Source organism: Morus notabilis, unplaced genomic scaffold (genome assembly GCF_000414095.1).
Source record: "Morus notabilis unplaced genomic scaffold, ASM41409v2 Scaffold70, whole genome shotgun sequence".
NCBI classification, from domain to species: Eukaryota; Viridiplantae; Streptophyta; class Magnoliopsida; order Rosales; family Moraceae; genus Morus; species Morus notabilis.
In genome coordinates, this window is record NW_010365594.1 from 1 (window position 1) to 56116 (window position 56116).

General features: G+C 34.9%; 1 protein-coding gene, 3 long non-coding RNA genes and 1 pseudogene across 6 annotated transcripts in view; 1 reads left to right on the forward strand and 4 right to left on the reverse strand.

Annotated features, from left to right (window-relative positions):
- Positions 1-15260: 15260 nt before the first annotated feature.
- Positions 15261-26924, reverse strand: LOC112093606. Of its 2 annotated transcripts, none has more exons than XR_002903130.1 (3): positions 26713-26924; positions 15539-15626; positions 15261-15338 (listed from the first exon to the last, which is right to left on the reverse strand). It is a non-coding gene; the product is annotated as an uncharacterized LOC112093606 (long non-coding RNA). The 2 variants fall into 2 exon arrangements; XR_002903131.1 differs by having other exon boundaries at positions 15539-15649.
- Positions 26925-26989: 65 nt separating this feature from the next.
- On the reverse strand, positions 26990-29993 carry LOC21398330. 2 transcript variants are annotated; one of them, XR_002903128.1, is made up of 5 exons: positions 29826-29993; positions 29578-29654; positions 29109-29212; positions 27321-27415; positions 26990-27084 (listed from the first exon to the last, which is right to left on the reverse strand). It is a non-coding gene; the product is annotated as an uncharacterized LOC21398330 (long non-coding RNA). The 2 variants fall into 2 exon arrangements; XR_002903127.1 differs by having other exon boundaries at positions 29578-29993.
- Positions 29994-31350: 1357 nt separating this feature from the next.
- On the reverse strand, positions 31351-44348 carry LOC112093605. The gene is made up of 6 exons (XR_002903129.1): positions 44287-44348; positions 43818-43921; positions 41887-41981; positions 41325-41442; positions 37445-37533; positions 31351-31450 (listed from the first exon to the last, which is right to left on the reverse strand). It is a non-coding gene; the product is annotated as an uncharacterized LOC112093605 (long non-coding RNA).
- Positions 33991-35162, forward strand: LOC21398332 (annotated as a pseudogene).
- A 9213-nt stretch (positions 44349-53561) lies between the features above and the next one.
- The window catches only part of LOC21398333 (protein IMPAIRED IN BABA-INDUCED STERILITY 1), a 7219-nt gene continuing 4664 nt past the window's right edge, over positions 53562-56116 (reverse strand). Inside the window, exons 8-9 of the mRNA XM_024172404.1 lie at positions 55119-55251; positions 53562-54100 (exon numbers count right to left, since the gene is read on the reverse strand). Of these exons, the coding sequence (XP_024028172.1) occupies positions 54081-54100; positions 55119-55251 (153 nt within the window). The 3' untranslated portion in view covers positions 53562-54080. The remainder of the gene's footprint in view (positions 54101-55118; positions 55252-56116) is intronic.

A 56116-nucleotide genomic window follows, 5' to 3' on the forward strand; every position in this document is an offset into this window, starting at 1 on the left:
CATAATAAGATTATGTGGAACAAGAACACAGACACAATATGAATTTCTAGTAATTTCTATTAAGAATAGAAATTCTAATTGAGTCTACTGATGGTCATATATAGAATGATCTTAATCTTGAGTTCTTAGCAGTCTTCTATTTATAGATTTGTGTCTTTTAATTTATTCGGTACGGATTCTGAGATCCTGAATCCTATTCATTGTATTTTAGAGACATTATGAAGTAGGTAGCGGAGAATGTTATTATACGAGATGAAATTCATTCCTTATTGAGAAAGAAGTAGATAAATAATTCTCTTGAGGGTTGATTCGGTACTTGGACGAGTAGGAGCGCCGATTCATGAATGTGTTTTATGAATCACTATCCATTAGAGAATCAATGGTACTCAAGGATAAAGATGTAATTAGAGAGGTTAACGGATTTCACCTAGCTCTAATTATAAATTATTTATGGAGGATTGATCTATATGCAATGATTACATTACATGGACACTTCACAGTTTAGAAGTAATTTATATCTATAATTACGAGAGTGCAACTCTAAGTTTATAGTGGAGTAACTATTAGAATTAATAAGATTAATTAATTAATTAAAGTGTTTAATTAATTATTAATTTTATTGGAACTCAAAATTATAGGTCCATAAGTCTCCACGTCGTCCTTGTAATTCTACAAGACACTAAGGGCAAAATGAGAATTTTAGAATTACAGAATTCTAAAATTAAACACTCAAGAATAATTAATTGAGAATTAATTATTATTTAAATAATGTAATTATTTAAATTTAAATTTGAATTTTGGATCACTTATTTGAAGGTGTTCACATAGTATTAACGCAAGGTACAGTGTGAACACATCTAGTATTATCCATTTAACTTATTTGATAAGTTGTTCAAATTAGAATTCAATTAATTTAAGTTTAGCTTAAATTATAATTTGAATTTGTGTTAAAATTGGACTATAGGATAAATGATGATTTTCTCTTCCTTCCCTATCTGCTTTTGGCGCCTACCACAGGGTTAAGGATCCCTATCTTGGCCGGCCATACATAGGATAAGGGAGGAAAACTTTTGTTCCAAATTCAAATAGGAGAAAATAGATAAGCTTTATCTTGGAGATAAAGGCAAGACTTCTTCTAGGAGTCTAACTACTATTCTATAAATAAGGATATAGTAGAAAATTGTGAGACACAATTTTTGAAACAATTTTTGACACAATTTTTGCTCCTAATTTTAGAGGGTGGCCTAATTCTTCCAAGAGTTGAGAGGAAAAATTTTTTCTCTAAAAATTTCATGTCGTGTATGCGTTGGTGTTCGTGAAAATTCTTGAGTGTTTTTGTTAACCCGTTTTGTTTTTAGGTGTGCCCAAACACACGTCTTCGTAGATTCAAAGAATTGACGAGGAAGGCTCGGGTTTTCTAAACAAAGCATTGGAGCGAGGATTGTTCGAGGTCAAAGAACTCAAGTTATTATCATAATCGGTCGCTAGGTATAATTTCTATTCGAGTTCTTAATTAATAAATTAATGTGATTAATTTATTCGTGCATAAATTAATATAATCTATAGAGTATCTCAAAGGTTTTATAAAAATTTTTGTTATACACGATCCGCTACCCTCATTCTTCCGCATCCAAATTCGATTCGGTAACCAATACTAAACGATAAACGTGCCTACTTGATCACACATGGCCCACCGAACCACAACTCATGGGAGTTCCTCGAGCGTGACTTAAATCCACGAAGCGAGCTCAATAATATCGTGTGACGTCATGGTGGGAGCCTAAAACCTTTAATAGGCTTCGTATAAAATTGGGTATCAATACACACAAAATACTTATTCTTAATCAAGGACATAATATCATGTATGATTTACTCTTTTTAGGCAGGATTTGAATGATTCATCTAATATACAAGTTTTTTTTTTTTTTATTTGCATTATTTCCACCCAAAAGTAGGAAACAAAACATATAACATGGCCATGAAGATGAAAGTTCACTATTCATATCACGTGTATCACACGTGTCTTGGAACAGGGGACAAGAAAGCCCGCAAATCAAGCAAATTCCGGTAGTAAAACAGAGAATCTCATCAAACTTTCTTTTCTCTTCAGGAAATAACTTTACCATATTATTGTTCTTTTTCTTGTAAATATTATGTTATTGTTTGTTCACTTTAGTGTACTAGAAAAAAAATAATAAAAGGGGTTATTTTAGTGATCCCAAATAGAGCTCCTTGTGAATCGTGATTAATCTATAAGAAATTTCGACAGTATAACGTGTTTTTCCGATTACAAGTAAGTATTGTTATTTTAACGTTTAGATTAAATTTTAAATAACGTGATTTGTAATTATAACAGTTTTATATTACACTGTGTAAATTTTATAACGTAGATGCTCATAAATTAAATCATTTAAATTTAATTTAATAATTAAAATATATGTTCTTATAAGTAATTAAAAATGATAAAATTTAACGTTTGATTTGCGATGGTAGCCGTTTTATCCGTATTATTTTTCTTGTAAAATATAAACAAGAAAATTACATGCGCGCAGTAATAATAAGAACTCAAGAAGAAAGAAAGGCATGTTGGCCAAACCTGCAGTCCATCTGGAAACACGTATCTTACATGCGGGGGTTTCTGACCATTGGTCAACACGTGACCAAAAAGTCAATGGGTTTAACGGTGTGATGATGACATGAAGATATCATCTGTGAGAAAGTGGGGCCCAGGGAATGATTACAGCCACTCTATGAATGCCATGTCCATCCCTTCCTCATCCTCTAGAAATATATCATCATCCGTAACAATATCGGCTGATCAATTATCAAAAATATATATATATATATATATATATATATATCGGCTGATCGGAAAGAGGTGATGAAAAAGGTTGATTTTATTGGAATTCCAGTTTTCCAATGTGATAAATTTCCATTTTTCAGCATACCAACTTTTTCTTGTTTTTTGCTTTCCTATGCTCACATTTTTCCCTAAGCCAATAAAAGTGCCATTGCAACTGAAAAAGATGCTTTTCGATAGAAATAGTTGGAAAAAGATGTTGTCTCATATTACTGTTAATCTGGTATTACTTTGGCGCTTAACCAATCCGTTTGATAAATGTTTAGCACTTTTTTTTCCCCCCAAATTTTCATCTCCTTCAAAGTGTTATTCACTTTTTTTTATACCATGGGTTTTATTTTTATTCAAAAAGCATCCATCTGTACTGATGAAGTCAGAAATATTTTTTGTACGAGAGTTAATTTTAACTGCATCAAAAATTTAACTAAAATTTATTGTTAAGTTACTGTAAATTATTTAAGACAAGATTTCATATCTTAAAAAGTATTGCATAGTAGCCACATTATCACAGTTATTGAAGATTTTTTCTATGTATATAAATAAAGTATCATTAATCAATTGATTTTCAATTCGATTATGTTATCAATTCTTCACAATATTCATAATATAAAAATACAATCTCTACAAAAGTGATACAAGAAGTAGAGTAATACTAAGGTTGAAAGTAGATAAACTAATAGATGTATTATTTAAGAGACGTTTGGTTCATAGATTCAGAACCATGATTCAGAATTATTCTCATTTTATGTGTGTTTTTTGTGAGAGAAAATACTGAAGCGAGCCACGAACTATAATTCGAATCATGCCATGAATCTCCCTTCCAAACGAACCCTTATTCTTAGATAGTTATAGAAGGCCTTTAAAGTTCAGATTAATAGTGTTTTTTAGAAAGTAGTATTCTTAGAGGTGTTTCTTTGGAAAGTAATAATTTTTTTTTAATGGAGGTTTAAAGATTATATTTTCAGTTTTTTATAAGGGGCTATATCTAATTCTTCATAATTTTATCTATAGATATATATAGGTTAAAAAAAATTAAAAAAGTTGAGTCCTAGGCCTTAGTTGCCTTCCTCAATGACTATAAGGTTTTAATCTCATCAAAAGCATACCTTATTAAATATACACAAAAATATATGTATACAATGTAGATCTTATTTGGGTAGTGTTGGGTCAAATATTCTTATTAAATACTCTCTAATAATAAGAATTCTATGTTAGGATAAAAAAATAGATTAGTATCTATTTTTAGTCTCTAAATATAGACCAAAATTCATTATTGGTCACAAATTTAATTTATACTAAACCATACATGGTCTTGAAGTGTCTTTTTTCGTCAAGTTTTTAACAGTTACATGAATGAAATGACTAATTTAGAATAATTTGGTAGATTAAGAATTCTTAATTTGACGTTTTGAAGGCCAAGAACAAAAAAGAAATTTGGTTTATAATTCAAGTACTAAAATGAGTTTAGCAAAAAAAAGAAAAGAAAAGAGTAGTAGTTACAATTGTAAATCCAATGACGAAATTAGTAATTTTTATGAGAAGGGGTTAATAACTATATCTACAACAAAAATTTAAGGAGTATAAGATTGTAAGCTTTGTACAATTTCTTAAAAATATACGTATATATGTGTAGGTAAAAAAAAAAAAAAAAAAAGTTGAGAGGGCTCATCAGCTACGTCCCTGTGTAGATTGTAACAAGTTCTACTAAATTTGTATTTTCTTTTGATTTAACACAATTCTAATACCTAACGGTTTAAAATGACACAATGAACAGACAAATTTATTATTATTATTTTAATTGTTATTGAAGAATACAAAATTATTTTGTTTTAAGACTTCTTTGTCAACTGTTCGACCTACTGCCCTACTTTTGTTCTTGGTGAACTCATTCCAAGTTTTTCTTGTAAGATTTGCATATCTAAATTTTGATTAAGGAAGGACAAATCTGCCGTTATTATTTTTCTATCCTCCTATCTCTTCCTTTGATAATTATTTATCATGTCATGTAAATATATGACCTCACTATATAAACAGAAACGAAAAATAATTTCAAAAGAAAGGAGAAACCTAAAATACTTAAATAATTAAATTAGATATCAAAATATGAATGAAGAGTTAACCAAAAGAATAGAAAAATGGAAAACTGGGAAGTATTGGCTCTATTAATCATCACTATGACTTCTGACTCTCTTTTTAGTAGTAAACGAGTTTATATTCGACGCGTTGCTGCGGAATATATTGTTGTAATATATGAAATATTTGAGATTTTTATATACATATTTCTTATATTCGACGCGTTGCTACGAAATATATTGTTGTAATATATGAAATATTTGAGATTTTTATATACATATTTACATATATATACATATACGTGATTCAAAATATATTCATACATATATACATACACATATACAATATAAAACATTAATGTTGTTTCAATCCTTACGTTTTTTTTAAGTAAGATAGGAATGTTAAAAAATAAAAATTAGTGAATAAAATTTTTAAAGAAATTGACAAACTTTTATCATACATAGTGTAAATTAAATGATATAAGAAAAAATATATTACTTTATCCTTATACGTTTTTTAAAATGTTCCGTTACTTTTGATTCAGAGTTGATATTGTGGAATATTATTTAAATATGTATTTAAAATAATAAAAATTATTTTTTATATTTAACATATTTTATCTTGTGCTTGATCTTTTTATGATTGGCATATATGGATTAATTGTGGTTGGGTCTGATATATGTGACGATGGTGTTGGTTGAGGACTGAAATGAAAAAAAAAATTTAATATGTATTTAAAACAATAAATTTTTTTTAGACATATATGATATAAATTAATAAATCTGTCTTGCCTTTGTGAATCCATTGATGCATAGTCATTTTTCTATTCTCTCTTTATTTTGTATCGTGCAAAATATAAAATCAGATAAATCAAAATTTGTAAATATTTTCAATCCCTCTATTTACAGCAAGAAGATGGGCACTCACTGAGCTTGGGAATAATATTGGACCCACGTCAGCAGCTAGAAAGGTAAGCAAGAGAGAGAGGGGCAAACAACAGACACACGTGTTGAACCATCTTCAATATCAAGAAATTGAATTAACACGTGGTGGCGTCATTACATAATCAAGAGGGTAAAACCGGAAAATAAAAAATCAAATGAAGGAATAACAAAAGATAAAACAGAAAAGACACTGTTCATTTCACTATAATGTGAACAATAAAACTCTTCATTTACTTTAGTATATGTATAATGTATGTATCCCTTGAGTAATGAGTATTACAAGTGATATGTGAAAAATTGCAAACTAGGGGTTTATTGGAGTAATTATGCAACGACAAATTAGTTCAGTCATTTACGTTGTAAAGGTTGTGGGACCCACCTTGGCATCTCATGAGTGAATATGAAACATAAAAGTGAGAGTTAGAAGACATTGTAACCACATTTGTCCTTTTCACTTTAAAAATCAATTTGGTTTAAAGCCAAGCTGTTCTCAAATATTGACCATAAAAGAACAAAAAGAAAAATAACAAACAAATTAAGTTAAGATAGAAATTTACTTGTTGATTGAGCACCTATATTTCACACTGTGGAGGCAGCATTCATATATAAGTGCTTTTCAAGCCATAATTAATGAGTGTTAGCTAACTCACTATTAAGTTGAAAAGTAAATTTTTGAAAATGAAAGGTTTCTATATTGTCCTTCCAAGGTTACTTGTTGCATTCTTCTATAAAAAAAAAATTTTATGTTATTAATTAAGAAACTTTTATGGCAAGAACGGTTATTTATTCTATCTATAGCACTGTTATTTTAATTGTTAAATTAGTTTTTTAACGGTATGATTGTGAGTAGTAGTAGTTTCGTAGTACACGTCATAAATTTTTAACATACACTAAATCTGACGGTTAAAAAACTAATCAAACATTAAAAATTAAAGTTCCTACCGATTGCATAAAATAACAATATAAGAGGTACCTGTTAATCAAGGAAAGAAGCAAATAGTCATGTGGCAGTGATATGGACTGTGGAGAATTTTTCAGCTTGGTTGGATCACTTTCACAATATAACTCCAACAATTGTGGGTGGTTTACCTTTTGTAAAGACACCTACCTAGTAATTTAAGTACAAATGAGTGTGTATTTTACTAGTCTAGATTGAACAATTATTGAAAATATAATTCTTAAAGATGTAGTTGAAAGAAGCAGTCTAAGATATAAATGCAAATTTATTTGTTCCAAGAGACACATAAACCCAAGTCAAGGAGTCACTCTACAATTATCTTCAACAAGCATCAACAATGATTGCTGCTATGTGGTGAGAAATTAATCCCAAATAGTTAGCAAATATTAAAGAGTCATTATTTTAAGGAGAGAGGTCCAAGAAGAGACGAGATTCACTTTTTTCTTTATACCTTCAAAATGCAATTTTCTTTTTCTCCATTTTTCCCCTTCCTTTTCTTTAATTAGTTTTTTTTTTTTTTTTTTTGACTCAAAATTTAGCTTTGCTAGTTGCTATGTTAGTACTTACTAGCATTGTAACTTAGATGAATAATTGACATATTAGCATGATGTATAAAACCACTTATGATGGAGGTAGATAGGGCTGGTGGCAAGAGATTGTAGAATTTCAGCTTTTTTTTTTTTTTTTTTTTTTTTTTTTTTTTTAAAAAAATTTTAAAATTTTTGGATCGGTTATGTTCCTATCGATAAAAAGCTCAAATATGTCCCTATTAAATAGTACAAATTATAAGTAATGTCCCTACTAAAATATACCCCTAATCAGTTAAAAATGAGACCTTACACACTATTAAGATCCACGAAAACTCTAGCCTGAAGCTTTAAGAAATCAATCTACCCCAGTTATAGATTGATCTATTTCAAGAAAAAAAAAATAAATAAACAAAGCTATTTTTATTAAAAAAAAAAAAAGAAATAACTATATTCTATGAACTTTTTACTATCTTTTATATTTGTAATATTGTGCTCCCACCATTGAAAAAAATAATAATGATATCTTATATCCACGTATTTTAAACTTTACTAGCAATGCATAGACCACACATTTATTTAATTTATATTCAAAATATGTAACTAGTTTAGATAAAGAAAAAAGGTTGGATGAGAGACACAATTAATAACAACTAGCTAGCTACTAGCTAGTGCTTGTTTTGTCAAAGAATTAAGAGCAAGAAAACAGGGACACATTGGTCCACTGGTTCCTTTCCCCACTTTATCACTACAATAATGAGAAATGAGGTCCATTTTATGGTTTCCAGCTACATATACATGCATATATAGATATATAGATATATAATCTTCTTGGTCTAAATATGCTTTTATCTGAATTACCACACATTTAGATCACACCAAGCAAATATGGGCTTTTTGTATATGTCCTTATGGAAATGATTATAGCTTAAACATCTAATCATGTTGATTTCAGTTTTCTTGATTGTGATTTCCTTGGAATTTAACTCTTGAAGGTAATATCCTTAAAAATCTTCCAAAGCATACATCAATGATTCTATAACAACAGAAAAGAGGATGACAAAAAAGTCTTTCATTTTGTTATGTCTTGTAGTGTTGAGCCAAAGGTTGAGGTTGCTATCAATGGCCAGAAAACAAACACTTAAAACAAGGTCTATTTTGGATAGTTTATACAATTGTGATAAAAGTGTTGTTTGGTTGTGGGTCTTCATCGTTGTCCATTTAAGTGCATGCCTATATGAACTTTCCCAATTGATAGTCGGTAGATTTTCCCAAATTTCCATGGTTTCAAGTGGAAAAATCATTTCCCATGTAAAAGCACCTGAATCATGTCCACTTTAGCATTTTCTAGTCCTAATTTGAAAAAGTAAAATGGCTACTAAATAAATTTTATCTCGTTATAACATTACATTGTTGTGCGTAAATTATCATATGAATCGAGAGGTAAAAAAACTATCATCTAAACCGTCTAAAACCGTTTGGTCTTATAATACAAGAGATTTAAAAGTAGTGGGGCTTTGAGAAAATTGCAGATTCTATTCCGTTTTGTATTATAAAAAGAAGAAAATTACAAAAATAACCTTTCTTTTTCATCATCATATTATTTATATCATTAAATAATATTATTGTTGAATCATATATTATGAAAACATACGAAAAATATCATGAGAAAAAAAATGATAGAATATGAAAGATATTCTACCAGAATATTAATGACATAAATGATTAATTTTAAACCAAGGCGGAAATAAAATAATTTAATTTCTTTTATCGCATTCTTGAAAATTTCAAAAAAAAAAAATTATACATTAATGACTTTGATCTCACAAATATAATAGAGGGACACTGGTTGAAATAAACAAATTGTTTCATGGTAAATTTTCTATGGCTGCGAGCTCCTATTTAGAGATCGGCGAGAAATAAACTTACCTTGATTTTTCAACCAATAAAAAATGAGATCTTTTCCCTATAAAGTAGAAAGTAGATCAAGCAGAAAAATTCAAGCTAACAACATATTAGATCTCTTGTTTTGTTTATAGTTATTGGCTAATCTGAAAGTTAGCGTAACATATGAAAGTTCTCACTTCAATTATTTCCTATCCAAATAATAAAACATACATATAAACTAACAAAAACTAGCTGTAAATATTATAGAAGAGAGGATTTGTTTCTGTTATTTTGTTAATTCAACTCTATGGAAATGCTAGCTTTTCTTTTCTTTTCTTTTTTTTTTTAAAAAAAAAAACTTTGTATATTTGAATGTTCTTGTCTGTAAACATTTTTTCTCTAGTTTTCTTCTTAAAACTTCTTTTCTTAAGTATGTCCCAACTTTTTTCTTGTATATTTTTCTCAAATGTGGTCTTGATAAGTATTTCTTTAATCATTTATGTTTTTCTTTAAATCTTGTATTTTTAAATGTTTCCCATTAGAATATTTTTCTGATTCTCTTTAAAATATTTTTTTTTTCAAAAAAATATATCCTTACTTAAACGAATTTCTCACGTAGTCCTTTATACTATAACTAATATATTTTTTAACTAATTGACTCTCTAATCAATAGGCAAGACCTAATTTAGTTAAACGTTTAAAGGTTGAAAAGTACTTGCTTGCTCTTTCATTTTTTTCATCCTTGCATTTTTAAATCCTTTTCATTGAATTTTTTTCTCTAATTTTTCTTTAAAATAATGCTTCTCACATACATGTTTATTTAAGAGAAAAGTAAACGGTTTGTCATCGTTTTGTGCAAACTATTATTTATGTCATTCTAAATAATTGAGTATCATTATGATATTTTATTTTTTTTATTAATTAAATGATAATTATTTATTACTAAGTGAAGTGATATAAATAATATTTTTTATCATCTTGAGTGGTATTTCTTATTTCTTCCTTTAATAATTTTTTTTAACCAGTACTTTAATAAATATTTTGATATATGTTGCTAAAAAAATTTTTGTTAGATTTAACTAGAGTTTCCACGTTTCTAAAATTTCTATTGATACGTTGACATGTTTTTGTGATTTGCTGTTATGTTTTCGTAGTTTGATGCTTGGATTTTTTTTGTTTATAATCTGATATTTGGAGTTTGCTGATGTTAGTTTAGCGATAATTTTTCTTTTTTTATTTGAGTGGATTTAAAAACTATATATATATATATATATATTTGAATCATTGTAATATGCAAGGTTACTCTAAGGCGCCCCTACGGCTACTTTTTTTTTAATGAAAATGAAAAATAATTTAACAGACTATCTAAAATACTCTACTAATTTGCTCTTCAGCATCCGACTTTGGCGACCATAGATGATAAAAAATTTCTTGCTTAAATGAAATTTTTTATTGAAAATAAAAGAGAATCATATAACACTTCGGCCCCAACGATTGGAGATTCCCTATCAGTTTTTACTAGATTCCTCTTCGACAGCTCCAATCAGTTTTTACTAGATTCCTCTTCGGCATGGTAGCCGAAACCAGAGACGACCGATCACATTTTTGTTGAAAATAAAAAATAATCTGACCGATTATGAAAAATAATCTAATAAATTACTCTCCAACAAGGTCTAACACCGACGATTGGAGACAGCAGACCATTTTTTAGTTGGCAATATCAACATCATTTTATATCAGTTGGAGGCTTGTCTCAAACTGCTAGAAAAACTGGCTGTTGGAATAGGCCCGTCAAGTAATTCAAATTTACATGAAAGAACGGAGGAGTGGAAAGAAAAAAAAAAATGGAAATGTTTCAACACTATATGAAATGAATGAACAAAAGTAGAGCTGTAAGTCGGGCTGGCCCTAGGCCTGTCAAGCTTTAAGATCGGGTTGGGCCGAAAGGCTGAAATTTCACCTTTATTTGCCACTGGCGTATTCGTCGTCCTTCTCTCCTTTGTAGTGCTTGAAATATTAGAGCCTGTTTGGTAAAGAGATTCATAGCCCATTTGGTAAAGAGATTCATTCCCTAATTTGAATAATGATTCATAGTTCGCTACAGTATTTTCTCTCACAAAAAATACACGTAAATTAAAAATAATTCTAATCTATGAACTAAACGGGCTCTAAGTTATTGCTTTGTGCCCTTTGTCCAAATGGAGCACGCCCTTAGAAATTTGGAGATTCGGCTAAAAACAACTTTGCATGATCGCATCGAGTAAATGGTCGAGCGCCAAATTGTAATGAGACCTCCCCTTCTTGTGCAAGGATAACAGCCACAAACTTGGCAACAATATTGGTTCTTCGAAGAAAGGCGCATTACTATTTTTTCCAATGGCCACAAATCCAGAGACTTGACCGTTATGTTTGTTCCTTGACATTTCAGCAAAGCTCATATGTGTCACTGTTTGGAGCCAAATAAAATGTCCTGTATACGGCCTAATTTGACTCAGATTTGTTTTTGGGCCTCCACCTAACCCTTTTAAGCCCTATTGCCTTTAAGAGGTTCTAATAATGCCTTGTGCTTCCTTGCTTTGGGCTAACGTTTCTAACTCCCGACCAACTATAGGCCCGACTTTTATAGGCCCAAAATTAGGATGGCTTCCTATGCAGGGACGCCATTTGGGATGAGATTACTGGTACACGTGGGTCCTCCCCACTTTCGTGCTTGCCAAGAGAAGATGGATCGATTTAGCGTACTGCCACGCCGTCTCTGCCTCCACCGGCTCTACAACCGCCATTAAAACTGGCGTTCTTGAATTTCGAGTCTATCGTCATGCGTTCATCGGAAACTACCACATTGCCGGAATTATAACCGTATTTTTAAGGCCTCGTTCACTTCGCGGATTCGAGTTTTCAATTCGAACTAAGATGTGACATTTTCTGAGAGCTTTTCACTATAGCAAAAAAAAATTAAATGCGATATTTTCTGAGAATTTTTTACTGTAGAAACCTAAATGTTGAGATCTGGATCTACTTTTTCGCCTCCCTCCTTTCTCCCGTTCGCTTCTCCATGAAACTCCCCCAATGCTTCTGCAAATTAAGCCCCCAATTCTGCCATTAGAGATCATAATGTGTGGCTGATTGTTCTCCAAATTGATCAATCCGAGATGGACCCTTGCTCCCTGACAAGGAATCTCCAAAATTGGCGACGTAAATCCCTCCTTGAAACCTCTAATCTTAATCTTGGCATACAAAAGAAAAGATTGATCTAAGGTTTCTTTCACAGTTTCAATGAGTCCGCCACTGGCGTCGCCTATGATTTTAAACACATGGTAGTTCCATAAATTAAGAGGCAATCCCTCAATTCCTATCCAACTGTTTATGGCTCTTCTATTTGGACATATTCCCAATGTGAATACAACTGTTTTTGATTATGTCAAAAGGCTTTGTTCTCTACTATGGGACCTGTTCTCTAAATCACTTCGTGTTGGGTTGCATTCGAGGAGGAAGTCTTTAAGACTGCCCCTACGATTATCTTTTCGAACTGTTGTAACCCCCAACTTCTCCCAACGAGATTGTAAATAGCTTTAAACTAATCCTAAACTCATGGTAACACTAGTTGGAAGTAACCGGACTCATATCCGAAAATAGGAGAGTACAAAGTGAGATGTTTAAACTTCTAGAAAGGAGGGTAGGACCGACAATATGGGTCACGACACGACGATACGACTCAAAAACAACACGAATTTTACGGATTAGGATTGAGAAAAAAGAGGTTCGGGTTAGAATTTGATCGACCTGAAATTGACACGAAAAACATTGGTCAATTTCAGTTTAGACCTGCCTAACCTGAACACGACACGAAACTCGTAAAAAACTAAAAAATACATATATTTTTCATTTCATATTTTAAATTTTATTATGAACTTGTGATATCATGATAGTTATACTCAAAATCTTATACTATTATTTGCTTAATTTCAGTAGATGTTATTGTAATTTAGTGTGTTATAAATTTTAATTTATTTCTAATATGTAATAAACTAAATAAAAGTATATAATTTTCGTGTCAATTTCAAATTCACGGGTCAATTTCGTATCACGGGTAATTTTCAAGTCGTGTCGTGTCAACTCGTAAAGTGATCGTGTCGTGTTCGAGTTGTGGTTTTTAAAAAATTTCGTGTCACGGGTCGTATTTAGGTTGACTGTAAATTTAAAAAGAAACGATTAAAACACGACACGTGACAAAAATTGTCACTCTTAGAGGAGAGAGAGCATCTCCCTCATCGTCTTTGTAAGAAAATATGGATCATGTTAAAACACTAGTTATAAGCATGTTCAAGAAAATGGGATTAAATATAAATATCTAGTACTTCACATAAGCAAAAGCACCACAAAATTTATCTTCCTTTTATGGGCACAATGTTGTTATATATTACTCTTGCATGCTGAACATAGTAGTATCAACTACACACACACATATATATATATATATATATATATTCATACGTAAGAGATACAAATTAAGTTGATAATTCTATTTTGGTCTACTGCTACCTAACTGAGCTAACTTTGTATATATATTATATAAACCGCTTTTTTAAGCGTCAAAACAGTAAATAACACGTAAATAAAAAATATAAAAGATGCAGGGCATACATGAAAAGTTTTTTCTTAAATTGCACGTAAGAGTCAGTATTTCTTTTAGCGGCTTTGATAGGTGCAATTACCGTGGCGTGCCAACTTTTTCTCTAAAGCCTACAAAGCAAAGCAGCAGCGCAGAGAGGCAAAAGCAAAGAGAGGCAAGCTCGCAAACCAGACTTTCCTAATCTATGCTTTCCTAAAACAAAATATTATAGATCTGTATTGCTAAGAGTTAGCAGGCAAAATAACTCTGCTCTCTCTTGTCCCAATCGCTTCAATCACTCATATGTCACCCACGGAGCGGTAACAAGGGATAACTTTACTGAAAGCTTAGTAAGGCAAGGAACTTTTTGCTAGACTTCTTGGAAATAGTGCTTTAATAAATCTATAAAATTAAAATTGATAACAATAATCTAAATTAAACTTCATTCTATGTTATCACATTTTTTTTTTCCATATATCAGCACTTAAAAAATAATAATATAACCTGCTCACTATCACACGCGTATCTAAAAAAGTTTCTTCTTACTCAATTACTACAAAATTATAAACTAACTAAATTAGAGTCATGCTTACTTAAAACTGATCAACCTTAAGAATAATTTCCTAAATCAATTATTGATTGCTATCCACATTAATTGATTCAAGTAATGGTGAAATAAACTAATCAACTAACTTATCACACTTGCTAACCCAATAAATATATCTACTAAAACCCAAATTGTTCCCAACTAAAACATGTATTAAAGTTATGATAAAAACTTTCTATACCTAAATTAGGAGTTCCAATATCGGGTACTACACAAACCTCTGAGATGAACTTAGCGTTTAAGAAGGAATTTTTTACTTTGACGTCAAAATTTCTATTCGGAGCACCAAGAGAAAGGACTTTGGCAGAGAGATTTACTTTGAGTTGAACTTCCTAACTCAGAAAAAAAAAAAAAAAAAAAAAAAAAAAAAAAAAAAAAAAACATTTGAAACGACAATGTGGGGGCAAAACGCATTCTCACACCATGAGAAATGTAGTATTGTTATCCATTGACATTTGCGATGATGAAGGCAAGGGTGATTTCAGTGTACGATTTTCAGGGGAAAAAAAAAAGAATAGAAAAGAAAAAGATGTGTCAAAAATAATACAAATCAGAAAGAAAATCGTACCCTGGCAGCACATGAACCAATCTCTGCCTTGACATGATCGTGTCCAGTTTCTCCTATTTGGCCCTCATCTCCTTCATAATCGGTGTTGTCAGACTTTAGAAACCCTAGAAAAAGAGAAGAAATCAACCAAGACCTAGAAGAGACAGAGAGAAACCCTAAAAATAAGAGAGAAAAGAGATCAAAAGAACCCAAGAAGAGATAGTGAAGAAATCCAGTTTCTTCAAACCCTAGAACGTCAGCACACGAACCGATCTCTCCCTTTTCACACGAACGCCTCTAGTTTCTTCAATTTTGCTCTTCTTCTTCATCATCACCAATATTAGAATTTGGAAAGGCGAGAAATCAGAGAGTGAAAAAATCAACCAAGAAATAGAAAAGAGATAAAAAGACAAACCCTAGAAATTGGAGAGCAGAAATCAAAAGAACACAAGCAGAGAGTGATAGAGAAGATATCTAGTTTCTTCCAACCCTAGAAACGATCAGCACATGAATTGATCTCTACCTCATCCCTGACACAAATGCGACCAATTTATTCAATTTGGCTCTTTCTTCGTCATCATCGCCGCTATCATAAAGAAGCCAACCAAGACCTTGAAGACAGACAGAGAGAAACCTATAAATTAGAGAGAATAAATCAAAAGAAGCGAAGCATAAAGAGCTAGAGAACAAGAAAGCTTGGGTAGTGGGATTACCAAGCCCGCAAGACTCTAAAAGGAGTGCACTCTAATAGGCGTTCTGGCTCTCTAACTTAGGGGACGTTTGGTTTATAGATTCAGAACTATGATTTAGAATTATTTTTAATTTACGTGTATTTTTTATGAGAAAAAATACTATAGCGAATCACAAATTATGACACGAATCTTTATTCCAAACGCACCCTTAAAAATCCCAGCCATTCGTATATCCAACAGTTATTGAGTGACATGATCCTAACCGTCCATACGGAAATAAAAGCTTCTTTTTTTTTTTTTTTTTTTCAAGGATGCTTGCCCATCATTTTTTTTTTAACTTTGCTTGTCTAGCAATTAAATGGTTCGTTTCATGCCAAAAATTGTCAATTCAATTTTTTTTTTTTTAACTTTTAAGAATTTAATTCGCTAAAGGAGAATTTTTATAGCGTATGTAAAACAAAATTTTAAACTGTAAAACATCATATAGATCAAATTTCATTAGATCATTTCCTATCAAACCATTTATTAGCCAACACAATTAAAACAACTCCAACTATGCTAGTTATTTCATGTTTTTAGCTAAAATAGTCAATGATTTAGTTTTTTTTAAGCTTCTCTCCACTCTAACCATTAGCTAAATGGTTAGCTATTTTGGCTAAAACATTTACCACTAGCTAAATATAATTAGTAAGAAGTTGCTAACTATTTATCATTTTTATTATTTTATTTTTTGTTTTGACATAAAGTAAAAGTTTAAAAAAAAGTTATTTAAATTTTAAACTAAAAAAATAATTAAAATAATCCATGTTTAGCTAAAATAGAAATATGGTTTGAGTGACTCATTAAAAAGTTACTACCTAAAATAAGTTTTAGCCATTTTAGTTAAAAATTAACTAAAATTTAGAGAGCTCTCTTGGAGATAAATGTATCCAAGTCGATTCGAACACAATGCATACAAGAGTAACCTATGTAACTTGTTTAACAATTATGTCGAGTATATAAATGACACGATAATAATCCATTTGACATTTATATTGATCACCAAATTTAATCTCTACATTCAAATTTTTTGTTTTAACTAAATTATATAAACTTCTACATAAGATAAAACTACACGTGAATAAAACATAATTGATCATATCTATTTAGGTCAATTTCTATTAAACTAGTCATTCGTTCGTGTCAATCCACCTATAATCCAAACTCATTTAAAATAAATCTAAATTCACTATTTTTATTAGTTTTAACTTTTGAGTCGTGTCATGACATAAATTGCCATCATATTTGAAATTGTATCATATATGTAAAACCTTTATAACCCACCATGAATTGCTTATATATAAAAATAAAAATAAAAGGTGTTAGGTGATTAATGTTTTACTAAACCCCTTGGAATTATGAGAGTGGCTAAAAAGTATGCATAAAAAAAAAGTATGCAAAGAAAAAAGATGATCTAAAATATCCAAAGGAAAAATGACTTAATTTTAGGATAAGAAATAACTTCGAATTTTAGGATTAGAAATAACTTTGTTATTTTTTTCCTTAAAAGAAATAACTTACTCTATTGCAGTGGAGCACATTATTCCTATGCAGTCTATTCTTCCTCAAAATCTTATTACGGTTCTATGAAATTCTTCATGGTAACAGAGCGGGAGGTCCTGAGTTCAAACAAGAACAGAAGGCTCATCCCTTGTAGCAAGGGGCACTCATGCAGCTCATGATACAATAGAAGACTCGACCCTGGGGTGATCACTGCCGGAAAACAGGACATACTAGAGAAAACTGCTGGAAAATCCATGGTAAGCCCGTTGATTGGAAGTCGAATCGAGAAAGAAAAGCTCAAAGTTTTGTTGCTGCCCCCGAAGACAAGTCCATCAAACTCGGAACCTAGTCTCTTCAGCAAGGAGCAAATTGAATGCTACAGAAGATGTTCAACCAGAATTCAAACCTTGCCCCCACTGTCTCCACGGGATCCACTGCACCGAAAGGTGTTTTTTCAGCCACTCATCATGTCAAAACCGAGGATTCCACAGGTTGGATTGTTGATTCAGGAGCCTCAGACCACATGACTGGTGATGCTTCATTATTTTAAATGGGGATAAACAGTGCAATTATGGGGGTTTGAACTCAGAACTTCCCGCTCTGATACCATGTTAGTTTACCAATCCATCCCAAAAGCTTAAGCTGTTAGGAGGTGGGCCCTTCACAAATTCCATGGGCTAGGGCCCTGAACTCAGCTTCAGCACTACTTCATGCAACTACTGATTGCTTTTTACTCCTCCAACTGACCAAATTTCTCCACACAAAGGAACAATATCCGAAACTTGATCGTCTATCAATCAAAGACCCTGCCCAATCTGCATCTGACAGAATCTCTACGCCCCTGTTGATTCCTTTCTTAAAGAATATACCTTTACCGGGAGACATCTTTAAGTACCTCAGAATCCTGTTCACTGCTTCTTGATGCTCTTCATTTAGACTATTCATGAACTGACTAATTGTGTTGACTGCAAAACTGATGTCTGGTCTTGTGAGACAAGTAGATCAATTTGCCCACTAATCTGAGTTTGCAGCCAAGCATGCATGTTTCCTTTAGTAAGTCCAGTGTATATTTCCTCTACAAGACTGAAATTTCTTTACTAGACCGTGCTACCTCCATTCTAAGAAAGTGTATATAAGATCTTTAATTTCAAATTCTCGACTTAGAACCCCTTTTAGCCGAGTAATCTCTACCTCATTATCTACTGTGACATTATGTCATCAACATAGACAATAAGGATTGTGATCTTACCATCTGGAGTTCTCTTGATGAACAAAGTGTGATCAGATTGTCCTTGCAAATATCTCTGCTTCTGAATTACCTTGGTGAACCGTAAAACTAAGCTCTTGGAGATTGCTTGAGACCATACAGTGACTTCCCAAGCCTGCAAACCTGTTTGTAATCACTTGACTTCTTGAGGAATGCATTTTTAACATCAAATTGGTGCAACTTCCAGTCAAGGTTGGTGGCTAAAAGAAGTAGAACTCGGATGGTATTCATCTTTACAACTGGAGCGAAGGTTTCCTAATAGTCAATCTCATAGGTTTGTGTAAAGCCCTTTGCCACAAGTCTTGCCTTGTACCTGTAAATACTTCCATCTGCTTTGTATTTAACATTAAAAACCCACTTACATCCTACAACATGTTTTTCCTGAGGGACTTGAGTGAGCTCCCATGTATCATTTTTCTGCAAGGCTCTTAACTCTTCATTTATTGCTTTTCTCCATTCTGGATGTAGTAGTGCCTTGAGTGGTCACAATCCGTCAAACTTGTGCTCAATGGCAGAGGAAAACTCGGATGTATTACTGGGGAAGAGAAGCAGCTCGGAGAAAAGGATTCAGGCCTCAAAAAATGGAGGTCAGAAAATTCCTGGGTAAGAGCATGACTTCTAAATTCCATGGAGGCAGCAATTGCAAAACCAAACATGTTCCTACCAACTGCCAAAGTTGTGTGGGATTCCGTTCGGCAAACATACTCAGATTTGGAAAATTCTTCACAGATCTTTGAATTAAAATCAAAGCTCTGGCAATCCAATCAAGGAGACCGTGAGATCATGGTATATTACAACGAGATAGTGACCCTTTGGCTGGAACTGGATCAATGCTATGATGATGAGTGGGAGAATCCGAATGATTGTGCAAGGTATATGAAACGTGAAGAGAATGATCGTGTCTATATGTTTTCTTGCAGGACTTAATAGAAGCCTAGATGAGGTAAAGGGAAGGATTCTTGACCGAAAACCCCTACCCTCTATTTGTGAGGTTTTTTCAGAATTACGACAAGAAAAAAATAGGAGGGGAATCATGCTAAACAGTGCAACACCAGCACCCAAACCTGAGAATTCTGCACTAGTCACTTGTAATTCAGGAGGATCTTATATGGAAGGAGAAAGGAAAAAGCGATCATGGTGTGATCATTGTAGAAAATCATGACATACTAAGGAGACATGCTGGAAAATTAATGGGAAACCAGTGCATTTGAGGAAAAAACAGGAGGGCAATGGCAGGGCTCTTCAAACCACCACTGACGATTCTCAAGAGAAATCAATCAACTCGGAGGTGCATCCTTTCACAAAGGAACAGTTAGAGCATCTATACAAACTCTTTAAATCTCCACAATTCTGTCACTCCTTCATGTTCCCTTGCAACCTAAGGTAATTCTTATGTCACAGCCCTCCCTAGCTTCGGTCTTTCTTCTAGCCCTTGGATTATAGATTCCAAAGCAACAGATCACATGACAAATTGCTCACATCTCTTCTCATATTATAGTCCGAGTGCAGGAAACAGGAAAATAAAAAGGACGTTTGGTTGATGGATTCAGAATTATTCTCGATTTACGTGTTTTTTGTGAGAGAAAACATTGTAACGAACCACGAACCATAATTCGAACCATGGCACGAATCCTTAAACCAAACACACTCTAAGATTGGTGATGGATCTTTTTTGGCAATAGCTGGGATTGGTTCAATCAAAGTTTCCCCCCTTATAACTCTTATTAATGTGCTTCATGTTCCAAAATTATCATGTAACCTCCTATCTATCAGTAAAATAACCCAAGATCTTAATTGTCAAGCTAATTTCTATCCAACTCATTGTGAGTTTCAGAAATTGGCCTTGGGGAGAATGATTGACAGTGCTAGGGAAAATGGAGGACTATTGTTTTGAAGATGGAACAATACCATGTAAACCAGTCCAAAGTTTATGTTTTGAATCTATGTCTACTTCTAGTAATCATGAAATTATGCTATGGCACAATATAGGCTTGGCCATCCAAGTATGTATTATTTGAAACATTTGTTTCCATCTTTGTTTATTAATAAGAATCCATCTTCATTTCAGTGTGAGATTTGTATGTTTGCAAAACAACATCGATCCCCCTACCATCCACGACTATTCAAGCCCACTAAACCTTTTTCCACAGTGATGTTTGGGGTCCTTCAAGAACTCCAACACTTTTCAGAAAAAAATGGTTTCTCACATTTATAGATGATCACACTAGAGTAAGTTGGGTCTACTTGTTAAAAGAAAAAACAGAGGTTGAAGGAGTTTTCAAAAACTTTTACACCATGGTACAACTCAATTCGATGAGAAAATTCAAATTTTTCAAAGTGATAATGGAAAGGTGTTTTTTAATAATATTTTGGGAAATTTTTTTATTGAAATGGGTATTATTCATCAAAGTTCATGCAATGACACCCCTCAACAAAATGGAATAGCTAAGAGAAAAAATAAACATCTTCTAGAGGTATCAAAAGCCTTGCTTTTCACAAATAATGTTCCAAAATACCTTTGGGGTGATGCAATTCTCACAGCAACCTATCTCATTAATCGAATGCCCTCAAAAACTCTAGACTTTCAAACTCCTTTGCAAGTTTTCTCACAGAAGTTTCCATCCTCTAGGATCTTATCCAAATTACCAATTAAAGTCTTTGGGCGTACTGTCTTTGTTCACAATCATGATCAAAACCGGAGTAAGTTGGATCCTAGGGCCAGAAAATGTGTTTTTGTAGGATATGCACCAACAAAAAAGGGCTACAAATGCTATGATCCTATTTTTTAAAAAAATGTTTGTATCTATGGATGTATCTTTCTTTGAAACAAAACCTTTTTTTAAGTCTCCTCTTCAGGGGGAGACAAACAGTGAAAATCCGACTTGGGATAAAATAGAAAATTGGTGACTGAAGATTTTTTCCAGATTCAACACAAGTTAATGTCTGAATCTAGTTCTAAACAGTCACCAACAAACTCAGTTTTGACTCAAAATGAACAAGACCAAAGTGAAAACACAAATGTTATAAATAATGAGGAATTCTCAAAAACAAGTCTTGTCCCAGCAGAGAATAATGATTCTATTGAAGGAGATGCAAATAAGAAAAAATTCAAACTGGTTTACTCTCAAAAGAACTTGAATCATGGAAAAAATTATGAAGTTTCCCAGCAAGGCCAAGATTCCAACTCACGACAGGACCAAAACTCTCCAATTATGACCTTAATATTCCAATTGCTCTCCGGAAAGGGGGTTAGGTCATGTATTAATCATCCAATGTCAAAATTTGTGTCCTATGAAAATTTGTCCCCAGTTTTGCTCTTTCTTTACTAATCAACTCTCACTTGTGGAAATTCCAAAGAATGTTCAAGATGCTTTACAGGTTCCCGAATGGGAGCGCTTGAGAAGAACAAAACGTGGGAGATGGTGGACCTACCAAAGGACAAAAAGACTGTAGGATGCAAATGGGTGTTCACTGTAAAGTACAAATCAAATGGATCTCTGGAAAGATATAAAGCCCGGTTGGTAGCTAAGGGCTTCACTTAAACGTATGGAATAATTGATTACATGGAGACCTTTGCTCCAGTAGCAAAACTTAATACTGTAAGAGTGCTTCTTTCATTAGCAGCCAACCTGGACTGGCCACTACAACAACTAGATGTCAAGAATGCATTCTTAAACGGAGATTTGGAAGAAGAGGTGTACATGGATACCCCACCTGGTTTTGAAAGAAAATTTGGCTCAAAAGTGTGCAGATTGATAATGTCACTCTATGGATTGAAACAATCACCACGGGCGTGGAATTTACTTGTTTAGTAAAAAAGCAGAGTTACACACACGCTCAAACTGATCACACAATGTTCTTTAGGCACTTATCAAGTGGAAGAATTACTGTCCTAATTGTCTATGTTGATGACATTATCTTGACAGGCAATGACTCGGAAGAGATGCGCCGCTTAAAGAACTTAGCTACAGAATTTGAGATCAAAGACTTGGGCCCCCTCAATATTTCTTAGGAATGGAGGTAGCAAGATCAAAGAAAGTTATTGTTGTAAGTCAACGGAAGTATGTTTTAGATCTGCTGAATGAGACAGGTATGGGTGGGTGCAAACCGGTAAATACACCAATGGATCCCAATGTTAAGCTAGGCAACAGTAAAGAAGGAGATCCGCTGGATACAACAAGATATCAGAAGTTGGTTGGCAAACTGATCTACTTATCTCATACTCGGCCAGACATAGCCTTTGCAGTTAGTCTCGTTAGTTAGTTTATGCACTCACCAAAGAAGGCACCCTTAGAAGCTACCTATTGTATTCTAAGGTACTTGAAGAATTCTCCAAGGAAAGGCATTTTTTTTCAAAAAGAACACTCAACATGGGATTGAAATATACACCGATGCGGATTGGGCAGGATCCTCCACTGATCGGAGATCAACAACAGGATAGTGTTCCTATGTGTGGGGTAATTTAGTCACTTGGAGAAGTAAGAAGCAAAGTATAGTAGCAAGAAGCAGTGCTGAGACAGAATATAGAACAATGGCCAACGGAGTTTGTGAACTATTATGGCTACAACAGATATTGACTGAGTTAAAGTTGCCTATAAAAACCCCTATGAAGTTATACTGTGACAACGAAACTACAATCATCATAGTATAGTAGCAAGAAGCAGTGCTGAGACATAATATAGACGCCAATGGAGTTTGTGAACTATTATGGCTACAACGGATATTGACTGAGTTAAAGTTGCCTATAGAAGCCCCTATGAAGTTATACTGTGACAACGAAACTGCAACCAGCATAGCCAACAACCCTGTGCAACACGATTAAACTAAACATGTTGAAATTGATCGACATTTCATCAAGGAGACGCTTGAGGGAGGAATGATCTGTATGCCAATTGTTCCAACGACACAACAAACAGCAGAAATCCTCACAAAGGGACTGTTCAAGTCATCATTTGACTTCCTTGTTAACAAGTTAGGTTTGCATGATATCTATGCGCCAACTTGAGAGGGAGTGTCAGAAAATAGAAGATTTTATTTCCTAATAGAGAATAAAATTGTTTACTTTCCTGTTTTCTAGTTTACTTTTTCTATTTTTGAATAAAAGGACCGAATCCCTTAGTTTGGGGTAAGGTTCCTAGGAAATAGGGTAGTTTCCGGATTCTCTTTAGTTAGTTTCCGGATTTAGATAGTTTCTGGTTTTGTTAGATGTTTGTGAGCTGTCCTATCAAGGGTACAATGTATCATATAAATAAAATGTATGCTACCATGATTGAAATAAGAGAGAAAATAAGTTTTTTCTCAAAACCTACAATTATCTTCAATGGGCCAAGTCTGTAATGATGTTCATCTCAAGCAAAGGGAAAGATGATTATCTCACGGGAGTGGCTGTTTCACCAAAACCGAATGACCCTAAGTACAAAATCTAGAAAGCAGAAAACAATATGATTGTCTTTAGTTAGTCAAGACCATGGACGCAGAAATTGGACAGAATGGCATTATCCATCAAAGCCCCCCCAACAAAATGGAATAGTAGAAAGGAAGTGCCGACACCTTGAGGTAGCCCGTTCTATCCTATTTGTCAGCAATGTGCCAAAACATTTTTGGGGGGAAGCAGTTTTAATTGCCACCTATCTGATTAATAGGATGCCATCTCGAATATTGGGATTTGATACACCATGCCAAATTTCTTCTTAAACTCTTCCCACAAAGAAGGGTGGTGAATACTATACCTCTCAAAGTGTTTATATGTTTAGCCTACGTCCATATTCCTTCTCATCAACGAAGCAAACTTGATCCCAAGTATGTCAAGTGTTTGTTCCTAGGGTACTCACCTCATCAAAAGTGTTATTGCCCATCTACTAGGAAAACATATAACATATGGATGTGACTTTCATGGAGAATGTCCCATATTATTCTAAAACATCTATTCAGGGAGAGAAACTACAAGAAGAATATCAGTTTTGGGATAGTATGATGTTAGAAGAACCTGAGAAAGAACCCGTGAGTGATCTTCCTCTTAAACCCGTGGCTGGGAAGGAACTCCTAGTCTACACCAGACGTAAGACAACCGCTAAACTAGTAGAGCATCCTGAGACTCCTACGCCTTGCCAAGCAAACAACCGAGTTCAACTCCAAATGAAGTGATACAAGGTAACACTGAACCCTATTCCTCTTTTAATGATGTGTGCTAGCCTAATGATCTTAGCAAGCCAATTGCTCAAAGGAAATGGATTAAATCGTGCACTCAATATCTTATCTCATACTTTGTGTCATATGAGAAGTTATCTCCGAGTTACAGGGCCTTTACCACAAATCTAGACAGCATCCAGACGCCAAGAGACATTCAAGAGGCACTACTACATCCAGAATGGAGAAAAACAGTAAATGAAGAGCTAAGAATCTTGCAGAAGAATGACACGTGGAAACTCACTCAACTCCCTAAGGGAAAACATGTTATAGGATGTAAGTGGGTTTTCAATGTTAAATACAAAGCAGATGAAAGTATTAACAAGTACAAGACTAGACTTGTGGCAAAAGGCTTTACACAAACCTATGGAATTGACTATTAGGAAACTTTCGCTCCAGTTGTAAAGATGAATTCCATCCGAGTTCTACTTTCTTTAGCTGTCAACCTTGACTAAAAGTTGCACAAATTTGATGCTAAAAATGCATTCCTCAATGGAGATTTGGAAGAAGAAGTATATATAGAGATCCCACCCAGACTCAAGAAGCCAAGTGATTACAAACAGGTTTGCAGGCTTCGGAAGTCACTGTATGGTCTCACGCAATCTCCAAGAGCTTGATTTTACAGGTTCACCAAGGTAGTTCAAAAGCAGGGGTATTTACAGGGACAATCTGATCATACCTTGTTCATCAAGAGAACTCCAGATGGTAAGGTCACAATCCTTATTGTCTATGTTGATGATATAATTGTCACATGAGATAATAAGGTAGGGATTACTCAGCTAAAAGGGGTTCTAAGTCGAGAATTTGAAATTAAAGATCTCGGAGTCCTAAAATACTTTCTTGGAATGGAGGTAGCACGGTCTAGTAAAGGAATTTCAATCTTGCAGAGGAAATACACACTGGACTTACTAAAGGAAACAGGCATGCTTGGCTGCAAACCTTCAGATACTCCCATGGATCCATTCAACAAAATTGAAACTAAATGAGACTCAGGTCCAGTAGATAAAAGGAAGATATCAAAGATTAATGGGCAAATTGATCTACTTGTCTCACACAAGACCAGACATCAATTTTGCAGTTAGTCAGTTCATGAATAGTCTGAATGAAGAGCATCAAGAAGCAGTGTACAAGATTCGGAGGTACTTAAAGATGTCTCCTGGCAAAAGGTATATTCTTCAAGAAAGGAATCAACAGGGGCATAGAGATTCTGTCAGATGCAGATCTGATAGACGGTCAACTTCCGGATATTGTTCCTTTGTGTGGGGAAATTTGGTCAGCTGGAGGAGTAAAAAACAATCAGTAGTTGCATGTAGTGCTGAAGTTGAGTTCAGGGCCCTAGCCTATGGAATTTGTGAAGGGATGTGGCTAAGAAGACTCCTAGAGGAACTACAACTTCCAATTAAGACTCCTATGAAACTGTTGTGTGATAATCAGACAGCCATCAGCATTTTAAAAAATCAAGTCCTTCATGATGGTACCAAGCATGTGGAAATAGACCGTCATTTTATCAAAGAAAAGATAGCCAATGGGATCGTTGAAGTTGTCTACACGCCCACGCGATAGCAAACGGCAGACATATTAACCAAAGCCATTGCAAGAACTCAATTTGACATTCTTCTATCCAAGCTGGGAATGATTGACATACATTCTCTAACTTGAAGGGGAGTGTGGAAATCCAGTGTAAATAGGTTGATCTTGTACACCTGTTAGTTTTCTTATTTATAGAGGATTTAATTAGTTTCCTGATTTTTCTGATTACTAGATAAGTAGCTTCCTAATTTTGTTATCTAGTCTGCTAGAATTAAGGGATTCAACCGGATGTGGTTATCCCCTAAAGTGTGTATATATATTTGATTGTATAGTACGTTTTTAACAAGAATAAGAATAATATTCTTCCTCAAAGCCCTATTCCGGTTCTCTGAAATTCTTCAGATATCATTATTTACAAGTGTTAGCAATCGATTGAAACTCATAATGCACACTATCAGACACAATAACAAAGAAAAATACCTTCTTTGGTTGGATTTGTCCACCACCGCGACATGGGCATGCATAAAGAAGCAAATTTATGTTGACGTCCAGCTTCTCTCTCTCCCTCTCTCTCTCTCTCTCTCTCCTTTTTCCACAGCTGCTGCTTCGCATTTCTACTTCTTACCCCTTTGTCACACTTTTTTTTTTTGCTCTCCGCTCTACTCTTTTGTTAATTTCATTTTTTTTATTCTTCTTCCTCTTTCTTTTTAACTTTATTTTATTCTTCTATTCCTTTTCTTTCCATTCTTCATTCCCTCACTTTTTTTATTATTTTTCATTTACGTTTTTTTTTCTCCTCTTTCTACCTTTTCCTTTTATCCAGCACTTTGTCCTCTCCTCCTTTTTCTTGGCCTGGAAAATAATGACACAAGATGAAAATGAAAACGTTAAATCAACTAGGAAAACACAATGCAGCCAATTTTGAAAAACTGAAACAAAACCAAAGGAACAAACATTGAGAACACCATATTCATCTAAAATTTGATAATAGGATATAGAGCCGATTCTCGTGTTACCTACATGACTTGTCTGACTCATAACAAGGAAAAGATGTTAGTAAGAGGCACCTAAAGAAAGACTTCACTCACATAAGGAAAAGGACATTGTATAAGTTCAATAAAAACATGCACCCCCTTTTCAATCAAGTGTTTCAGCACCATACCCCATTCTGGTTTTTGCAACCCTGGAAGTTTTTAGAAATCAAAAGTTCAGGTTAAGAGCCAGAGCAATAATAGGAAAGAAAACAAATCTAACCAAGATTTAATGGAGAAAACGGACTCAACTGGATTGTATTTAGACTGCAATTGACGAAGAATTACAGATAGGCAAAAGATATTTGAGAGATCTGCCTCACACGTGTGAGGCCCAAGATGAGAATTAAATTTTTTATTTAAAGACTACTGTTGAGTTCTTGAATTCCACTATAAAAATAGAATTTAATTATTTTTATTTTCAATAAAATAAATGATGAGTAAACAATGATTGGACTATGTTGTTAGGAAGGAGTATTCTAACATAATTACAACCAAGTCAATTCATGGTCATTGCAGAATGAATTCAAGTTGTCCCGCGTTTTTATTGCCTTACAAGTCATAAGTAGCATGTTAAATAATGAATCTTAAATGGCGGACATCACATAACAAATTTTAAATATTTATATTCTTGTGTCTTCTATGGGTCAAACAAAAACGTTCGAATGTTTATAGTAACATCCAAGATTAAACCAAAAACCAGCATTTTAGTCCATTCAAAGACAACTTGTTAAAGCTATTGGAAGGACAAAAAAAAAAGAGGAAATTTTCATTCCAAAACCCTGCACAAAGGACATGTCCGTTCCCTCTTGAATCAAAGAGAATATGTCCATCAATCAGCCAAAAACTCAAAAACAAAACCACAACAACAAACAAAACATGGAAAACACGGAACTTGCCATGATTGCAAGAAAAAGGGTAATATCAAAGGTGATGAGGAATAAGTATATAGGATATTAGGATTTAGTTGATTTCAATGTTTAATTTTGATTTTGAAGTTATGTTTATCTTTTAAGATTTAGGATATTAGGATTTAGTTAATTTCAATATTTACTTTTGATTTTGACATTAAGTTTATCTTTTAAGATTATTTGAGATAATTTTTTATCCCTTTGGATTATTTAGAATATTTACTTAAAGTTTACATTATTAGTTTTATAGATTTCTATAAACGTCATAGTAATTATAATTTCAAAAGAGAGTTTTTGGTTGATTAATAAAATTTTGAGATTTCTACTTCCATCTTGTGTTCTTGTTCTCTCTCTTAATCCTCTAGTCTCTCTTTCTGGTTCTGTTTCTCTCTCTATTGGTTCCCTTTCTTTTTATGATTATGTCTTCTCTATTTAGATTCCAACTCTTCTCTCTTTATCTTGTGCCCAACATCAAAAGGAGTGCTATAACCTTTTTAAAATAAATCTTAACATATACATGGGGAAACAAAAGGGTTGAATCCATCACAGCACCCTGCTCCCGGAAACAAATAATATAAAATGTCCACATAAAATTTTAATGAGGTGTCAATATTTAACCTTTTTAAAATAAAATTCTAATGAGGTGTCAATATTTAACCTTTTTAAAATAAAACTCTAATGAGGTGTCAATATTTAAGAGGTGTCAATGATTTGCCTCTGCAAGGCGAGGCGTAAGCCTCGAGGCATTTTTGAGACGTAAACCTCAAAATAACCACACAAAAATAATTCAATTAAATAGGAACTATGAACAACTACATATTAAACCTCAATGTAATTATGTAATAGGCAGAAAGTGCAACTAAAGGTAATTGCAGAAAGAGTTTTCCAAGAATGGAAAACAGAACATTGTCTAGATAACAGACAATAAACTGACCATTCTGAAACACAGTCCTCACAGAAAATGAGCTTGCAACGAAGTAGGATAGGAGCGTGCATCTTCTCTTGCCATATAGTGCATAGATCACCAGCTGTATTCACCTGTTTTTGACAACTGATAGGTTAAAATTGCATTACATAAAAATAAAATTTCCCTGAACAAAAACTAATTAAAAAATCTTCCAAAGAAAGAAGGCATATAGAACGAACACACAAGTTTTCCCTATAAAAACATGGATAAAATATCTTCAAAAGAAATAAGGCAAATAGAAATAACGTACACAAGTCTAGGCAGCACAGGTTCCTCAGAACATCTAGACGATAATTAGAAGTTCAACAAATTCTAAACAAGAAAATTACTATAAAAGATATGACATTGTTGATTCATATGTGATGATCTTGCACGTGTGTGTCTCAAGCCACGGCAAGTTTGTTAGCAAACTCTATGCAAAACTAAATCCAATTACCTGCTCAGATGTCCAATATGCTCCATAGTGCACTTCCTTACGCGATAAAGCTTTCAGTACAGCAAAGAAGGATTGCACTTGACAATATCCCAAGAAAGAAATGGAGAGGGAAAAAGAAAAGTACACATTGGTAAAAACACCACTCTTACCAGAAACCCAACCTTCACGAGAGACTAGAAAGATATAGGGAACATGGAAACGTATATTACCAATTTTGCAAGGGGAAAAAAATAAGACAAAACCCTCACCTTTTCAACAACAGACACGAGCTTGAAGGTTAAATACAATTTTGTCATTAGTGATGAAAAGAGACTTCCATATTCTTTGTTCTAGAAGAAACGGTACCGGAGTGCAGTTGGCAATAAGGCATGGTAAAGAAGCAACATATACTCCACCAATGTTGGCATTTGACCCCGGAAGAAGTAGGTATTTCCTATAGTCAGAAATAATAGCAAACAAAACATTGACAGACACAAAAATATAACTCAATACTCTGTTTTGAGAAAAGTCACAAGAAAATAAGGGAGTTTGGCCGATAGGACAAATAATTTTGGCCTCTGCTTTTTTGTAATATAACAATAAAAGACACTTGAACACCATTGCTGCCCGCCAAACCAAGGCATTTGAAAAAACTGAAATAATTATAATTCAAACTATGGATATATATATATATATATATTTAAGGTAGATATTCATTTATTTATTTACAAGGTACTGAAACAACGGATATATATTTATTTAAGGATGAAAAAATTGACATGGATTTATGGGAGTATCAATAGAAATATCCACATCAATGGAAATATAGGTGAAAATTGGAAAACAATCAAATGCAATAGGCATTTACGTTATCAAACTTAGAAACTTTTGATCAGAATTCAACTAAATGTTTCAAGAATAAAAAAAAAGTGCATAAAAAACGTTTCCTTTGAAATAAATCACCAAAACGGAAAAACAATTGTACAAGTATGAGTAACAAAGAGGATTAAATTATAAGCTAACTCTCATGGACTTCTTTATGGAAGAAACTTTAACAGCTCTTATAATAATTCCAATTAAAACTCAGCAATAACAGAGCAAGTGCACAGTAAACAATGTTTAAATTATAGTTTCATGGATAAAAATCAATGTTTCATGGATTCAATGGAATTTGCATATTCAGTCTACTCTCTCTCTCCCCCCCTCTCTCTCACTCATGGAATTCTTTATGGAAGACCACTTTAACGGCTCTTATAATCTAATTCAAACTCAGCAATAACAGAGCAAGACATGCAAATATGAACAAAAAAAATTCCTAAAATACAAAATCATAAATATAAGAGAACAGGAAAAAGGAAACAAATCTGCAAGAAAACAAAACTCTAGGGCTAATCAGGAACCCCTAAGCGACATCGGCACCAAGCAGACCAAAAATCCAACTTGATTTCTAATGGCCGTCACTCTCTAGAACGAAAAATCCCGAAAATTAAAAAAAAATACAAGTTATATGGAGAAAATTATAAATTAAAAAAAAATTACTTGATTTCTGAATAAATAAATAAAGAAATAGGAATGAGAAAAAGAAAATTTACCATTGTGCCTAACTAAGCGTAAATTCTTCCTCGGCAACGCTTTCCCATAGCTCAATCCATACCATCCAAACGCCATAAACACTTTTCTAAAAAATTAATTAATTTATCTACTAAATAATATATTCCTCTATCATCATAAAGAAAATGAGCAAAGATTTTTTCATGAACAAACAAAAGAAAGAAAGGAAAGGAAAACCTTGCAAAGCCTGTGTTCGATGGATTGGTGAGAAAGACGGGCGGCGTAGAGAGTGCAGCAAGACTGTAAGAGTTGCCGAAGGGGTTGGGATCACCGAGAGGGTCATCTGCAAAAGAGAGAATTTCACATTTTTTATAAGGAACGAAACGACAATGTTTAGAGATAGAGAGAATGAGAGAAAAGAAAGACAGAGAAGAACGGAGAAGCAAAGATAGGCGCGATAGACGGCTATGTCGTGAGGTACAAAGTCGGTGCCGTCGATGCTTCCTGCTTTGATCGGATGGTACGTCTCTTCGTAGAACACTACATTTACGTTGTCCCTGCTCATCCTGAACCCTAATTTTTTAGATCTCACCGCAGGCGAGGCTTTTTTGCCAGTAAGAAGCAACAGCCACAATGTTTCCGATGCCCCGCGGTGGTGGCTCGCTCGTGCTTTCCCTCTCACCGCCAACGGCATCTGAACCCTACTTTTTTAAATCTCACTACAGGCGAGGCTTTTTTGCCGGTACGAAGCAACAGCCACAATGTTTCCGATGCCCCGCGGTGGTGGCTCGCTCGCGCTTTCCCTCTCACCGCCAACGGCATCTGAACCCTACTTTTTTAAATCTCACTACAGGCGAGGCTTTTTTGCGGGTACGAAGCACCAGCCACAATGTTTCCGATGCCCCGCGGTGGTGGCTCGCTCGCGCTTTCCCTCTCACCGCCAACGGCATCTGAACCCTACTTTTTTAAATCTCACTACAGGCGAGGCTTTTTTGCGGGTACGAAGCACCAGCCACAATGTTTCCGATGCCCCGCGGTGGTGGCTCGCTCGCGCTTTCCCTCTCACCGCCAACGGCATCTGAACCCTACTTTTTTAAATCTCACTACAGGCGAGGCTTTTTTGCGGGTACGAAGCACCAGCCACAATGTTTCCGATGCCCCGCGGTGGTGGCTCGCTCGCGCTTTCCCTCTCACCGCCAACGGCATCTGAACCCTACTTTTTTAAATCTCACTACAGGCGAGGCTTTTTTGCGGGTACGAAGCACCAGCCACAATGTTTCCGATGCCCCGCGGTGGTGGCTCGCTCGCGCTTTCCCTCTCACCGCCAACGGCATCTGAACCCTACTTTTTTAAATCTCACTACAGGCGAGGCTTTTTTGCCGGTACGAAGCAACAGCCACAATGTTTCCGACGCCCCGTGGTGGTGGCTCGCTTGTGCTTTCCCTCTCACCGCCGACGGCATCTGAACCCTAATTGCAGGCGAGGCTTTTTTGCCGGTAAGAAGCAACAGCCACAATGTTTCCGACGCCCCGCGGGGATGGCTCGTTCGTGCTTTCCCTCTCACCGCCGACGGCATATGAACCCTAATTTTTTAAATCTCACCGCAGGCGAGGCTTTTTTTCCGGTAAGAAGCAACAGCCACAATGTTTCCGACGCCGCGCGGGGATGGCTCGTTCATGCTTTCCCTCTCACCGCCGACGGCATCTGAACCCTAATTTTTTAAATCTCACCACAGGCGAGGCTTTTTTGCCGGTAAGATGCAATAGCCACAATGTTTCTGACGCCCCGTGGTGGTGGCTCGCTCGTGCTTTCTCCCTCTCACCACCGACGGCATCTGAACCCTAATTTTTTAAATCTCACTGCAGCAATAGCCACAATGTTTCGGACGCCCCACGGTGGTGGCTCGCTTGTGCTTTCCCTCTCACTACCGACGGCATCTGCAGCCAGCGACCTTCTTTCTCCGCCGTGAGGTCCTCGTGGCATGAGAGAAAAAGCAAACGAGAAGAGAGAATGAGGGGGGGGGGGGGGGGTAAGAGAGAATGCAAGGGAACCGGTAGAGAGAGAGAGCCTGACGGAAGGGGGAGAGAGAGATAAATTTTAACGTGAGAGGGATAGAGAATGCAAGGGAACGGGGAGAGAGAGAGAGAGAGAGAGCCTGACGGAGGGGGGAGAGAGAGAGAGAGAGAGAGAAATTTAAATTAATAAAGAATGGGCACAAATTCTTTTTTCGCACGGAGACCGGAGAGTAACGGTAGAATATATTAAGAGGACGTTTGGTTGGAGGATTTAAACCATGTGATTCGAACCATTTTCGATTTACGTGTATTTTTTGAGAGAAAATACTGTAACGAACCACGAATTATGATTCAAATCAGGGAATGAATCTCTCTACCAAACATCCTCTTAATATATTATAAATTATGAGAAACTGTTTTGAAAAGAAAAGAAATTTATGGGCTTGTTTTTTTATCAAAATTTTAAAAAAATTTTAACTTAGGCTATGTTTGGTTGGGGGAATGGAATGAAAAGGAAAAGCCATTCCACCTAATTCCATTGTTTGCTTTCATTTTTTAGGTTAGAAAGGGCTTTCCTACGCCCATTCACTCATTTTGAGTGAATGGCCATTCACGTAGGGGGCTGTGGAATGGCTTTTCCATTCAGCCCTGATTCACGTTTTCTCCAAAAAGTCCATGATGCCCTAGCCCCCATTTCTTGCTCGACCACCAAGCTCCAGCCATTGACCATCGACGCCATGGCTTCGAAGCTCCCGAACCAACTCCGAGCTCTCTACGCATCCACCACCTGTCACCGGCTTCTCTCTCCTCGATTCCCGAACCCTAACGAAGCTTTCCGAGACCAAACACAATTACTCATAACTCTCTCTCTCTCTCTCTACAGTTCCAATTGGGAGCAACAATGGCGGGCGGAAAGGCGAGGAAAGAGAAACCGAAGCCGAACGCAGCAGCGCACGCTCCGTACCAAAGAGGCATATCCTTCCACAAGTTAAAGGGACAGCACATTCTCAAGAACCCTCTGCTCGTCGACTCCATCGTCCAAAAAGCCGGTATCAAGACTACCGACACCATCCTCGAGATCGGTCCTGGTACCGGAAACCTTATGAAGAAGCTTCTAGAAGCTCGCAAGGCGGTCATCGCCGTCGGGGTCGACCCTCGTATGGTCCTCGAGTTGCAGCGGCGCTTCCAGGGCACTCCTCTCTCCAATCGGTTGAAGGTATTTCTTTATTTCTAAATTTCCAATCTTTTCTTTTTTCCATTGCGTTGCGTTTTTTGTTTCAATATCCGCAGAATTGGTTGTTATGTTTTGGATTCTGGTTAATCCTATATTGCGATTGAGGTTTTCTTCGTTTTGAATCGTGATTTTGATTTTATTATGAATTGAATTGCATATATTTAGCCTTCTTGGTTAAATGAGACTGGTGGCCCAGCCTGGGGACAAGCTCTACTGTCGTCTTACTGTGAACACCCAACTACTTGCCCGAGTCTCGCACCTCCTTAAAGTCGGAAAGAATAACTGCCGCCCTCCCCCGAAAGTGAATTCCTCTGTGGTTCGAATTGAGCCAAGGAAACCCTGGATTGAAGTGAAGCAAAAAGAGTGGGATGGATTTCTCCGGATATGCTTCAACCGTAAGAACAAGACTCTTGGTTCAATCTTTAGGCAGAAGAGTGTCATTACTTTACTGGAGAAGAACTACAAGACTGTACAAGCACTGAAGCTCTCAGGACAAGGTTTGATGGAGGATAATGATAATAAGATGGACTTTTCAAGACTCAGGGACAACAATGAATACCTAAATATGGATGTGGATGATGATGATGATGGAGCAGATGAAGAAATGATAATAAGATGTGGATATGGATGGACTTTTAGCTCTAGCATTTGGTGATGTAGAAGGGGAGCCATCTGAATTCAAAAACAGGGTTTTGGCCGTGTTGAAGGAGGGCAATTTTGAAGAGAAGAGATCGTCCAAGCTCACCCTCTAGGAATTCTTGTATCTGCTTTCTTTGTTCAACAAGGCTGGCATACACTTCTCCTGATTTTGCATGATGCGCCCAATTTAGTTCGCTAAGTTAGCGGTTTTTGTTGTCTCTTTCTTCTCTATTTATTTGTTTCAACAATATTGTAAAAGTTATTATTGTAGAATGCATTTGCAATAGTAAGCCATAATGAGTTTCCCAATACCAAATGCTAATTTGTTGTGAATTTCAAAGGGGATAATCGATTTTTTGCTCCCTAATAAGTCTGCTAATTGGTATTTCATAGTCTCTGAAAAAAACAAAAAACAGAAGAAAACAATCCACCACCCCAAGCGAAAATGTGACTTGAACCTGAGGCTGAGGAGGAACTGCCTCTTGCACTTGAGCCTCCATAATGCTGCAGCATAATCAACCCACCACCCCACAATTAGACTTTTACTTAACAATATTGGCAACTGAATTAACCCAATTAGGTTAACCTCTTATTTTATATTACATGAGGTTTTGTGCATCCTGAAGAAATAAACATCAAACCAACAAAAAATCAAGCCAAACGTGAGTTTTGAAAATTTGAACTTACATAATTGAGGATAAAGTGGCTGTGTTTTTCAACTGTGATTCTATCCAAACTTTTTCTTTATTATTTTATTGAGTAAGCTTTCACGGTTCTATATAAACTTTACCTATCAAAAGGCACGCCTTCATTAATAGCTCAACTATATATAAATGGTGATCAACATCTTATACAGAAAAAGATATAGATCTCCAAAAGAGAAAAATAACTAATTAGGATTATACTTCACTTTGTTAAATTATATTAACTATGAACTTGCTTTACTTGACATATGACTATATTTTGAAATTATATATGTAGTTGAATAATATATTGTCATTTTTATTATTGACAGGGGCCAAAGTTATACTTTTCAGAGAACATATCATGGTAGATGCCAAAAATTATCATATTTGAGCTTGTGATAATTTATTATTACATAAAAATATCAAATATTATTTTTTTTACAATTGAAATATAGTTTTTAAATTATTATCCTTCAAATAAAAAGTTTTTTTTAATAGTTAAATTATTTTTTTACTATTTTAATTAATTAAATTATTAAATTATTTATGATTATTAATCAAGGGTATTTTTGTCAAAATACAGTTTATTTTCATTCCATTCCGTTGTCAACCAAACAACATAATCCTCATTCAGGTATTGATTCCATAACTCCAATCAAACAAAAGAATCAGTTTATGATTCCAGCACATTCCAATTTCATTCCATTATCATTCCGTCACTGAAACCAAACGCACCCTTAAGTTATAATTTTGGGGTTGTTCTTTTGTAACAAAACTCAAAAAAAAATTTAAACACGAGTTACAATTTTAATTAAGTTCATATTCTTTTGTAAAATTTGAGTTTGAACTCGAGTTTGGGGCTAAACTCGAGTTTAAGTTTTCCCTTCAACTCGAGTTCATAAACTCAAACTCAAGTTAATGAACAGTATTTTTTATATTCTTAAAAATGTCATAACTTTTTTGTCTTAATTTTGATTGAGATGATTTTTTTTGTACATTCACAACGAAAAGACGAATAAAATCTCACCCATATATCCTATTAAAATTTTTCCTCACCATTGAGTTTCTGACCAAACAGCAGCGTCGACAGCGGCTACTGGTCGGGATGGACTCATCTACGAGTTTTGAGGCTGAAGGTGGGGGCGATGTCGCCTACAGCAGCCCAGAGGAGAAACGACAACGGCGGCGGCAGCAAAAACAACCACCACAAATGGCGATGCTCCGGCCAAAATCGAGATGTGAAAAGGGGTGGTTTTTCTTTTTCTCTTCATTCTGAATGTACAGGAGCTAAAATTACCTCAATCGGAGGTCGGCCGGAGGAGATATCGCAATCAGAAGTTTCAGTTGTTTTCGGAACTTCGTGCAGCTTCATTCGAAGGAGTTGGCAACCACATGACAGCATTTCGAACTCAGCTCAACGAGAGCTTTCCGATGAGCCAGGAGGTGTGTAAAACAAACACCGAAAACGTCGTCAACGACTGATGGCCGTCAGCAGGGAAGAGAAAGAAAGAAAGAAAAAGGAAAGAGAAAAAGAAGAAGAGAAAGAGAGGGAGGGTCGGGTTCTTGGATCAAATGATGGACCCTTTGACTAGTCAAACTTTGACAAAGTCAAAGTTGATGGAATCTCAAATTTTGACCCACTTTTCAAAAAATTTTGCAATTGAGCCCAAAATTTATTTACAAAATTAAACCCCTAAAATTTTGGGTGTTAAATTTTCATTGGCCATTTATTATATGAAAATAACGAGGAAAAATTTGCTTACCCAAGGAGATGTTTGGAATGCTCTATAAAATCTGTATCATGAGATTAAGGGCATGCCATACGTCAACTTTCACAAAAGTTCCAGCCTGCCTGTTAGCATAAAAATCGGTTTTTCTAAAATGGAAAATAAAACTAACAAGGGAGAAACAATAAGTAAAAAAGTTCAAGAACAGCCAACAAGAAATAAAACTCAAAATAACACAGCTCGTTATATCTACTCCCACTGACAAAGATGACCAATAAAGATAAACACATCTTAAAGCGTTCAACAGAAAATTGGGTAATCAAGCAAATCGCAACGCGAATGCCCACAAACAACAGCCAAATGAAGATTTTTTGTATTTAGTTTGCAAAGAAATGGGAATTAATATGTATATGTACAATATATAAAGAAAAAACAAAGTGTTCATAACAGTGTTTTAAAAAGCGCCTGAGGCGCACGCCTTGAGGCGCGCCTCGTGGCGAGGCGCTAGAAAAGCGCCTCCATTCCTACGCCTTAGAGGGTAGGAGTTGAGGCGTGCGCCTCAACCGCTTGAGGCGCACGCCTTTGAGCGGTGCCTCAGGCGGTTAGTGAGGCACACGCCTTGCTTGTATAGGATTTTCAGTGGGTTTTTAACCCTAATTGAATTAGGCCGGCCAACCCCGAAAGCCCAAATACCAGAGACTGAAAACATAACCTCTCCCTCTGCGAAATCTTCTCATTCTTTCGCGCCTCTTCCGCCAACCGCCGTGCCTCGTTCTTCTTCGCAGCTCCTTCATCGCCGACCGCCGTGCCTCATTCTTCTTCGTAGCTCCTCCTACTCCTTCGCAAGGTTCCTTCTACTCAACCTTTTTTTTTGCATTTTGAAGGCTTACTCGATTATTTATATATTAAAGATTTTTATTCTTATGCATTGATGTTCCTTATGTGTTTATGAGAGAAACAACTAAATGCTATATTGTTTGTTTTTCTCTTGTAATTCTGGTTTTTTTTTTTTGTTTAAGTTAGGAATTAGGATGAGACCTCCACAAAATGCTAGCGGTAGTCGTAGTGGGAGACGGGATCCGGCTTGAAAATATGGAAAAGAAATTACATCAGAAAATGAGGACTATGTTTACCTCCAATGTGTGTTTTGCAATCAAATTATTAAAGGAGGTGTTAAGAGGATGAAAGAACACCTTGCTTGCACTCATAAGAATGTAAAGCCTTGTCCTAAGGTTCCTGATGATGTGAACAAAGAAATTAATGACTATATGAACAAGTGGGCTGTTGAAAAACAGTTAGCGCATCAAAAATTTGAAGAAATGGTGGATGTTGACTCTTATTATGGTGATGGATTTGTCGACTCTTGTCAATCGCCGCAAGTGGTTAGTGATAGAGGAGTTAGAGGTCCCATGGACAGGTTTTTGAACAATGTGGATGATAAAGAAGCAAACGAAAGACCTTCCCTTAGAACGACATCAAGAGATAAAGATGCCCGTTCTCGAGTATATCTCAACATTGGTAGGTTCTTTTATGAAAATGCACTTGCTTTCAATATTGCTAGGAGCCCCTCCTATTTTAATATGTGTAGAACATGGATTTTGAAGGAGGTTAAAATGACTTGGAAACAAACAGGAGTTTTTATTTTATTTGATGGCTAGTCGGATGCTAGAAATCGAGGTTTGATCAACTTTTTAGTCAACAATCCTCATGGAACTATTTTCTTGAGATTTGTTGATGCCTCTGATAAAAAGAAAGATGCAAATCTATTGTTTAAGATGCTTGACGAGATTGTTGAAGAAGTTGGGGAAGATCTTGTTGTTCAAGTTGTGACTGACAATGCAAGTGCTTATAAGGCTGCTGGAGCAAAACTAATGGAGAAACGAAAACACTTATTTTGGACTCCTTGTGCTGATCATTGCATTGATTTGATCCTTGAGAAACTAGGAGAATTGCCACAACATAAAAGGGCTTTGGTGAAAGTAAAAAAAATTAGCAATTATGTGTACAATCACCGTTGGGTGTTGTCATTGATGAGAAAGTTTACCAAAATGGATCTTGTTCGACTTGCTGCAACAAGATTTGCTACTGCCTATTTGACTTTGGAGTGCAGATATAGACTAATACAGCCTCTACAATCTATGTTTGTATCGGAGGAATAGAACAGTAGTTCATATGTAAAGAAACCGGATGGGAAAGAGGTGAAAAAGATAGTCATATAGGATAATCAGTTTTGGGCTGCTGTTGGGTATGTTCTTAAGTCTACACAACCCATAGTGAAGGTGTTGAGAGTAGTCGACTCTGAAAAGATACCCGCCATGGGATTTATATATGGGGCTATGGACAAGGCAAAAGAGGAAATTGCTAAAAACTTGGGAGGTAAAGAGAAAGACTACAAGGGAGATTTGGGAGATCATTGACAAAAAGTGGGATTTTCAGTTGCATCAACATTTACATGCCGCGGCATACTACTTGAATCCAAGTATTCGATACTCTGATAATCCTTCCAACCATCCTGAGATCAAGCTTGGTTTGTACCATTGCATGAATAGGATGTTTAAGGACTCAAATGATCTAGAGAAGGCCGACCTCCAACTAGATGAATTTCAACAAGATGAATTTCAACAGAAGAATGGGTTTTTTGGCCTTCGTCAAGCTCAAGGATCATACATGAAATGCAATCCTAGTAAGTAGAAACTATCTTATTAATTTTGACTAATAAAACAATTTAGATTGTTTGACTAATTATTTTCATATCAATTTTAAATTCAGATGATTGGTGGTCCCAATTTGGAGATAGTACCCCAGAGTTGGCTAGCTTTGCAGTTAGAGTTTTGAGTCTCACTTGTTCATCTTCGGGATGTGAACGCAATTGGAGTACCCACAACCAAGTTCATACCAAGAGAAGAAATCGCTTGACTACACAAAAGATAAATTCCTTGGTCTACATCATGTTCAACAAGAAGCTAAAAGATCAACATTTGAAAAAAAAGGCACTTCAGCAAGATGAGGATCCCTTAATCATTGATGAGTTGCCAAGCGAAATTCCAACAGAAGAAGCAATTGACAATCTTGACATTGATCTTTTTGAGGATGGAGAAGGTACTAGTACTAGTACTAGAGCTCAAAAAAGCTCTAAAAAGAAGAGGACAAGTTTGTGGCAAGATATGCCGTATGAATTATTAGTTGTCTTCTCTATTATTTACTCTAATTATCATATAAGAGATAGTAACTTAAGTTTAATTTTTATAATTAGGTGATAGAGGCAAGGAGATCATGCAAGAGGATGAAGAAGAAGAGTGGATAGACTTGTGATTCTTACACTAACAGCCAAGAATTCATGGACAATGAGAGATTTAAATTGGCTGATGCTTCTCTTAGTAGTGATGATGATTATTGATTGATGACTTGGGAAATTAGGCTTTTAGAAGTGCATTATGATCCTTATGATATTATAATTTGATAATTATTTAGTCTTTATGTGGATATTTAATTAAATTTCATGATTTTAATGATTATTAAGTATGGATTTAGTTTTTGTTACTATTATTTTTTTTTTTCTAAATTTTTTATAGGCAGTTTTTGAGGCTTACACCTCGCCTCGTAAAGGCAAAACGCCTCGAGGCCCGATACCGCCTTTTAAAACCTTGGTTCATAAGAGCTTTAGAAATAGTAAGAGAAAATTTCTTAAATAATTTGAACAAACAAAAACTCACATAGAGACATACCATGAACGAAAAAAACAAACAATTTCGTGTTCCAAGTCAATGCCTTAACTTTTGTTCTCTTTTGAAGAAACATATACATACTATCAGCCCAAAATAAAAAATAAATAAAAATAAAGCATGCATGAGAAAAAAGACAATCTGCAATATCCAAAAGGAAAAAGGAGTTAATTTTAGGATTAGAAATAACTTACTCTATTATTTTTCCCCTAAAAAGAAATAACTTGCTCTGTTGCAATGGAGCATATTTTTCTTGTAAAGTCTCCCTTGAGTTCTTGATCACTTCAAGTAACAACCAACTCTTTCGAGGGGCTTCAGGAATAACAAGCATATAGAGATGCTTGAATTAAAAAATTAATGAAGATGAGAATGTCAAGCACAAGTATTAAAGAGAACAAAAGAACGCAACATGAACAAAAAATTATTGAAGATGAGGATGTCAAGCACGAGTATTAAACCGTATCAGTTCAATATGAAGAAATACAGCCAAAAGAAAGAAGAGATTTGGTTCCAAGGGGGATTCCATGTACCCCAAACTTATTATTCAAGCAACCTGTGCAAACATTTCATGTATTTCCACTTCCAATACTTGGAACAATATCAAACATAATTCATGAAATGAACAGCAATATGATCATGTATCACAGCTTCACTGCAACAATATTTGTAACAAACATTCCATGAGCACACACAAAAAATGAGGTATAAAATGATGATCCAATATTTCAGTACTTATTAAGGAACCCATGTTCTTACCTTTAACAGACGTTTTAGTAGACTTATTCAAAATCTAAGCCCTTCTTATTGCCATCTTTCAAGTTCCACCTCAATTCATCATCCCACCTCTCACCCTGAAACAAATACCACATTGCTTGTGATTATAATTTAGGTACAAAATGCTATACGTAAAAGAAAATCATAAACAACCATCCTTCTCATTTTGCAACCAACCAAATGTTGCAACCATCCTTCTCATTTTCAATTGATAGCCTAGCAATAAAATCTCAGCAACTTAACAATTTGTGTCCATAAAACCAGCACTAACTAGCATTTCACTCTCTCTCCCTCTCTCTCTCTCTCTCTCTCTCTCTCCTTTTTTCTTAAATAAATATAACCGTTTAAACTCTTATTAAAGAGACTGTTAATAATAAACTAGTTGAAGCCCGTGTGCTTCGCATGTGTGAGGCCCAAGATGAGAATTAATTCTTTTATTCAAAGACTAAAGTTGAGTTCTTGAATTCCACTATAAAAATAGAAGTTTATTATTTATTTTCAATAAAATAAATGATAACTAAAAAATGATTGGACTATGTTGTTAGGAAGGAATATTCCAACATAATTACAACCAAGTCAATTCATGGTCATTGCAGAATGAATTCAAACTGTCCCAAGTTTTTAATGCCTCACAAGTCATAAGTAGCATGTTAAATAATGAATCTTAAATGGCAGACATCACATAACTAATTTTAAATATTCATAATCTTGTGTCTTCTATGGGTCAAACAAAAACATTCAAATGTTTATAGTAACATCCAAGATTAAACCACAAACCAGCATTTTAGTCCATTCAAAGACAACTTGTTAAAGCTATTGGAAGGACAAAAAAAAAAAAAGAGGAAATTTTCATTCCAAAACCCAGCACAGAGGACATGTCCGTTCCCTCTTGAATCAAAGAAAATATGTCCATCAATCAGCCAAAAACTCAAAAACAAAACCACAACAACAAACAAAACATGGAAAACACGGAACTTGCCATGATTGCAAGAAAAAGGGTAATATCAAAGGTGATGAGGAATAAGTATATAGGATATTAGGATTTAGTTGATTTCAATGTTTAATTTTGATTTTGAAGTTATGTTTATCTTTTAAGATTTAGGATATTAGGATTTAGTTAATTTCAATATTTACTTTTGATTTTGACATTAAGTTTATCTTTTAAGATTATTTGAGATAATTTTTTATCCCTTTGGATTATTTAGAATATTTACTTAAAGTTTACATTATTAGTTTTATAGATTTCTATAAACGTCATAGTAATTATAATTTCAAAAGAGAGTTTTTGGTTGATTAATAAAATTTTGAGATTTCTACTTCCATCTTCTGTTATTGTTCTCTCTTAATCCTCTAGTCTCTCGTTTCTGGTTCTGTTTCTCTCTCTCTATTGGTTCCCTTTCTTTTTATGATTGTCTTCTCTAATTAGATTCCAACTCTTCTCTCTTTATCTTGTGCCCGACATCAAAAGGAGTGCTATAACCTTTTTAAAATAAATCTTAACATATACATGGGGAAACAAAAGGGTTCAATCCATCACAGCACCCTGCTCCCGGAAACAAATATATAAAATTTTCACATAAAATTGTAATGAGGTATCAATATTTAACCTTTTTAAATAAAATTCTAATGAGGTGTCAATATTTAACCTTTTTAAAATAAAATTTTAATGAGGTGTCTATTTAAGAGGTGTCAATAATTTGCCTCTGCGAGGCGTAAGCCTCGAGGCATTTTGAGACGTAAACCTCAAAATAACCGCACAAAAACAATTCAATTAAATAGGAACTATGAACAACTACATAATAAACCTCAATGTAATTATGTAATAGGCAGAAAGTGCAACTGAAGGTAATTCCAAAAGAGTTGTCCAAGAATGGAAAACAGAACATTGTCTAGATAACAGACAATAAACTGACCATTCTGAAACACAGTCCTCACAGAAAATGAGCTTGCAACGAAGTAGGATAGGAGCGTGCATCTTCTCTTGCCATATAGTGCATAGATCACCAGCTGTATTCACCTGTTTCTGACAACTGATGGGTTAAAATTGCATTACTTAAATATAAAATTTCCCTAAACAAAAACTAATTAAAAAATCTTCCAAAGAAAGAAGGCATATAGAACAAATACACAATTTTTCCCTATAAAAACACGGATGAAATATCTTCAAAAGAAATAAGGCAAATAGAAATAACAGACACAAGTCTAGGCAGCACAGGTTCCTCAGAACATCTAGATGGTAATTAGAAGTTCAACAAATTCTAAACAAGAAAATTACTATAAAAGATATGACATTGTTGATTCATATGTGATGATCTTGCACATGTGTGTCTCAAGCCATGGCAAGTTTGTTAGCATACTCTATGCAAAACTAAATCCAATTACCTGCTCAGATGTCCCATATGCTCCATAGTGCACTTCCTTACGCGATAAAGCTTTCAGTGCAGCACAGAAATGGAGAGGGAAAAAGAAAAGTACACATTGGTAAAAACACCTCTCTTACCAGAAACCCAACCTTCACGAGAGACTAGAAAGATATAGGGAACATGGAAACGTATATTACCAATTTTGCAAGGGGAAAAAAATAAGACAAAACCCTCACCTTTTCAACAACAGACACGAGCTTGAAGGTTAAATACAATTTTGTCATTAGTGATGAAAAGAGACTTCCATATTCTTTGTTCTAGAAGAAACGGTACCGGAGTGCAGTTGGCAATAAGGCATGGTAAAGAAGCAACATATACTCCACCAATGTTGGCATTTGACCCCGGAAGAAGTAGGTATTTCCTATAGTCAGAAATAATAGCAAACAAAACATTGACAGACACAAAAATATGACTCAATACTCTGTTTTGAGAAAAGTCACAAGAAAATAAGGGAGTTTCTCCAATAGGACAAATTATTTTGGCCTCAAAATCAATGTTTCTTGCATATTTAGTCTAAAATCTCTCTCTCTCTCTCTCTCTCTCTCTCTCTCTCTCATGGAATTCTTTATCGAAGAGAACTTTAACGGCTCTTATAATAATTATAATTCAAACTCAACAATAACAGAGCAAGTGCACCGTAAACAATTTTAAATTATAGTTTCATGGATCAAAATCAATTGCATTCAATGGAATTTGCATATTTAGTCTAAAATTCTAAATAAAAATGCTCTCTCTCTCCCCCCCTCTCATGAGTAAAACCGACTCGATCAACTTAAGAAGATTTCTAGATTACCTTTTAAACTTCATTTGTGTACAGAAACATATGAGAAAATAATAAAGTAGACAATCAAACAAGCCGCCAAAAAAAAACAAAAACAAAAACATGGAAAAAAGGAAAGAATGCAAAATCCACAAGGAAAAAAACATAGCTAACAACAATTAAGAATAATGCTCACCACAATCAAAGTTGATCATAAGAAGGAGAATCCACTCATAAACACCAACAAGATGAGCCGACAACAAGGAGACGAAATTCCAAAGGAGATCACCCGGCAAAGGCTATGACTTTGAATCTGAGAAAGCAAGAGCTGAGAAATGAAAGCGATGGTTCTGGATGAAAATGGGTAGGGTTTTCAAATTTTGAAGTATCATCAAAAAAATTTTAAAGAAAAAACGAACACCCAAACGAAAAGGAAAAGAAAAAAAAAACATGTGAAGAAGAAATAACCTCCATCAAAGGGGACAAAGCCCAGAGATGATCGAATCCCCAAAACAGAGAGGTTTTTTTCTTCCATTCATTTGACCCACATAAAAAATGGAAGAAAAGAACAAAACCCTTAAAAAGGGAGGACCAACAACTTACTTTCGTTAATGGCTTCCTCTTAGAAGCCCGCATTAATACCCACATGAAACAAGAGCAAATAACCTTCGCTAATGGCTTCCATCAAATTCTGAAAGGAGAGGCGGAGAGATTGAGAGAGTCACAGCAGAGAGAGACAAAGGCGAGAGAAGGAAGCTGCAGGCTCAAGGAGAGGGCCATGCACGAAAAGGCTTCAGGGGAAGGGAAAAAAAAAAATTTAAGGGGGAAAAAAACTAAAAAAATGACAAATTAGAAAGACCAAACTTTGAACAGTTAAATGTCAGGGGAGCTACAGTAAAAAAATAGATAGATGCATATAGATTATTGATAGATTATAGATAAAGATTAAGAATAAAATACAAATAAATGTATTTCTATAAGACAAGAGTCATTAGAGATTAAAAGACAGAGCGTGATATTAGTAATTAACAAGAAGCAGCAATTCTAAAATTTAAGAGATTAGTCAAGAACAAAAGAATCTAATTATAGTGCCAATAATGAAATCATAACAGACGTGAGAGGAATTTATTAAAAAGATCAGACAATAAGTAATTAAATATATGGAAACAAATATTGACTTAAGAATATTAATGAAGAGAATGAGATAAGTAGTTAATACAAAAAGCATAAGGTATCTCTAAAATATAACTAAATAAGCAATAAAGAGGACAAGAGAAAATCTTATATGAAGATCTTAGAACTCATATCGTAAAGAATTAGTTCACAATGAAAGCCAATATCGGTTACAAAATTATAAAATCAACAAAGACAACACAGAGTCAAATAAAAGTTTGGGGTTATGAGGAGACATCTTTCTAAAGGACAAATAATTTACAGGGATAAGAATCTCCATGTAGTTTATGCAATAATTGAATCAAAAGAAAAACTATCAAAAATGTTGTTAATGATAAAGAATAAATGAATTATAACCAATTCACACAAATGTAATCCTTATAGGTATAACAACCATCAATATAAGTCTTACAAAAAATCAAAATTTAAGAAGATCAAAATTTGAACTGGAATAACTATTATGGAAGATGATGAGAACTCATGAAAAAGAATGTCTATGAAGCACAATAATAATAAAGTAGAAAGTAAAATTTAGATGCTTAAAAATGACCAATAGGTAGCAAATATAAGTGAAAAGATAACAAGATCGACAAAATCATCAAAGGTGAAATTAAATCAGCAATTAAGAGCAGACATTTAACTAAAGTATAAATATTTTACAGGGATTATCTAGTACTACCTAATGTGAAAAATTGAATTGAAATTATGCTTACAGTGGAAATCATAGAAAAGGAACACCATTATAGTCAACAACGGAGAGATTTACATGATCACGCATATTAAAATCACAAAACAGACAAATGAATACATTTGAAAGACAAATTTATAATCACATGACTATGTTATTATATCGGAGCAACTATGGCATGAGAATTGTGATCTATCCAACGTTATATCAAACAAGTTAGGAGCAACTAAGAAATGCTTGCCAACCTTTTATCATAAGATTGATGTTTTTTAATGGATCTAACACCTTTTTTTGTTTAAAGAATGGACATAAGACTCTAGCAAAACAATATACTGTGTTTATATCCCACAACAACCAAACATTATAAAAGTTACCCATTACACAAGAGATTTGCATGTATGTAAGGGCAGATATATGTTTCAAATAATTAAAATGCAGAAGAAACAGACCGCCGAATTTGTTGATTAATAGAGAACATTCAATGACAGCAGAAAATTCATAACAAGCAACCTATAACGAGTTATACAAGAGAAGTTAAGGAGTAACTAATAAACCTGGTTTATCAAAGTGTTGTGGAAGAGGGAATTTGAATATGGCAAAAGTTAACCTAATACTTCTTTTATATTCTGCAGAAATTAGCAAGTTTTTCAAACATAATAGATCAAGTTAGAATTAGAAGTTACCTTGAAAACGCGCAGATCAATGAAGAAGGTCAAAGAGTAATTTAAAAAATCTAGTATTTTAATTTGTCCTCTTATTTTTTCTTTTCACACTTCTCTCTCTCTCTCTCTCTCTCTCTCTCTCTCTCTCTCTCTCTCTCTCCATGGCTTAGTGATTCAACAGTCTTTTTTTTAATAATAAAAACGTTATTGATAAAAATCAATAATGGAACAAAAATGGCCAGGTGTGAAAACTGACCAAATATAAAGAGCAGGATAAACACAGAAACAATCTCTCAAATCAATTCCCAATTACATCTTTCCAATTCAAAAATATATTTTTCTTTTCACAATTCATTCTTTATATTTACCTTCTTTGCCTCCTCTCTCTCTCTCTCTCTCTAGGATAAACACAAACAATCTCTCAAACCAATTCCCATTTACATCTTTCCAATTCAAAAATATATCTTTCTTTTCACAATTCATTCTTTATTTTCATTTAACTATTTACCTTCTTTTCCTCTCTCTCTCTCTCTCTCTCTCTCTCTCTCTCTCTCTCTCTCTCTCTCTCTCTCTCTCTCTCTCTCTCTCTCTTCCTGGCGTAGTGAACAACGTAATTTCCCTATTTCATTTACCCTTTTTTTCCTCTCACTCTTTTTTACCATTCCTTTTCTTCTCCCTCTCTATCTTCATGGCTTCGTGAATAACGGTTTTTTTTGTTTTCACTCTTCATTCTTTGTTTGCCCTATTTCATGGCTTGGTGAATGATGGGAGGAAAGTTTTCCTACAATCAAGATAAAGACGAAGACATTAAAATCAGGACGAACACAGCTTTTAAAATTAAAAAAGAAAACAAAACCAAAAGAACAAATCCCTCTCCCTCTTCATGGCTAATTCCTCATTCAAGTGAAGTTCCAAATGGGATATGCAACTAATCGCCAGATCCTCTTCTTAAGTACATCCCTAACTTGTAACAACGAAAATGCATCAGTAAGTATCACCTTAAGAAAGATGGGGGCCTCAAAGAAAAATTAATTGCATAAGTTTTTACATAAACTACTACTCAATTGTCCCCATTGTGAATTCTGCAAAAAGCTTTTTTTATGATGACAACCTATCTTGAAATCCCACTATTCTGTTAGATAATTCAACAAAAATTCCCCACAATTCTATTAGATATATTCAACAAAAAATAGTCATTTTCACTACTAACGTGAAAGATTAAGATAAAAAAAATTAGAACAATTACTAGTTTAAAAGTAACTAATCAAACCATCTCCTAAAACCCAATCCTTCTCATATAATACATCAAATAAACTCAAATTGCTTTAGACATAGAAAGACAACAAATCATTGCTACGAAAATAACGAGCACTTACAACCAGCTGTGGAAATTTCCTACAATGAAAGATGAAAATGAAAGTGCCAAACTCAAGTTTTAAATAGAACTAATGAATACACATCAAAACAACGAAATAAAATAAAACCAAGAGAAAGAAGGAAATAAATAGAACTATGAAACTCACATCGACGCAATGGTATAACAGTTGCATTGAATTGGTTGATAGAATGTTTACCATGAAATGGACCCTATTAACCACTTCCGTCTCTCTCGGTTGAAGATAAGAATAATAAGTCAAGAAAAAGGTAGACAAAAAAGCTGAGATCAAAGATATCAAATAAATCTATTTCAACAATATTTGATGCGAAAGAAACTAATTAAATTAGTGACACACATACCTCTAAAGATGAATCTACGCACTACCATCTCTAGGACTGGTAAGCAATAATGAGTTATCTACGAAGAATTCATAAATATAATATGGAGAAGAACTTACACTACCTTATGCGCCAGATAAAGACATAAAAGACTCTCTCTTCATATGAATATGGATTCTTCCTGATTTCTTTCTATGATTTCATCATGGAAAACTAGATAAGGTTATATAAAACGTTGATTCACTAGCTAAAGAAGATGTAAGAAAGACCTCTCAAATAAATATAAGGGAAGTGAAAATAATGTCGTAGATCGATCAAGAAGAAAAGGTCAGAAGTTAAAGGGTGCTAAGTGTTTAAGTAAATGTATAGCCATGAGACAAAGGCACATATAAATTTATAGCGGAAATTTCCACACAAATGATCTATTCTCCACCTCATTGATTTCAATAGCGGAAATTTCACAAGACATGCAAATATGAACAAAAAAAAAAAATTCCTAAAATACAAAATCATAAATATAAGAAGATAACAGGAAAAAGCAAACAAATCTGCAAGAAAACAAAACTCTAGGGCTGATCAGGGACCCCTAAGCAACATCGGCACCAAGCAGACCAAAAATCCAACTTGATTTCTGATGGCCATCACTCTCTACAACGAAAGATCCCGAAAATTAAAAAAAAAAAAATACAAGTTATATGGAGAAAATTATAAATTAAAAAAAATTACTTGATTTCTGAATAAATAAATAAATAGGAATGTGAAAAAGAAAATTTACCATTGTGCCTAACTAAGCGTAAATTCTTCCTCGGCAAAAGCTCGATCCATACCATCCAAACGCCATAAACACTTTTCTAATAAATTAATTTATTTATTTACTAAACAATATATTTCTTTACCATCATAAAGTAAATGAGCGAAGATTTTTTTATGAACCAAACAAAAGAAAGAAAGGAAAGGAAAACCTCGTGAAGCGTGTGTTCGATGGATTGGTGAGAAAGGCGGGCGGCGAAGAGAGTGCAGCAAGACTGTAAGAGTCGCCGAAGAGGTTGGGATCACCGAGAGGGTCATCTGCAAAAGAGAGAGAATTTCACATTTTTGATACGGAACGAAACGACAATGTTTAGAGACAGAGAGAGTGAGAGAAACGAAAGACAGAGAAGAGCGGAGGAGCAAAGATAGGCGCGATAGACGGCTATGTCGCGAGGGACGAAGTCGGTGCCGTCGATGCTTCCTGCTTTGATCGGATGGTACGTCTCTTCGTAGAACACTGCATTTACGTTGTCCCTGCTCATCCTGAACCCTAATTTTTTAGATCTCGCTGCAGGCGAGGCTTTTTTGCCGGTAAGAAGCAACAGCCACAGTGTTTCCGACGCCCCGCGGTGGTGGCTCGCTCGTGCTTTCCCTCTCACCGCCGACGGCATCTGAACCCTAATTTTTTAAATCTCGCCGCAGGCGAGGCTTTTTTGCCGGTACGAAGCACCAGCCACAATGTTTCCGACGCCCCGCGGGGGTGGCTCGCTCGTGCTTTCCCTCTCCCCGCCGACGGCATCTGAACCCTAATTTTTTAAATCTCGCCGCAGGCGAGGCTTTTTTGCCGGTACGAAGCACCAGCCACAATGTTTCCGACGCCCCGCGGGGGTGGCTCGCTCGTGCTTTCCCTCTCACCGCCAACGGCATCTGAACCCTAATTTTTTAAATCTCACCGCAGGCTAGGCTTTTTTGCCGGTAAGAAGCAACTGCCACAATGTTTCCGACGCCCCGCGGGGGTGGCTCGCTCGTGCTTTCCCTCTCACCGCCGACAGCATCTGAACCCTAATTTTTTAAATCTCACCGCAGGCGAGGCTTTTTTTCCGGTAAGAAGCAACAGCCACAATGTTTCTGACGCCCCGCGGTGGTGGCTCGCTCGTGCTTTCCCTCTCACCGCCAACGGCATCTGAACCCTAATTTTTTTAAATCTCACCGCAGGCGAGGCTTTTTTGCCGGTAAGAAGCAACAGCCACAATGTTTCTGACGCCCCGCAGTGGTGGCTCGCTCGTGCTTTCCCTCTCACCGCCGACGGCATCTGAACCCTAATTTTTTAAATCTCACCGCAGCAACAGCCACAATGTTTCGGACGCCCCGCGGTGGTGGCTCGCTTGTGCTTTCCCTCTCACCGCCGACAACATCTGCAGCCAGCGACCTTCTTTCTCCGCCGTGAGGTCCTCGTGGCACGAGAGAAAAAGCAAACGATAAGAGAGAATGAGAGGAGGAGGGGGGAGAAGAGAACATGAGAGGGATAAGAGAGAATGTAAGGGAACGGGGAGAGAGAGAGATGGCCTGACGAAGGGGGGGAGAGAGAGAGAGAGCCTGACGGAGGGGGGGTGAGAGAGAGAGAGAGAGAGAGCCTGACAGAGGGGGGGAGAGAGAGAAAAATTTAAACGTGAGAGGGACAGAGAGAATGCAAGGGAACGGAGAGAGAGAGAGAGAGCGAAAGGAACAGAGATAGAGAGAGAGAAATAGATCAATTTGAATTTTAAAGTTCTTTTCTTTTTCAAAACGGTTTCTCATAATTTATAATATATATTATATATTCTACCGTTACTCTCCGTCTCCAAGCGAAAAAAGAATTTCTGCCAATACTCAGTGCCCATTTTTTATTAATTTAATGGTTTTTCTCAATTGTTATGGGGGCTATTTGTTAAAAATACAAGGATATGGGCAAACTTTTTGAAGAATAAAAAATGTGAAGCCCCCACTAGATTAAACGTGGCTCCGTCCATGGTAGTATATAAATATAAGATTTGAAAATAAACAAAAAAGCATAGAGATCAAGACGGACGTTTCACATTCTCTCTCCGCCGCCTTCAAACTCTGTTCACCATCCATATTCAATAAGGTATCGTTTTCCTTTGGGTGCTTTTCCCTGATTAACTCTGTATCTATATTTATTTTTTTTTGTTGTTGTATTCTAACCTAAATGAGTTATATTTTAAGTCTAGAGTTATACAAGAACCTGATCACCACCTATCCTTATCAACTCAACCCGACCCGACCCGACTTAATTCGAATAATATCACTTGATCAGTGTTAAAATTTTGGACGGGTTGCCCGTAACTACCGAAAAATTTAAATTTTTACCCGATGACCGAGCCCGAACTACCCGAATTTTCAAGCTGCCCGACCCGACCCGATTTTCTCCTTGAACGGGCATCGGCCAGCCTTTGGCTACCCGACTGAAAATGCATGAATTTTTAAATATTTTTTATATTATATATTTATATATTATTATAGATATATATATTACAATTTGAAATGAACACACGAACTATATAAAAAATTTATTTCTTTATTGATTTTTAAATTTGTAATTCATGATGGCCTCGTGTAAATAAATATTTATAAATTACAATAATAAAATTTAATTTGAAGCAGAATGATCGTCTTGAAAATTAAAAGTTAATATATTAAATTCGTTGATTCATTCTTAGCTTGCCAATGAGATTGTATCGTGTAAGCGTTGGTCGAAACGATCCCAATCTTTGATGCACACCAAAGCTTCAACAATATCCTGTTGCAATGCGTTTCTCTGTTCCTCAAGTATTCGGCCGATTGTACTGAATGCTTGTTCGGCTGCAACAGTGGAGACTAGGATCAAAAAAATACCCATTGCCAGTCGTGTTAGGATCGGCCAAGTTAATGCTCGTGCCCTCCACCACTCGGCATCTTAAAGCCTACCATTTGGGTACTTCCTAACCTAATCCGCATTTTATTACACTAAAAAAACTCTTGTTTGAGTTAATTAATTTTTACTGTTTTCTTGTTTTTTTTTTCTAATTTCTACTCTTTGTAAATTACTTATAAAATCAATTATACAAATTCATAGGATACATTTGAAATATGATTAATTATAAAAATTCTCATTAACTTATACCTATTGTAACACTTTGTCATGATCTTTAAAACGTAATATCCGTTCTCTTAGTAAGTAAATATCAAGATTTAAAAAAATGAAGTAAATAATCTATTTATTAGAAGTAAATAAATGATTTACCTCGCATATTTGCTATTTACTGATATTTATTCATTCCAAATATTTCTAATACCTAACAATTTTGCTTCAACTATTTACTGTAAAAATACTATTTTGCCTGGGACAGGATGCCAAAAGAAACAATAAACACTTGTGAACAGTTGAATACCTCAACTTCTTGCACCAAATTCCCACGTATAAAATCTCTTCTAAAAAAACGGCTTCAAATTGTCCAAGAAACTTAAAAGAAACAGAGGAAATTATGAGGAAAAACCTAATGCATTAATCATTATGAAACCTTAAAAAAGAATATACAAGGCCTTTGCTTCATAATCTAATCCCCATTGATCTGTATATATACATTGCCGGATGGTACTAAACACCTCAATAGCTAAAGAAGCAAACGTTAAACAAGAGAAAGGGAAATGATCAATCATAGATAAAAGAAAGAAAATTCCCATAATCATCATCAATCTATGACACTATGATACTATTCTTGTTTTCTCTCCCAGGACTCGAACCTTTGAATTTCACTATGCTGTTCTTATTGTTGCTTCTTGATGTCTCTTCTTCACCGAGTTTGTGCCGGAGATTCTCACTTTGTCAACTACTATTAGTTTATAGCAGCCGGATTGGCGACGACCCCGGGAATCAATTCGTCAAACGCTTGTAAAATCTGAGCACTGTCAGAGAGGCAGGCCTGTTCTCCACCCAAGTTCCTTCGAGACGAAGCATGTCAAACAAACTATTTTCCAAACTTCTTACCTGAAATTGTTAAAAGAAAAGGACATGTTATTAGCCACTAAATTCTTGGGATTGTTTTCAAAAAAAAATAAATAAATAAAAACTAAATAAAAATAAAAATTCTTGGGATTAGTTTCAATTGGGCTAAACAATGGCATTTCCTTTTGGGGGAAAATAAAACTAGAAATACCACTCAAGATGGTAAAAATATTATTTATGCCACTCCACTCAAGAATAAACAACTGCCATTCGAGAAAACAAAAGTCCACGACGACACCAAATTATTTAAAATGACATAAATAATAGGTCTGCACAAAATCATGGTAAACCATGTACTTTTTTCTTTCCCCTTTTCATCTCCAAAACCCAATTCCTCATATGAATGTGCCTACGATAGGATAAAGGATGAGTAATTTTGGGGAAAAATGATGGCAGGTTTCCATTACATTACTTTTCTCAACCAAGGTTTTCTTTTGTTTCTTGCCATTATTACACACATGGGAAAAGAACAGTTCTCAAAGTCAAAGGAACATCATAGTGCTGAATAAAGGGCCTAAACAAGTATGAGCCATGTTATGATTGAGAAAAAGAAGCTAAATATGCCTCTTAACACAATTGATATCACATCTCAGTCATTCTAGACCACAATTCTCAAATCAATCAAATAATCTCGTAGAGCAACATAGCAGGTTATAAGAACAAGGGCTAAAATTAAGCCGGTTTGGCACATAGAATCTTAGAACAAATTGAAGAAGACGCAAAGGGAATTTTGACCGATAGCACGCGATTTATTAGGATAGGAGAAAATCGGATGAGGGTATTTTAAAAGAGGCAAAACTTTGGTTGGTTTATAATGTATCAACACTTTTCCCCTTTCTAAGGGCCTTCTTTCTTGTCAATCCTTGGCATGGCATGTCACTACCATGCATGGTTATTAGTTTACGGCAATAATGTTTGGAAGAAAAGAAGGAAAAGAAAACAAATAGTTTCGGAACTAGCATTGCCTTCAATGAAGTTTAACTTGTAACTGTTATAGTACCTCTATGGAACCATGATTTACGAACTGCCCTTCTTATCTGGCGCTCATGTCTCTCTAAGAGTTCGTCGATTCTGTTTGATTGGGATAACAAGGGTCCAGAAAATTCCACTTTCTCTCCTTGATCCTGAAATCCCTGTCACAAACCAAGATTAAGAAGTTAAAACCAAGGTTAAGATACAATAACAATAAACATACACACAAAAGTGGAACTTTCAATTAATATGTGATCAACTCAACAAACTCATCATAAACACAATTAAATTTTGCCACGTCCATTGTCATATGAAAATTGAATAAACCATTGAAAGATGTATTTAATGTACTTGTATCTTTGAGTCTAGCATCTTAAATCGGACTACTATAAGACTGGTATTATCAATGATAATCAATCAGTTCTATGATTTCAAGTCAACAATTCAAGCCACATCTACCACATGTGAAGAGTTTATTCATTCATAAATGACTACTTGTGTCAATGAAAGCCACTTCAGCAAAGTAATTTGTGATGATTAAATAATTATGTATTAAGTGTATCTATCATATCTTGCAACTGGTTTTAAATAACAAGCCCAATTCTCGTCCAAAATCTAGTTAGTAACGAGAGGAAGATAAATTGATCACTCACTTCAGGTAAATATGCAGCAGAGTGTTAAACTTGAGTCTTTTAAAGGCTTACAAGAGTTTATAACATCTTTTAAATCAGCAAAATTTTAGTGAACTACACGATCCATCTTTAAACACTACAATACGCTGAAGAAATGAAAGGGAGTACTAGAATCGCAACCATTTAATACATTTGCCCACTCTCGCTCCTCTGTTTTATATTGTTTTAACACTGCTCCTTTTTTCCCCTCCGCTGTAGTACTATTTTTTTCCTCTCTAAATACCATAAAAAATTGAAGAAAGAAAAATAAAAAAGAAACAACAGATAGTTACAGCTTTGTCGATATCTGATAAACAGTCTGAAATTACACCAAAAGTTTCTTTTCATTTTCCTG